General features: G+C 32.9%; 3 protein-coding genes across 7 annotated transcripts; 2 read left to right on the top strand and 1 right to left on the bottom strand.

Annotated features, from left to right (window-relative positions):
- The first annotated feature begins 20,593 nt into the window (after window positions 1-20,593).
- On the top strand, window positions 20,594-32,447 carry LOC110108463 (KIN17-like protein). Of its 5 annotated transcripts, none has more exons than XM_020839116.2 (2): window positions 20,594-22,108; window positions 31,993-32,447. In XM_020839116.2, exon 1 carries the CDS (start codon window positions 20,843-20,845, stop codon window positions 22,088-22,090), a length of 1,248 nt encoding a protein of 415 aa, XP_020694775.1. In that variant the 5' UTR covers window positions 20,594-20,842; the 3' UTR covers window positions 22,091-22,108; window positions 31,993-32,447. The 5 variants fall into 5 exon arrangements, with proteins under 5 accessions (XP_020694775.1, XP_020694776.1, XP_020694778.1 ...); XM_020839117.2 differs by lacking the exon at window positions 31,993-32,447 and adding an exon at window positions 22,773-23,221; XM_020839119.2 differs by lacking the exon at window positions 31,993-32,447 and adding an exon at window positions 22,768-23,221.
- Window positions 32,448-52,025: 19,578 nt separating this feature from the next.
- LOC110108466 (E3 ubiquitin-protein ligase XB3) lies at window positions 52,026-55,757 on the top strand. Its single transcript, XM_020839122.2, has 8 exons — window positions 52,026-52,317; window positions 52,408-52,467; window positions 52,564-52,635; window positions 52,745-52,866; window positions 52,968-53,108; window positions 53,201-53,308; window positions 54,014-54,296; window positions 55,166-55,757. The coding sequence occupies exons 1-8, from the start codon at window positions 52,135-52,137 to the stop codon at window positions 55,523-55,525; spliced, it is 1,329 nt and encodes a 442-aa protein (XP_020694781.1). The 5' UTR covers window positions 52,026-52,134; the 3' UTR covers window positions 55,526-55,757.
- A 13,059-nt stretch (window positions 55,758-68,816) lies between these two features.
- LOC110108461 lies at window positions 68,817-69,494 on the bottom strand. Its single transcript, XM_020839113.2, has one exon. It carries the CDS (start codon window positions 69,334-69,336, stop codon window positions 68,902-68,904), a length of 435 nt encoding a protein of 144 aa, XP_020694772.2. The 5' UTR covers window positions 69,337-69,494; the 3' UTR covers window positions 68,817-68,901.
- Window positions 69,495-72,089: the final 2,595 nt, after the last annotated feature.

Raw genomic sequence — 72,089 nt, 5'->3', positions numbered from 1 at the left:
GCATATTTTTTATAGTCAAAATGTAATCGGATAAATTTATGTTTAAAATTTTTAATTTTTGAACTAAAAAGCTGTTTTAAGAAGCAATACGAAAACCGTTCTGAACGAAGCCTAAGTTGACGCAAAATGATTGGGTGTCAAGGATATTTATATGGGTTAATAAATTTTCTCCTTATATGCATCTCTCATTGTGCAGCGTATTATAACTTTTGAGTGGGGCAACGTTGCATTTTCAACATAAAATACAACTCAAAGTAATTTAGGAAGACCTAAAAAATTCATAAATTCCTTTCAATTCATTGAATTAAGGACTAGCTCTGATCAAAATGTTCTACAAACAAAAAAAGTATCTAGCATGTTATATTGAGTCTATAACATCACTCTTAATTTAGACATTAAATGATTTAAAACCAACTGATTGTGATTAAATTATCTCGACGAGATCGGGTTATCCTCCCTTCCTCATAATGTTATAAAATTCACTAATAGAGAGGATGGCTTGAGTGGTAGTGACCATATAACCATTACTGTCAAAGGATAGCAAGACTTCATTGGGGTTCATCTTATCATAAGCAACATGCTAATGATGTTCTTCAAGCTAGTGCGCACTTGTTTGTATGAAATTTCATTAAGAATATAAAATTTTCTCAGTTTACTATGCTCCTATACGTCTTTCATCTCAAAATATGTACTTCCATTGACAAGAAGAGTTCATCTACATAAAAATGAAAAGAAGTAATCAAACAATTCTCCATTATAAACTGTGATTCACCACTAATGCCATAATGTTATCATCTCCAATGCTAAGTTATAATCAAATCACCAAGAATTTAATGGAGGCTAAATTCAAGCATTGTAGCTAGGGGTGTAAGTGAGCTGAGCTGGCTCGAATTTGACTTGATAAGGAGCTGGCGAGCCGAGCTTATCGAGCCTCAAGCTATAGATTAAACTTGAGCTCGTTTGTTAAATGAGCCGAGCTCAATTGATTATTTGAATTAAAAAAACCTAAAATGATCGAATGCAGGCGCTGGGCGGCAATTCCAAATGACAGAAGGGGGTCATTGGGCTCGAATTCTGAAAAACAGAAGCGACAATTCAAAAAAAAAAAGAAGAAATAATGATACTATTTCGGTATTTCCTGTCATAAAAAAATATATAATGTTAATTTTATTTAATCTAACTAATGAAAACTGCTGACAACTGCAGTTGTTCTTTTTGGGAAAAGCGGAAAGCTGTAGTCTGGTTTTGCCTTCTTTTTTAACTCATTAATTATCTCTGCTCCTCTCTTCTCCCCATAAGAAAAAAAAATATATATATTTTATCTTCAATGCTCAACCTTATTCTTCTCTGATGGCAAGCTTGACTTGGATGACGCAGACGAGGAGGAGGAAGACTAGCTGGAAGGCTGCTCGGACCACTACGGTTCACGAGCCAACTCAAACTCATTAACAGTGGGACAAGCTCGAGTTCGAGCTCGCTTTCCTACTGACGAGCTGAGCTCGATAGTGTTAAAACTCGACTCGACTCGACTCATTTACACCTCTAATTGTAGCCAAATTAATTAATTAGAGTTCATGTGGATTAATTAAGTTAGCCTAGGGGAAGCTTTAAAACAAAATTTAAGTTAGTGTGTAGCTAGAATCCAAACTACTAACAGGGCACACTACTTCGACTCCTTCAATCAGGGAAATATGATGTTTGCACACATCAGTATGCATGCATATTGTCTTAGCAGAATACAACTAGACAACCGCCATCATCGACCATTCATCTGATGTCTGCTGTCGATCCTTTATTTCATATCAGTCATCATCGGCTTCTCGCACAACTGCTATTAACAGCATACTCTCTAATCGTCTCCTTGATCTCTCAACCCAACCATCGTTCGACATCAGACTTACACTTAATCATCGATAGCCGACGGACTTCCACTTAAACATTAACAAAATTCTCACATCTTCTAATAATCATTGTTTCTCCTCTCAGGTATTATTACCGTCAGATCTTTTTAAATCACCCTCACATATAAGAAGTGGTTGATCTTCTTCTATCAAGAGTTATTTATTAAGAGAATGTATTCTCATCATGACTTCTTCTACATAAAAGAGGGACACTGAAGCTTGATAGGAGATGTCACATATCTTAGACAGTGGCATGCCTTTAACATAAGAAGAAAACTAAAGGAGAAAAAAAAAAAGAAAGGAGGAGAATTAAATTTTTTTCTACACTAAAGAGGGGCACTAAATTTGGAATAAGGGATATCACCTACCCAAAACAATTGAAAGATTTTAAAGTAAGAAGAAAAATGGGGAAGAAGAAAGGAAAGTCTGAAAAATTCTAACTTCTACATAAGATAAGGGTACTTGTTCTTGATGGGGATGCCACCTATTCAAGATAATGGAATTCCTCAACTATAACAAAGTTAGATGAAGAAAATAAAATGAGAGAAGTAAATAATCCCCTACCCCAATGGGGGGTATTTATAGGAGAAAAAGAAGCTGGCGAGCCGAGCTTATCGAGCCTCAAGCTATAGATTAAACTCGAGCTCGTTTGTTAAATGAGCCGAGCTCGATTGATTATTTGAATTAAAAAAAACCTAAAATGATCGAATGCAGGCGCTGGGCGGCAATTCCAAATGACAGAAGGCGGTCATTGGGCTCGAATTCCGAAAAACGGAAGCGACAATTAAAAAAAAAAAGAAATAATGACACTATTTCGATATTTCCTGTCATAAAAAATATATAATGTTAATTTTATTTAATTTAACTAATGAAAACTGCTGACAACTGCAGTTGTTCTTTTTGGGAAAAGCAGAAAGCTGTAGTCTGCTTTTGCTTCTTCTTTTTTAACTCATTAACTATCTCTGCTCCTCTCTTCTCCCCATAAGAACAAAAATATATATTTTATCTTCAATGCTCAACCTTATTCTTCTCTGATGGCAAGCTTGACTTGGATGACGCAGACGAGGAGGAGGAAGACTAGCTGGAAGGCTGCTCGTACCACTACGGTTTATGAGCCAACTCAAACTCATTAACAGTGGGACAAGCTCGAGTTTGAGCTCGCTTTACTACTGACGAGCTGAGCTCGATAGTGTTAAAACTCGACTCATTTACACCTCTAATTGTAGCCAATTAATTAGAGTTCATGTGGATTAATTAAGTTAGCCTAGGGGAAGCTTTAAAACAAAATTTAAGTTAGTGTGTAGCCAGAATCCAAACTACTAACATGGCACACTACTTCGACTCCTTCAATCAGGGAAATATGATGTTTGCACACTTCAGTATGCATGCATATTGTCTTAGCAGAATACAACTAGACAACCGCGCGCCATCATCGACCCTTCGTCTGATGTCTGCTATCGATCCTTTATTTCATATCAGTCATCATCGGCTTCTCGCACAACAGCTATTAACAGCATACTCTCTAATTGTCTCCTTGATTTCTCAACCCAACCATCGTTTGACATCAGACTTACACTTGATCATCGATAGCCGGCGGACTTCCACTTAAACATCAACAAAATTCTCACATCTTCTAATAATCATTGTTTCTCCTCTCAGGTATTATTACCGTCATATATTTTTAAATCACCCTCACATATAAGAAGTGGTTGATCTTCTTCTATCAAGAGTTATTTATTAAGAGAATATATTCTCATCATGACTTCTTCTACATAAAAGAGGGACACTGAAGCTTGATAGGAGATGTCACATATCTTAGACAGTGGCATGCCTTTAACATAAGAAGAAAATTAAAGGAGAAAAAAAAGAAAGGAGGAGAATTAAATTTTTTTCTACACTAAAGAGGGGCACTAAATTTGGAATAAGGGATATCACCTACCCAAAACAATTGAAAGCTTTTAAAGTAAGAAGCAAAATGGGGAAGAAGAAAGGAAAGTCTGAAAAATTCTAACTTCTACATAAGATAAGGGTACTTGTTCTTTATGGGGATGCCACCTATTCAAGATAGTGGAATGCCTCAACTATAACAAAGTTAGATGAAGAAAATAAAATGAGAGAAGTAAATAATCCCCTACCCCAATGGGGGGTATTTATAAGAGAAAAAGAGGGGGAAAGTTCAAAAATTGGGAAAAATTTGCCACGATTTTTTTTTTTTTTGAAAATTTTCTGGAATTTTTCAAATTTTTTTGGCCCATTTTGAAGATTAGGGAATTCCTTATTTGTTTTCTTGTTGTTTAAGATGTTGTTGACATGTAACATGTCGGTTTAGAGATTAGGGTTTGTTGTTGTGACCTTATTACATATGTTAGTCTAGACTCTGGAGATTAGGGTTTTCTTCCATGGTAGAAAACTGTTGTGAAGTTGTTATGTTGGGCTGGAGATTAGGGTTTGGCCATTTGTTGTTATATTTTGTAATTTGCAGTTGTAACTTGTGAACTTGTTATATTGGTTTGGACTCTGGAGATTAGGGTCTACTGTTTTGTTTTACACTTTCGTTGTTGTGAAATCTTGATTGCTATGTTATGTTTATATTGAGCTGCTCTGTTGTATAGTTATAAACTTGTAGTGTGGTGTAGTGTTGCTATTGAGATTTGGGTTTACTGGCTGTTATAGTGTTCATGTACTAATACTAATACTTATTTAGTAGATTAAATTCATTATTGTGTATGAATTATCAAGTTTTTCATACCTTATTTTTTAAAAATGTACATTCATTGTGTTTAGATGGATGATTCTAATACAATTGTTGTAAGTAATTATTCTGAGCATAATGAGTGCGTGCCTATTGAGAATGATGTAGAATTTGATAGTGATGAGTATAACAATGTGAATGCAGGGAAATTGGCATGGAGATGATGATACAGTAAAAAATAAAGAAAGAATTATCAAATAATCTTTAAAAAAGTAAACAAATTTGGCACAAGCCAATCTAAATTTTCAAGGAAAAAAATCAAGGTTTTCTAACCAATTTAATGTGTATCAATATTATTTAATTTTTTTAGATGAGTACAATATGTATTTTAATTAATTTTTTTCATTATATTATTTGTCTTAAATACTTTGACCAGGCATATCTGACCTATTTTTTTTCAAATTTATATAAAGTGATGTATGTTAGCTATATTTAGGCACTAAAGCATGCCATCGATTGTATTGTAAGACGTTCCTTATTCTCTTTGCTAAATGGTAATTCACGTAGTTATCTTTCTAATAAGTCAAAAAAAAAAAAAAATATCATTTTTAAAATAATAAGAGTTACATGTTTTTTCTTATATTAAAGCAAGTGTCGAAACATCTATATTATTTAAATAAATTTTGATTTTGAAATTTTAATAATAATCATTAAAATAATTTTTATCAATTAAATTAGTTAGGCCTTTACTCATAATATAAATAAATAAAAAGAGAAGTCGACAGCAGTTAAAGTTATGAGCCAAAGGGGGCAATGAAGGGGACAATGCTAATGATGGTGGCAATAATTGTGTTTTATGCGAAGCATTGTTCATATCAATCCCATACAACAGTAATAATAAGATTGATGATGATGTTGCTAACATTTATTCTAAGTTTTTTTTTTTTTTTGATAATTAGACAAATTATTGTAAATTCATACACTCATCACATACGTAATACTCGAATCAAATACCTCTTAATTGTTAGTCAAAACTTTCAACCAACAAACCAAGCTAAGCTATGTATTTATTCTAATATTTGGTATAAGCATATATAATTTGATTGATGATTTATCATATTAATTATTAGTCTAATTCAAACGGTTTAACTAATAATAATGTTAAAACTAGCATTCCTGTCTGACTTTTTCGATTATAAATTCAAACGAGGGAAGCTTCATATTAATAATTAAGATTTCGCTTGTTACAATTTTCTTATTGCTTTGTTTTTTAGATCGCAATCATAACTTTTATTTGGTCACTAATTTTTATTTTTTAAAAAAATTGTACTAAAAGGCTATTTTTATAATAATTTTAAAAAAATTATTTTCTCTATAATATCTTTAAAAAACAATAACAGAAAAGTCCCAGACGAAACATAAATTCATATATACTTTGACTTCGTTTGGTATGGCTTTCGTATTGCTTCTTGAAGCAGCATTTTAGTACAAAAGTTAATTTTTGTGTACTAGAAAGTTGCTTCAAGAAGCAGTAAAAAAGTCATCCCAAATGAAACCTTAATCATAATTTTTTTATCTAAATTAACTTATAAATACTCCTTCATATATGATTATCAATCCACAAAAAAGGGATTATATGCATAATTTAATAATGAAAGATATTAAGAAAGAATTAGTAAATGATTGATTTGGATAGCTATAATTGAAGACTTGAGTATAGATATGAAACTCCTGGTATTAGAGGTCAGGTAAAGCTAGAATTGAAAGGTTTGAATACGTTAAAAAAGGGAGGGATTTGATGCAACCATACATATGTGGATGTGAAGAGCCGTAGGAGAGAAGAGCGTGGGAGTTGAAGGCAAATTTGACACACATCTATCACTTTTGATTTTGATTTGAAGAATCTTGGCGTTTATGGTGGGTTTAATCAGGAAGACTCATGATGGTGACTTAGATACATGCATGGACCTGACTGTTATCAAATTGCAGCGATTCAGCTGAAATGAATGCATCAAGAACAGTCCCCTCTCTTCTTTATCTACTATCTCTTTCTCTTTCTTCCCACTATCTTCTCTCTCTCTCTCTCTCTCTCTCTCTCTCTCTCTCTCTCTCTCTCTCTCTCTCTCCCTATCATGTATGTGTGGAATGAATGCATGGATTTGCATCATATAAAAGTTTTTGTGTTTTTAATGCAGATATGTTTCTTTTATGTTTGTCAAGTAAGTTCCAAGCTAAATATAAAAAGTGATGCAGCTAATCTTGATTTGTTGGTTAGAAGTTCTGGCTATCAATCAAGAGGTTTTGAGTTCAAAATTTGCGTAGACGATCATGTGTGTGAGTTTGCTTTAATTGATCTAAATGTCCAAAAAAAAATTATAAAAAGTGCATGTGATGCCAAAGTACAAATAAATTCATGAATAAAAGTAAACTATTTAATTCTTATGCTCTATACTAAAACTAGGTCGAAATAATTTTCTATTTTATGAAAAGCGTGTAAAAATTTCCATCTAGAGTACATAAAAATCAAGAAATTAAAATTTTGTGTATGTGTTTCTCAAAAAATAATGTGTTGGTTTTTTTTTTTTTTTTTTGAAAATAAATTAGTTTTTTATTTTACAATTTGGAAACAACTAATCCTTTTCACCTGTTTTTATGGAATGACTTAATCAAAAGAATAAAATTAAGGTGATGTCATCTAATCTAAGAAAATATCTAGGCTGACTATCAAAGGACAATATCCCACATATTTGATTATCTCATTCACAAATGATTTGAATGTTATGTAAAAGATATCACGATTAAGATAATTACTAATAAATAACATTTTAATGATTTACATCATTGAGAATCTAACAAAATATAACCTTAAAATCAACCTGCTCAAGTGTATATTTAGAGTCTTAACAAGTAAATTCTCAAACTAGTGTGAAACAAGAAAATAAAAAATGACCTTCTTGATATCAAAGCCATACTAAACATGCTAGAGCATAAAAACTAAAGAAAATGCATTATAGGTGTTTGGCATATGTATTATCACTAATATATTTGATAGGTGATAGCACTTTGCAATTTTAATGAAAAAGGATAATGTATTGCAAGTAGCATTTGATAGCATCAAGTAATGCATGTTGCAAACCTTCACTCTAGTAATACCAATTTCTAATTAATGAACCCCTTCATCCTTTCTACAATGGCACTCAATGAATTCTTGGGATCATTGCAAACTCAAATCAATAAGTATAAGAAAGGAAATGACCTTTAATACATCAACATATATTTGATTTTCATGGAGTTAAACTATTTGCTAATAAAAGAATAGTGTATGGCTTTTATATCTTTGGTATAAAAATCTATAACATTGTGTGTTTTCACATATGATTAACCTAATTTAAAAGGTAAAACTTTTGTAATACATAATGACTAAGCTAACACTCTCATGTTAGCTAGTCAAATGGTCAATGATCCTACTATAATTTGATATATTATTCATCTCATAAAAAGTAATCAAATGTAAATTGCATTTAGTCTTTTTGGTTGTCCATCTATAACTAGCGAATTTCCCCTCTCAAAGATGATTTTCCTAAACTACCAAATCATTATGATATAAAACTAGTTGGAGTATCCCTTTTGGGAGTTACATTTTAATGGGACAACTTCTATGAAGGCACCTAAATCTTATTAAACTAGAATAAACAGATATAAGGCTTTCCTTTATATCTCCAAAAAGTAGAGCCCTGCATTGTTCTTATAACCTCTCAAATCATAGAATAAATAACAAAATAGAATATGAGCTCTAATTATGTGCTAAGAGTTGTCCATTAAATGAGCATCCAATCAACCCACATAGTGGGTGATTCCTAGCTCATCATAAATTAGGCGGAGAGATACTTTAAAGTTAACACAATTGATCCTCTAGTACCACCAAAAGGTTATGAAACTCTTCTAAAAAATTCTTAATGTGGTCTTAACCTAAGCTTAACATAATATAAGTGCTTCATAAAGATAATGATAAGACAGATGCACTCTTAAAACTTATAAAATAAATGGAAGATCCTAGCATAAAATTAATAGAAATCGCAATTAAAGATCATAATATATTCATGCATGTAGATTTTAAAAATTTTAGAAGAATTGGCTTCCAAAAGAGAGGAAGACTTCATAATGTTTATTCTCAAAGAGAGTGCTCGTTGCACAAATTATAAAGTATGATTCATCATTTCATCATATAAATAATATCATTTATTTTAGTTCCTTCAAAGGGAAGTGATTTTGATGCCCCAACATAGAAGAGACTAAAATATTTGTGAGCAAGGTCCATTAAAAACTTTATCATATGTGTTAATCTAGCCCCAAAATGAAAATCAATATAAAAAGGCTCAAGTACTACTAATTGATGGAGGCCCCACCTTAAGCTTAGGATGAGCAATTTCCACTAGGGGTGTCAATTTCAGGTCACGGGTCGGGTTCGGGTCGAACCCGAAACTGACCCAGCACTATTCGGGTCAACCCAAATCCGACCGTTTTTGAATACGTGTCAGTTTTCCTGACCCAAACCCGACCCACTTGGGTCTGGGTCAACCCGACAAGACAAGAATGACCCATTTCCAACAAAAAATTGCTAGTTTTTGGGTAAAAAACGAGTCTATCTCCTCTTTTTCGGGTCAAAATGGGTCAAAATCGGGTCAATCTCGGGTTGTAGGGTCAAAATCGGGTTTTCGGGTCAATTTCGGGTCAAAGGGTTAACCCGAACCTGTCCCGATTTTTGAAACGGGTTGAAATGTTGAACCCGAACCCGACCTGTTTCGGGTTCGGGTTGACCCTAACCTGAAATTTTCGGGACGGGTTCGAGTCGGGTTTCGGGTCGTGTCAAATATTGACACCCCTAGATATATAAGGTAGGTTCTTAGGATTCAATGAAATTTATACTTTTAAACACTAACACTTTAAATTTGTACAAGCATATCATGCATTTTAGATTTATGTTATGTACACAAACAAAACACACAAGCCTCGAGGGGCTATGCGACGGAGCTTCTCTATTATTCCCTTTGGGTTTAAGATCGTTATACTATTGAATTTTTCTTAAAAAGTTGGTCATGTTGTGTGTATCAGTAGCATTTTAAAAGGTTTAGAGCATACGGAAAAATCATTTCAAATTATTAGTTAGGTGCATTTGAATCTTGAACATCTTCAAGATCCTCATTAGAGTCTAAACCTAAATCCTTAATTCTTGTTTAAACAAGAGCTATCTATCTTACATACATGAGATCTGAAATTATGGTTTTATGAAAATGCTTAGGTTGTTAGCTAACTATCCACTTTAGGCATACATAAGTCTGATTTGCACTTATGCACAATTCTAGATTAACCTGATCATTAAATAAATTATAAAGTTAAAACTTAAATAAATTTTATTTAAGTAAAAATAATAAACCCTGCTTTAGTTCGTTAAAGAAGGGAAAAAATCTTTGTACATAGATTAAAGTTTTATCCATCATTAATTTCATTTTCAAAATTATAAGTGAATATCGTTTTATCTTTCGGGATGAATAGTATATTCTCTATGGCTCTATGCTGAGTTTGATCATGAAAAAAAAATTATTTATGTTTTTGAATCGATAGTTAAACGTTAGTCCGTCTTTATAGATGATATGTTATTAACTATGTAAATTTAATTATATAAATGATACGTCGTCATAACATTATCTTCGCCTGCCGACTGCAGTCCTTCTAACAAAGCGAACATGTCAATAGTGATTCTTTGTATTTACATAATGTAATGTACTCCATAAGATGTACATCAAGCTAAGGCCTTCTCCCAAGGAAGGGCCTCATTTGTAATCGACTGCAAATACTAGTAGATTCATTCAAACTGGGCTAGACCCCGTGGTTTTTCCCCTTTTTACATGGGTTTTCCACGTAAAAATCTTGGTGTCTCATAAATGCTAGACCCTCTCTCCTTATCTGATTGCGTGCCGGATTTTCGTACAGTGCTAAGATGTTAAATATGATATTTCTCTACCGCCGCGAATACTCCTTGACACAACAATAAATATAAAGCAAAATCATTGGAACAATTAATTTTCCCCACACCTTTCACTAATTTCCCCTCTCTTAATAGAATTTAAGTCCCTCGTGATACATAGGGGAAAATCATGCATGTAACATCATATGTGATATGGACATGCATTGATGCTTTATTTGGGGTTTTCCTAATTTGTCACGATATTGTCGCCGGCCGGACTTGTCACGTTATGCACACAAATGGAGGTCACTCGTGAACCGAACTGTCTTACTTTTTATTCTCTTAGAGATTAAGCAAAAATTTATCTATTTTATTAGAAGATTCTTCCATGATAACATTTTATATGATTACGTTCCTCATCAAGAACTTTATCACTGTAATGATAAGGCTGGACATTAATGATGTGTTGTTGATTAAATAAGTCATGCAAAATTATTTTTTTAAAAAGATTTTATTGTTACATCAGCATCTTTTTATCACTGATTTCGATCATGGGCACTATCCTTATCATAATAGGGAGGTTATTGTGCTACGTAAATCACATTTTTTACACTTATTTTATATTATTTTAATTCATTTTCTTTATGCTCTGATTGCTTGACAAAACTTTAGGCTTTTGGGACGATATTTTTACTGTTTTTTAAAGCAGTTTATTAATATAAAAATTTTAATTTTTATATTAAAAAGAAATTTTAAGAAACAATAAAAAAGCCGTTTTATAAACTTTAATTTTCATTTTAGAATTTTTACATGCATATAAATAATAAGTTTCTTAAAATAAAATTTTGTAATTAAAATAATTTTTATGCATGTGTCAATGGCTTTCTTATTGCTGAGACGGATAGGGAGGTTAAGAATTTTTTCCTTATTTATTATTTGTTGCGCCGAATATCATATGTTGAGAGAAAGGAAAAATAAAAAATTTTGGAAGAAAAGTGCAATGTCAAGTCACCATTTTTTATCTCATTAAAGTTTTATTTGAGACGATTTTTTTATTATTTATTAAAGCAATTTTTTAATATAATAATTTTAATTTTTGTATTAAAAAAACTACTTTAAAAAACAGTAAAAAAAACTGTCTCAAACGAAACCTAAGAAGATCATCTTGGCTAATAAACCATAGCCTTAAACAATGTATCCAAATTAGGTGGCTTTTCAGAGATTGGAGGTTGCAAAATGCCATTGGATTATGATGATAGCGGCCATTTTCATTTGGTCATACTTACTTGCACTTCCTTGCATGGCCTACTGGCTATCATGGCTGTCTCTTTACTGAGACCAACTTCTCTCTATATATGGTTGAGATGCCCCAAAAAAGCTTTGGATGAGAAAAAGTAAAAGAATACAGTATGAATACCAGTCAGTACGACCAACGGATCCTCACTAATCAAAGGCTGGCCTGTTGAGTCAAAAGAGACATTTAAAAAAATGAAGATATAAGGTACTCTGCACTTCGGCTGCAAGAAGAGTTTAATAAATTTCTGAAATGTTAAAATTTTAAATTAATAGATAGAATAAATATTAAGTCTAATTAAAATTTAATAAAATACTTGATAGATAAATATTTTTATTATTTTATTATTATTTTTAATTTTAAATATATTTTATATTAATATTTTTAAAATGAAAAACTGATAAATCATGTCTGTATTGTTCAACCATAACTTTGTAGCACTCGAATTTAACTTAGTAGCGACATATCGAGCTAAATTTGATCCTCAATAAATAAACCTGCTCAAAATTTTTAAGAAATTATTTATTTATTTATTTATTTTAATTCTAATTCTATTTTGCTAACCCTTAGATAGGGGCTGCAAAATAGAACTAGAAGTAAAATAAATAAATAAATAAATACTATAATTTAGTATTTTGAAATGATTATACGAGTAGTGCAAGAGATGGAAGGCGCAACATGAAAGACTTTTCTTCCATCTAAAGTTGAAGAGGAGTATCCCAACAAAAATTGGCCAGCGGCTCGTAATTTCCACGTTGTGGATTAAGAACATCAAAAGGAATATTCAGCATTCCCTGAGGTCAAAAGATATATCTGGCGGTTGAGATAAAGGAAACAATATGTGAAAGTTTGTGATGAAAATTCTAAATAGAATGACTTGATATCCAATCCAAGGTCCTAGGTTTTGTTTGGGATAGTATTTGATCATTATGTATTTTTTTTCGCTTTCAATAATTTTTCGTACTATAAAACCGCTTTGAAAAACAGTAAAAAAAATCTCAAATGAATCGTTATTCTTCCAAAATAATATTAATGAAAGAACACTACTTGATCTTCATCCCTATGAAGCTTAAATCTATTTTATTCATTTGCCACGTGGGGGGGGGGGAGCATTTTCTTAGTCAGAGCTGCCCTTCTTGGTGGTCGTTAGCAGCTACTATTGAAAATCCATTCTTGTTGTTGCTGTCATCAACGGTAGAACTGCTCGGGCATCCGTCCATTCTTGCTTATGGAATTCAGGACTGAGTCTCGGAGACTGATTTCATGTAGTACCCGTTTCAATCGTCTAATGATCAAACTTCATCCTCTGCTAATATCTTCATTGGCGAATCCCCACTCATGTGAGGGTAATCAGCTCGCATTTACCCTTTAAAAGAAATTTAATGTACAGAGGAGTAATTTTGAAATTCTGCCCCTCATATCCCCCCCCCCCTGTCAAAAATAAATTTTTTTCCTACTATGACCTGTCTCACGTTGTTTGCCCATCCATCCGAAGTTCCGAACATTTCATCTTCGCGAATAAATGATAAAAATTTTCTCTTATAAATTTGATAGCATTATGTTGGTTAAAGTTTTTAAAATTTTTATTTTATTATTATTACTATTTGGTGTTATTATTATTATTATTTTATTTTTATTTTTATTCACTATAGAAAAATTACTCATTACCGGCGGTTAGCATAAGCGTTATGGCGGCTTTTCGGCGGTTCAAAAGCAGCCGGTAAAAACCGCGTAGGAAACCATTTCCGCCGGTCTTTTTCCGGCGGTTCATACCACCGGTTGTGTTCCGGCAGTCATAACGCTGGTGATCGCCGGTTTTGTTACCGTCGGCTTACCGGCTGTTCAACCGCCGGTTTGGCCGTATTTTTTCGGTGGCCAAACCGCTGGAATATCGTCGTTATGACAGCGTAGATACCGGCGGTTACATAACCACCGATCCAGACCGCCGGAAATTCATGAATTTCTTATAGTGATTGTTGTCATCAAATTAATTAAAATGTTGTCCATCCTAAAAAAGAAGCTGGATCCACCCCTTAGATTATTAGCATTTTGATCCTCCAATAGAACAAACATTAGAGAATAGAGTCATGGTACGTACTTTTAATATCCATGTTAAATATGAAGGAATGTTGAATAAGGGAACTAATATATAGGTGAATAAGAGAAGAGGCTAGAGAAGAGTAAGCAGGGAAAATGCTTTTTGTATTAGCTTGGAGAGAATTAAATCTTCACATCCTATAGTGAGCTATAGTCTCTAATTTATACAAAGAGAAATAAGGAGAAATGATGGTTGTTAGTAGAGCAATTACACGTGATGATATGGATCAAAGGGTAGTAGAGGGATAGATTATGCTGAGATGCACACTGCAAATGAAGTGGAGGCTCTAAATCATTTGGCAATATGGTCACGTGGTTTTGTAAGGTTTATCGTGCAAATGGATGATATGAGAGGTCAAATAGTCAACATGTAATGTAACTCTTGTAACATGGTCGTTGTGAGTGTTTTGGTGAAGATGTTAGAGATTTGATCATGAGAGTTGATATGTTTGATTATAAATTAAGTCATTGAAAGTGATGTGATCCTGCTAAAATAATAGTTAATCTATATGTATTTTCTTCTCCAATGAAGGATTCAATTGTTAAATAGGAAACTATGGAGATCTTGTCGCATGGATTGGTGTGGGATGATTAATGGGTACTTGAAACTCCTATAGTAAGTGATGCAACCAAGTTATGTTGGTTGTGGATATTGCTAATACATGAAAGTACACCTTAATTGAAGAATAGGAAACAATGTTTTATCAATCCCCAATTACTCCATTGGATAGGGCATTCAATGAACTCCAAACTATAAGCTTCTCTTATTCCTATCCCCAATTACTCCATTGGATTAGCAGCATGGAATAAATTGGATAGAAATAAGAGAAGCTTTTAGTTTGGAGTTTATTGAATGCCTTGTCCAATGGAGTAATTGGGGATTGCTTCTCCATTGCCACAAGCATTTACTAGTTTTCATGATAAAGGGTTAGGTTGTGGAGGTTGTCGACATTTGGAGTGAAGTGGGTGGAGATTCCAATGTCAAGAATGCAATTAATGGTAACCTACTCAATCGTTGTGGTGTATGCTGAGAGGGTGGTCAATAATTCAAATTGGAATAATACCAACAAGTTAGCACTATTTGGAGTATCATTCCATTGTTTTGACTAATTGTTGTGTAAATGATGACTTTATTAGATTTATGTATTAGGATTATGTTGATGACCATTCTAAAGTGACATGAAGGTGGAGAAGGTAGATAGAGAGGAGTGTAGGAGGTAAGTGAGGTTCAAATTGTGGAGTCATTTTAGCTTGTTCATTTGATAAGTTGATTTCAACAAGATAAAGAAGAAAGTATATGTTATTAAGGTTGATTGTTTAATGCATTATGGATAGTGCATTTGAAGGCTTATAGGAAGTAAGCAAACCATTGAGGATATACCTCATGATCGACGTGTGAACTAGCTGCTCCAAGATTTTAGACAAGAGCATTGGGTCAAAATCATTTGATTTTTCATGGATATGTCATGCATATCATTCATAAGTTTGATGACTCCTTTGATTTATTGGTGGATTCGAGGTATAGCATTTGATGGTGAGCAAAATAGGTTGAGAAAGTGGGTAACTTATGGTGATAGTTAATAAGGCCAGCTCAAGATTTTGATGGTGTTAATACATCATAATTTGGTTTTAGAGTAGGTAACTTATGGCCAATAGCTTATGTTTCACTAGGCAAGGAGTAGATCCATCTAGACCATTGGCTTTGAACAATTTTAGGATTTGGGCCATGCTTAAATCCATTGAATCAAGAGTCTTCTTTTCACTCAAGATGGAATGTGAGTAAAAAAATAAGAATTAGTCTTTAAATTGGAGATCATGACCCTAGCTCATTATAATAATAAAATAAAATGTTTACTTTGTACACTTAATAAATTCCATACAAAAAAATAATGAGATGCTTTAAAAGTCAAATAATAATTAATTTTTGATTTGATTACAATTTAATAAGCTTAAAAAAATAAGATAGTATCTAATATATAACTTAATATTTATATGAATCCATTAAAAAAAATTAACATGTTCTTGATTTATATTAGTCATTAAGAACTTGAGATGAGAGAAAATTGTGATGTTATTTACAATCAGGGTGCTACAGTCACCTCTTATGATTTTAGTGGTGAAAGATGTCTTCAAAAATAACTCAATAATAATTAGCACAATAGCTAACCAATATGAAATAGAAAAAGTTATGATACAACATAGTAAAAAAAAATTAATTTTTTTTTTACAAAAAATACATTTTCTATATGACACAGCATCACCGTTTATCTTTTTCTCATTCTTTAATTTTCTATTAAAAAAATTACATTATTGGAGCACCTCTTGACAATATATTATATTAGACCCAATACTTAAGCTACTATGATTTATATTATTTGATTTAAAAAACTTAAAATATTATGAGAAAAACGATTACGTTTCTTTATTTTTAATAATGAATTAGAAATTTATTATAACTATAAACTAACTGCAAAGCAAATAATTTTGTTACGTACATTCAAAACATATAAGATTATAAATGTTAACTAAACGCATTAACATAATATATTAAGTGATTCATGACATAATTGTTTGACAAATTTTACGTTGGTTGTCAGATACCTAATGCAATCCTCTACTTTTCTCATCTAATACTTTAGACCTGACAAAACAATGCCAGGAACAAGTGTAGAGGGATAAAGTCTTGGTGATATTGTTGTTTTTACATTGTAACTAGATTCATATTAATTAGGAACAAGCATTTTTCTATTTGGACTTGAGCTTCTTCTGCAGAAGTCCTCTCTCTGACTAATTGATGCCAATGCAACGAAATATACCATGCCACTAAACTTCAGAGTAGCAGCACTCTTGCTGTAATTTTTCTATTGTCACTAATTAGTCAAACATAACAAATATGTCTTCTAATGCATTAATGATTAATTTAGGGGTAATATCAAAGTTGATTATGAGAATTTTAAGATTAACTCTATTACAAACACAACACAAATCTAATTAAAGATAACCCTAAGATGTTTGTACTAGATAACGCTCAGCAAGTTAGACTGCACTAATGTTTACTCTATGAAAAACTATCATGCCTGCATTAATGAAAGCAGTTAAATGTTGAACATCTGCTACATATGTTGTGTACTCAAATACTGATATAATCAACTTGGGGCATCTTCAATCGAAAAGTTTAATTTTTACTCCAAAATACAATAAGGGACATGTCAAACAATAATTATCTACAACCGAACTCCATTTCTAACATTAAAAAAGAATATTAAGTGTAAATTATTTCTCTATTTTTTTTCCTAAAAAAATACAATCATGAACAATATGACACTAATATTGAACACTCGCGCGAACTGCAAACTCCCACCAAATGACATGCATTTGGATATGCCTTAAACCTTGAAACTCTTACTCTCGGTTCTGCTCCATATCTTCGTTCGAAAATAATTAATTCTAATAAAAGAAATCATACCAAATTAAGTAAATATGATCAATGCTTCATGCCTACATGCATTAGCTTTCATATCCATAGGAATAAAACAACAACATCAAGTCTTTATCCCACTACGTGTGGCCGGCTACATGAATCCTTTTTTATCCATCGTGTCCTGTTAAGAATCAAATTCTCATTTAAATCTAATAAAGAAATGTCATTTTAATGTTTTCTAACCAAATCTTTTTAGGTCTACATCTACCTTTCTTAACATAGGTTAAATCAAATACATCTACTCTCCTAACAGGGTCATTGGAAGGCCCTCATTTTACATGACCAAACCAACCTATGCTCGTTTCGTGTCCTGTCTCTAAGAGTAAATTCACTTATCCACCTGAGTATCCTTATCTTAACAACACTTAATATTGCACTTCTTTTTAATGTCCAACATTCTACGCAATAGAGCATTGCAGGTCTCACCACCATCTTATAAAATTATCCTTTAAGCTTGAGTGGTACTTTTCTATCACACGACAAACTCGAAGCATCCAACAAATCTAAAATGAGTACACTTATTAATGACTTGTTCACTTAAAGTTACAAACCCCTACTAGATCTATTAATATGAAAATTATACTTCATACATTCGGTTTTAGATGTACTTAAACGTAAACGTTTAAACTGTGAGGTTGAACTCCATAATTCAAGTTTACCTTCAACTCCCTCTCTAATCTTATCAACAAGAAGAATATCATCAACAAAAATTATACACTATGGTACATCCTCTTGCAACTGTCTAGTAAGAACATCCATGACTAAAGCACAAAGATAAGAGCTTAAGGTTGATCTTTGATGTAATCCAATTGAAATAGGGAAATACTTGATTAAACCACCTTGTGTTTGAACACAAGTAATACATACATATCCCTAATGACTTGAATATAAGCATTATTAATCCCTTTCTTTTCTAGAATTCTCCATAGCACTTCTCTTCAAACTTTATCATATGCTTTCTCTAAATGAATAAATATCATATTTATATCATCCTTGTTCTCTCTAAACTTCTCCATCAATTGAAAGATATAACTCCCTTCATCATTCAATACAATGAGAGAGAGAGAGAGAGAGAGAGAGAGAGAGAGAGATAGAGAGAGTTAGCACAATGAATTGTAACATCTGAAATTTAGAGAGGATTTGATATTTACTCATTTAGAGGATTTGATATATATATATATATATATATATAACATCTTACAACTGTTTAAACAGATAATTGAGCCCAATCTTGGCCGAGCCCAGCAAAGAACTAGTTTATACGCATAGAGCTAGGCCACGGCCGGCCCAGCCGAGGAAGCCCACCAATACTATTGTACTTTAATATCCATTAGTATATATAAACGAAAATATCAAAACCTCTTATTAGTAGTTCCTCCAAATAGTTGTGGGACGCTTCATTTCTCGAAAGTTGAACAAAGTTGTATTTTTAGCATTTCTTTAGTTAATAAAATTAAACAATGTACGATACTTTATTTGTCCTATTTCAAATGTCTTTGTGTATCTCTTTGTATATAGGGGTTGATAAATCATATCATCATTATCTTTTCTTAGCACTAAAATTCACATAGTCTCTCTCTCTCTCTCTCTCTCTCTCTCTCTCTCTCTCTCTCTCTCTCTCTCTATTTGAGCTTATTTCTTTAATTAATCTCCCACTCTCACCAGTTCTGCTAATAAATAGGATTAATTTATCTGCAAATGTACAATGTACTCTCTAGGTCATTTTTTGGGCAAATTATTGCATCCAGTCACCGGACGTCGAGATAGGTCCGGATATTAATAAAATATTATTTTAAATTAAGCGCATCAAAAGCGCAGGTCAAAGCGCAAGTCAAAAGCGCAGGTGACGTGGCAAATTTTTATTGGATGTCCGAACCTATTCTCCGCGTCCAGTGACCGGATGCAATAATTTGCCCATTTTTTGTGAATTCAAAAAATCATTTGATTTTGACTAATTTTCAAATATGCTATAAATTATACACCACTTACTCAATTGTTACTGACAAATTTGCTATAGTAATGCTAATCGATGCCAAAAAAAAAAAACATTAAATAAAATATTAAATTTAGCTACTATATATTTAGGTAAAAAAGTTTTATTTAGCAAACATAAATATTTCTTCTCTTATATATGGGGTATCAATTCATAAAAAATGATATAAGATGCATATAATAAATATTTTATGTTAAAAAATTTGTGACGATAGTCGATGGGGATTGAGAGTTATGTCTTAACTTGCTTGAAGATCTTTTATATATATATAAAGACAAAATTATATCTTTCTAGATGATGAAGATATCTAAAATTGAACTTTGAATAGAGAAATCAGTTGGTCTTGCTCAATTAGAATGCAATCTACAAAGCAGGACTATTGAGACTATTTATGGATGTGGCAATGTTGATGAGAGGGTAGATGTTGGTGAATGATGTAGGCGAAGGGAAACAATTCAAATCAAGACTTTGATCACCTAGGAAGGTGGGCGATGTTTGTAAACAAACACTTGATGTTTGTGAAGGTCGACAAGTAGCATTTATGGCGCTGTTATGTTTTAGATCTAACTTCGAAAGGATTAGCGTTCATGCACTTCAGTATAAATAAAAATTCAAATTTTGCATTTTCAATTATTTTCATAAATTTGAATTGTTACAAAGCCACTCGATTTAGCTGTAAGCTTGTCAAATTTGGAGATCATTTGGCTTTCTAATAAAAAAGTTTTTAATAGTACTTCAAGTGATTAGTTTTGAGCTTATTTGGGTTGTCTCGTTGTGACATTCTGATTGACTATAAATTTAATGAAGTTAAGGTTTAGATGATCTTGAATTTAAATTTGAAAATTTTCAATTCAAATATTTCATTGAGATTTTTGCTGACCATGTGAATATTTTGTAAACTTGTCGTATACCAGCCAAATTTATTTGGTTGAATGTTAATAAATTTTAATCAATTTTACTTTAATTAAGTAAATTATTAGTAATACCAAAAAAAGATTCCTATTATTCATTAATTGATAATTTATTAAATTAGTTACATATATTAAATTTTTTAATCAAACTAAATTATGAAAAAAAAATATTTTTTAAATTAATTAATATTACTTATTAAAATCAATTTTGTTTTAATTAATAATTTTATTAAGTTAATAATAAAATCCGAAATCATGCCTCTGTACCGCAAATCCCCGTCTCCCTATATTCTATTTCCCGAAACCCTTGACGACGAGGAAGACGCAACGGGAGCTCGCTGAAGAAGGCATCGACGGGAACAGGGCTTGTGAAGAAGAAGAGGAATTCGTGAGACGAGCGGATTTAAGTTTAATCCGCACAATACCAGGATTTACTAAATTCGGAATTTAAGGTTCTGTAGGATATAAGTTGTCATTTTTGAACTCGGGAAGTCAACGAAATCAAGGCATGGGGAAGAACGATTTTCTGACACCCAAGGCGATTGCGAACAGGATCAAAGCAAAAGGGCTGCAGAAGCTGCGATGGTACTGCCAAATGTGCCAGAAGCAGTGCCGGGATGAGAATGGCTTCAAGTGTCACTGCTTGAGCGAGAGCCATCAGCGCCAGATGCAGGTCTTCGGCATGAATCCTAATCGGGTCATTGGGGGATATTCGGAGGAGTTTGAGCGCACTTTCCTCGACCATATGCGCCGTTCCCACCGGTTCTCCCGCGTAGCTGCCACTGTCGTCTACAACGAGTACATCTCGGATCGTCACCACGTTCACATGAATTCCACGGAGTGGGCTACCCTCACCGAGTTCGTTAAGTATCTTGGCCGCACCAGCAAGTGCAAGGTCGAGGAGACCCCCAAGGGCTGGTTCATCACTTACATTGATCGGGACTCGGAGACGATCTTCAAGGACCGCCTCAAGAACAAGCGCATCCGGTCTGATCTCGTCGAGGAAGAGCGTCAGGAACGTGCCATAGCCCAACAGATTGAGCGCGCTGTAGCCTTTCTCCCTTCCACATCTGACTCCGTTGAAGAGAATAATAATCCTCCCCAATCTGATGACTCCCAGCTCCCACCGCCCAAATCTATGGAAAAGATTATGTTTTCAATCCAGCCCTCCTTGGTTGCATCTTCAAAACCTAACGTAGCAGCGGATGGGAGCGGCATTCCTATGAGTAGCAACTCAAACTTAGGGTTTGGTGAGGATCCTGAGTCTGAGGAGAAGGCTAAGAAGGCCAAGACTGCTTCTGCAAAAGGCAATTCTGGTAATGCAGGTAGTGGTGGCAAATCGGCACTGGATGAATTGATGAAGGAGGAGGAGAAGGCAAAGGAGAGAATGAATAGGAAGGACTACTGGTTATGTGAGGGGATTGTGGTGAAGGTAATGAGTAAGACGTTGGCAGATAAGGGATACTATAAGCAGAAAGGAGTTATACGGAAAGTAATTGATAAGTATGTAGGGGAGATTGAGATTCTGGAGAACAAGCATGTGTTAAGGATTGATCAGGAGGAGCTGGAGACGGTTATTCCACAGATTGGAGGTCTTGTCAGGATTGTGAATGGGGCTTATAGAGGTTCAACTGCAAGGCTACTTTCTGTTGACACTGAGAGGTTTTGTGCAAAGGTTCAAATTGAGAAGGGGGTTTATGATAGGAGGGTCCTTCAGGCTGTGGATTATGAGGATATCTGCAAGGTTTATTCATGAGGGACTTCATATGCTCAGGTTTGTTTTTCTTATGGTAATAGGCTGTTAGTTCTAAGGTATGCTCATCTTTTCCTCATATTGGCTTTTTTAGTAATCACTTATGTTATGGGATGCTTCAATTAAAGAGTATTCAATGGCTTTTGTATTTGATATTTGAAGATATATAATTACCTTTCCTCTACCTGTTGTCTGTAAGCAAGCTTGATGTATTGTGTTTTCAATTTTTCGTAAACTTTACTAGCGAAGAGTGAGTCTACTATTAGTGGTCATTTAAACCATGTATACTTAGGGGTTTTGCATTGTTATGGTTTTAGCCATTTCACTGTATACTAAATTGTTCATGATCAGAATCATTAGCTTGTCAAATTTTTATGCGCTATATGTACATTCTATTTTTCAATGTGCTTGAAGGGGAAGTAACTGATCAGAACCATGTATATCTATTGGATCCAATATTAATAATCTTCGTGGAATGAAATTACATTTAAAGATGTTATTGCAAGAGAATATTGAGTAAGTTTAATCTTTTTTTAGTTAAATATTCATGTCATTTAAAAAGAACATATCTAATCTTTGAGGCTCTAGCCAATAAATGTTTGTTTTAGGGTGTTTTGATGTAGGTAGGCTTTACTTTGTGTTTAAAGATGTTTCTATGGCTTCGAATCTTTAATTTCTAGTGCAGAATGGAGTCAGCGGATCATTGCTTAAGGCTTGCCCACTGTGTCATGTAGCACATGACAATTGATAATATATGCTTACTTTGAAATTGCCCAAAGTTATTGGATGTAAAGGCAGATTTTCAGGACTGTTGAATCCAAATACTACTTGAGTTCTTCTGGAGCTGCTGGATGAACCATTACACAAAGCCACCTACTTGAGTTGCTTATATTAAAGCTTGGTTTTATGGTTTTGTTTGAAAGTATGAGAAATTTCAGTTGTCTTATGTCAACAACTAAATGATTCTTTGTTTGTAAAAATAGTTTTTAGGTTAAATCTTCCCTTTTGATGCATAAAAAGACAATGCTATTTGTGTTTCTAGAGAAAAATGGAGATGACTAGGGAAATATTTATTTATTTGTTAACTTTCTTGTACATGAATAGATTGATTAAATAGAACGTAACTGAGCTGAATCGATAGTGTTACAATTGATTCATTTTCTTTCAATTAAAAAATTGCTCCATGTGTTGTCTTTGGTCTTTTAAAAATGGTTAAATTGTGCTTGAAAAGGAAGCTTGCTATTAGGATGATAATCATACTATTAGGTTGGGTTTTTAGACACTTTTGTTGGTGATTTGGTTTGACATTAGCTCTCATCCCATAATTGGTCAGATTAAGTAGGAGTTAATCTGTTTTCTTGTATGGCCTGGCTAACGGTCCTCTGTGTTTTTTGTTTCTTGTTTTTCTTTGATGCACAATTGTACATGCAAGTATAAAAGAGTTGAGATAATTATTGCTAGATTTATCGATCTAAAAAGTTTTAAAAATGATTCAAGGATGCTTCAAGTTGAACTTAATGCAAAATTGACTTAAAACTCCCTGATTAATCAACCTATTACTTTTTTAAAACTTTATTGCAAGACATGTATGCGGATTATATAATTTAAATTGAACTAAATTTTCTTTTAACCACACAAATTCTATCTACATACTGTTGGGATTAACTAGAAAAGGAGAGAAGTGTTGTAGGCTATAGAATTTCGGGGAGAGTATTAGCATTTAATGGATGGTTTTACCCCCAAGTAACTCCATTGACTGATTATAGTTCTAGCATAAACTCCAATAATTTTTTAGAGCAATCCTTCTTAGGCCTGATGTTTTAATTCATGCCAAATCAAATGATATAAAAAAGTTTTTGTATAATAATATTATAATTTTTTATTTGAGAAAGTTGTTTTATGAGTGAGGAAGTATTTAGGAAAAGAAACCCAATTTAATGGCAAAGTTTTTTGAACCCTAGCCTTGTCATAATAGGGAAGGAGCTCTTGGTTGTTTGAATGGGTGCTTTTAGAAAATCATTTAGCTAAAATTCCTTGAGGATGTTTCTCTACAGGTGGGCCATATTATGTATCTTTGTTCATATGTTTTCATACATAAGTATCCCTTGTCATATGCCATGTCAGTCTAAGTGGGCATACTACATCAACTTCACTCCATCCACATTCTCCTTTAATATGCTATCTTTTTTTAAACTTCTCCTTTTTCTCGTTTATATTACAAAAAATGGTCGACCCTGTCATGAAATTCAAATCATTATATCTCTCAACAATTCCTTACATAAATTAAAACTCAGTCTACATTAAAATTAATGATATATGAATATTTGTTTTGAGTTGAATAATTTCTAAAGAAAAATTCCTTTTAAATATTTTTCATCATTGGTTAAATAATTGTGATGGTCAAATTTAATGATGAAGTTATTAATGTTCTAAGATAGTTTTTTCAGGAAAAGCAAATCTTAGCATTTATGTTAAACCAAACTTTATGTATGTTACAATAGCCATTTGTCACAAGAAGATTGTTATAAAGTTTTTGGATTCATTTGGTACAGGTTATGATTTTCCTGTATGCCATAAAAAAATTTAATATTTCCCTATGCGTTATAGTATGTATTTTGCTTTTAAAAAAAGCATCTCTTTTAACAAATTGTGAAAAAATTGAGAAATGTAGCCCTCTATTTTCATCTAACAATATGTAGAAATAAGTCAAAATATAAGATCTGATGGCGGAGTGAGAAAGTATAATATGCCACTATGGAAAAGAAATATGCTTTTAATCTATGGCATGGAAAGTATTGTTGAAACATACAATTATAAGCTAGAAATTATGCAAAAATCGCACTTAACAATTTCAAAGTTGCTATTTTAGATGATTTGCTTATTATGCAAGGCTTTAAAGAAGGAAAAGACAAGATGCATTAATAGCTAAGTAGGAAAAGAAGATTTAAGGACTTTTAGAAAGTTAGATGTATCAAGAGTGAAGATAAATCTTAGTTACAAATGACGACATGTTAGAACAATTAAATTGCTATTGTGAGAAATGATTTAATGAAAATTCTAAGGAATAATTTTCTTTGAATGTTAAAAATGAACATAATCTTGAAATATACTATAGGATGATAAAAAATGTAGAGTTGAATTTGCTTAAAAAAAGTGAGAAGTTGGAGCTTCATTTAAATGAGATATCTATTGAGATTCAGGGAATTATGGCAGATATGCAGTAATTTGGTTAATAATTTTTTAGCAAAGCCCTAATGAGATATTATTAGAAAATATGTATTGTGGTACTCGTTTTTGGGAAGAGTGTTCTAGCATGGTAAATGGAAGGTGATCCATTTATAAATAAATAAATAAATAAATAAATAATAAAAATAAAAATAAAAAAAAGGATCAAAGTTGGACAATAATTATATGGTAGGGTAGTGGAACATAAACTTACAAAATTAGGTTGGTATTAGAGAATCAGTTTGTTTTATTTTCAGAATATCTATATGAAGATAATTTTTTAATCAAGGAATTTATAAAAAAATATAAAGTTAATCAAAATGTTTTTCGATGACTTTTAGTGATATTAAAAATATATAATTGAGTACCTTGCGAATTAATTTCATTAAGATTAAGAATAAATCAATGCTATATTTATTAAATAAAATTATATGATGTAGTAGTGATTAAAATTAGAAACATTTGTAAAAGTTGTCAAAATGCCTCCAATCAATGTAGGAATATGTTAAATAAAATTATATGTAGTAGTGATTAAAATATATATATATATATATAATTATATATAAAATCTCATATTAAGATTTAATATGAGGTGCAATACTATATGCTATAATGTGAATTAGCACTTGTTGAATATAGGTAGTATAAAATAATTTTAATTTATTTTGGCATATACAATGGAGGGCAATATATGGTTATTAAATATGCTATACAAACATATTTTAAGTTCGTTTAGCTAAGCAATTTAAAGTCCTGTAAAGGCTTATTCTTGCCTTAATTTGTAAGGGTTTTTGTAGGGTTATCTATTAAGGGTCATTTAGGAACATCTAAATAAAATATTAAAATAAATAAGTAGATCAATTTGGATTAGGAATTATTGTGGAGATGCTCGATAATGTGTCGATCGTATGAGTGGCAATCATGGGTAAAGGTTGTTAGTGGCGAGTAGAGTAGCGATGTTAAGTGATGATGGTTTTGGCGTCCAATGGTAGATGTCGATTTTGTCAAATGTGGGTATTGGGTTGTGGCATGATTTTTAAAGTATCATTAGGTTTACAAGTCTATCCCTAGTTCGACCGTCATTTTTAATCTTGTGTATTTTTTTAAAGCCCATTAGTGGAAAGCTTACAAACAAAGATTGTAGCCTTACCCTTTTGACTCCGCTGGGGATGAAGATGAAAAATAAAGTAAATAGAACTTCTGTTAATGGATTAGAAAGTAAAGTGGATAGAAAAAAATATAAGATGGCCATAATTTGTATAAAATGACTTACACATATATAATTGAGTTAGCATTTGATATAACATTCAATAATTATGAATGGAGGCTGATTCATAAAGTTGATCCCAAATAATTGGGATAAATTTGTTGATAATGATGATAATGAAGATTATTATTATTATGATATGAATAAGTAAAAAAAAAACATGAACAACTAAAGTGTTATCCATACAAGAAATGTGTTTGCTACTCGTCGGATAAAATTTAATATTTTAAGATCTTATTAATCACCATTGCCACATATGTCCTTTCGAAGTGGTTATAAACTCCTTAACAATCTATTTATTTTATTTCCTTCATAGAAGATTTTGTAGAAATCAGCCTTATCTAAACCATTTTTTTGAATTTTTTTCATTTCAACTAAGTCCCATTCTGAAAGTTTTAGTTAAACTTTTAGTGCTTCGACAATTTTAGTTAAATAGAGAGATATTAGAAGAAACCCCATTAAAATTCGAAATGAAACCCAAAAGCTGCAGCAAGTTTGGCCTTAAGAGTAATGTAGAGGAGCAGGGAATAATAAAGCAGAGAATGTCAAATTTGTAATTGCATTAAAAAGGATGTGATTAACCTTTTTGCTAGCACCATTGTAGAAGTTATAGGTTGCATGAGCTAGAATGCCACGATGAATGAGAGTATAAACAATTTTTAGACCCCCAGCCAAAAGATAACAACCAAGCAAAAGCTAAAAATTTCAAAGAATAATGTTTATGCCAAATAAATTTGTTCTAGGTCGCTTGATGCAAATTCACATAGTATTGATCAATTAACTTCTTGAAGGTAGGCTTTTCAAGAACAAATAATTTCATGCAGTCCATCTTTACAGTAGAAATAGGGATAGCCAGACTAATGTCACAGAAATGAGGAGGAATTGAGGGGGGAAGGCACCAACTGCTGTCAACAATGATTTCAGAAAGACGGGAGTTGACAGGGAATGCAATAAACATATTAGCAACATCCACCAATTCATATAAAGCTTTGCGGTTATATCAAGGGTCCCGGAACAAAATGGTAGCACTATTGATAAAAATGCAGAGAGATGTGTTGCTTTTAACAGAATCAGCCAGCTATTTGAGATTTTTTGAAAAAGGATAGGTTTTAGGAGAATTAGGCTTCCAAGAAGTAACATATTTATATTTCCACCAATAAGTAAGAGTGCTATTAAAATTTTAAAAGCGTCAAATTAGAGAGTAGTTGTTGGCAAGTATTAAGGCAAAGAAAGCAGAAATGCCCAGGCCACCAAATTCTTGCTGTGTTATCCCAAGATATACGATGTAACTTCTTTGTTTTAATATGAACTAGGAATCTAGCACACTTCTTATTGACAGATTTAAAACAAGCTTGAGCTATAATGGCCCCACAAATCTAGTAAGCAATAATATTTTAAATAGTGAATATCACAAAATGCAATCGCTCAGCAAAAGAATGGTTTTAGCTTTCCAACTATCCAACAGGTAAGAAATTTTGTGAATTAGCAGTTGGAAATCCAAGCTATGGAGCCTCTTTATGGAAATATGAATGCCCAAATAGATCATAGAATCATTAACTAAATGAAGATTTAAGATTTCACTAAGTTCACCTTGGTTTGTGGTTTGCATTAAAAGAAGATAGAACTTTTGGCTACATTGATGTGTAAGTCTGAGAGTTTTCCAAAATGAGACGGGATATTTTTAAGATCTTTAATGTTGTCACTATTATCTTTGTCAAATACTAGGAGATCATTGGCATAAAGGAAGTGAGAAAATTGAAAGTTATCCACAGAATGCTAGAGAAGAAATTATCATTTATGTAGTATTCTAAAAGATTGGAGAGCCACTCCATCACAATACAAAAGAGATAAGTGAAAGAGCGCAGCCTTGTCTCAACCCAGAAGAAGAGTTGAAAAATCCCCAAGAGCTCCATTAATGCATATAGTATCGTGAACATCTTTAATTCACACCTTGATCCAATCAATGAAAATTGAGGGGAAACCCATTTGAATCATTCTAGCAATGAGGAATTATCTAAAAATAATGTTGAAGTCTTCATATATATCCAATTTTGCACAAAACATCCTATCTTTCTTTGCCATATGAAATTCATCCAAAATTTCAATAGCCATGGTAATGTTATTAGAAGATACCCTTTTGTGAAGGAAGCCAACCTAATTTTGGTGTATAATCTGAGGCATAATGTGCTTGAGGCTCAAAGCAAGAATTCTGGCAATTATTTTGGAAAAAGAGTTGCATAAAGAGATGAGCTTGAAATTAGAGATATTATTGGTATGACGAGTTTTAGGAATGAGAGAAATACCAATAGCTTTGACTTTGTTTATTAGATGATTGCTTCTGAAAAAATGTTTTACTGTCTGACAAACTTAATCACCAATGACATCCCAAGTGGAAACATAGAATTCAAATTTAAAAGCATCAGGACCAAGAGTGGGGTTCTTGGATGCGAAGAAGATGATATCCTTAATTTTCATTAGTCACAAGAGCAATAAGGAGAGGAATGAGGTGTGGGGGAATGTTGTTGCCAGCAGGTGGAGGAGAAGAATTCAAAAGAGCTATAAGTGTTGAAAAGATGATTGAAGTGGGAAATGGAGGCCCCGACAATAGTAGTAGATTTATAGAAAGTCTCCAAGTCAGTCGTGATCTGTCTGGTGAAATTATGATTTCTTCTTACTTTAATCTTACCATACAAGAGCTTTAGATCTTTTTCTCCATTCATCAATCATTTAGCTTTTGATCTTTGAATAATCCAGGCAGCCCAAGCAGAATAGAAGTTGGCAAGAGCTTCACTTATTGCTTTGGAATTGACATTTAAAATGTGATTTTGAGGATCATTGTTGACCATAGTGGGACAAGAGAATTTCTGGCTTTGAAGATCTTTGATGGAGTTGTAGATATGATTAGAAGAGTACGAATCAACCCATCGAATAATGGATTTCAGTTTTTGTAATTTGGAGTAGAAGGAAAAAAAGGGATCTTTAGGAGTTTGATGAGAAAATGTATAGTGAAGGGCTTCCCAAAAGTGTTGTTGTTTAGGCCAATAATTTTTGAAAATGAGTCTATGGCTTTTGTTGTGAGAGGCTTGAGTTTGGATGAACAAAGGGGAGTAGTTTGAGCATTTATGACTTTCAACTCTCTAGTAAGATAAGAGAAATAGGTCCAGTCCAGGCAATTATCATTAATACATACTGACATGCTTAATCTGAATAGGATTGTTATCTCTATAGTTTAGTTTTTGTAATTTGGAGTAGAAGGAAAAAAAGGGATCTTTAGGAGTTTGATGAGAAAATGTATAGCGAAGGGCTTCCCAAAAGTGTTGTTGTTTAGGCCAATAATTTTTGAAAATCAGTCTATGGCTTTTGTTGTGAGAGGCTTGAGTTTGGATGAACAAAGGGGAGTAGTTTGAGCATTTTTGACTTTCAACTCTCTAAAAAGATAAGAGAAATAGGTCCAGCCAATTATCATTAATACATACTGACATGCTTAATCTGAATAGGATTGTTATCTCTATAGTTTTTAGTCCATTAGATTTTGAAAAGGAATTTATGGCTTTTGTTGTGAGAGGTTTGAATTTGGATGACTAAAGGGGAATGGTTTGAGCATTTAGGGCTTCCAACTCTATTGTAAGATAGGGGAAATAGGTCCAAATGTCCAATCAATCATCATTAATGAGGACTTTGTCAAGCTTGATATGAATAAGATTGTGTGCTCTATGATTGAATCAAGTATAAGAGAGCCCCACATAAGCCAGTTCTTTTGACACCATTTTCAAAAATCATATTATTGAATTCCCAGAATTTGCTGTTAAGGATGGGGGGCCCCAGATTTTTAATAATGATCTCTGCAGTAATTAAAGTCTCTCATAGTAATCCATGGTTGATTCACACTTACAAAAATATTTTTGATGATGTTTTAGAGATGAGCTCTTTCAATATGACAATAAGAAGCATAAGTCATAAAAAGAAGAGAAGGTGAAAGAGCTCCAAAGGTAAATTGTCCATGGATGAGCTACCATTAGAAATTATTGGATAAAAAGAAGCATTAGAAGTATTCAACTTTATCCAAATTCTATCGGGCTGAGCTTGACTGGAATTATTGAAACAATCATTATTGGTAATGAGCTTGTGAGAGTCGGAAAACCACAAATCCAATAACATGAACTAGTAATCTTCGCTTCAAGGATATATAAAAGGTATAGGTTTAATGATTTATTAAGGTCGCTTTAATTACAGACCCTATCAAGATTCTTGAATCCTCTAACGTTCCATGAAGCCATAACTAGATACATCATTGGGCTTTTGATGGTGGGGTGGTTGGTTTCTTAGCTGTATTTAACTTTGACTGCTTGTTGGTAGAGGTGCTAGTAGTATGAGAGGTGAGAGATAGGTGGTCGAAAGGGTTTTGTAGATTTTTCTCCAAATTAATTTGTAAAATAGGGAATTTATTTTGGTATTGTTGGTAATCATGTTTTGGTTTTTAAATTTGGTGGTTTCTTCAAAATAGAGGTTCAAGTTTGGGATGTTTTTGGTAGATGAAGTAGGGATTGTTTGATTTAGATTGATATTTTGTTTGCCTCTCGAAGAGGAGGGAGTAGGCGTGGTTTAAAAAATCTTTCGTGGCTTGCCTAAAATTGTGGCACACAATGAGCATCTCGAGGCTTAAGCTTTACTATTGCCAGTGAGACGACCTTTTTTAAATAAGGCGTACGTCACGGGGCGTTTTGAGGCAACGCCTCATTTTCATTAAGTTTTATATATTTTTATTATTATTATAATACAAAGAGAAGGAACTAATTAGTTATAGAACGAGTAAATATGGTTATTGTGTTATTAATTTGTTGCTTCATTTTATATTATATTGAATCCAATGTTAATTAATATGGGGAGTTAAAAATAATGTTATATTAGAAGATGATAATGAGACAATTCAAGAATGATATAATTATTAGATATGAGGTCTATTATGAAGTATATGAAAGTAAGTATGAAACCGTCATAGATCCTGATCTTTATAGTATATTTAAGTTTTAAATGAGTTATTACTTTGAATCTCATTTCAAACTTTTATTTTATAATAACATTTATTATTGAGATTTGTAGTTTTCATCTTTATAATGATAAATCAAATAAATATGTTGATATTTTATTTTATTTTTGTCATTTTCATGAATTATTTGTAAGTTCATGCATTTTTTTTATTTTTTTTGTTTTGAGGCTTACGCCTTGCTTTGCTGAGACAAAATGCTTTGATTCTTGATTTTGTCTTTTTAAACCTTGAGAGCAGGTTGGGATAGTATAGATAAAGTTTTTGTCAGAAGATGAGCAGTAGTATTTCCAATCCTTAAGTCTCCTCAATCGCTTGCTATTACTTCAACCTATAGTCATAAGGGAGGAAACATGTTTTTTTTTTAAGGTGATATTGGACATAAACTGGGAGGGTGAACAAAAAAGCTACAACTAGAGCATGGAGTAGGCTTCAAATCGTATTACACTTCCAACTTCTGCTCTTTACCCCCAGACCGAAATGATAATTTCATGAGTCATAGAGGTGTCTTTGTCAATTTGCATTCAAACTCTTGCAAAACTGAAGTGAGTTTTATCAGCTGTGAGAGAATCCATGGCCAAGGAGGACATATGAAACTTGCAATTTTGGAATTGCCAAAAAGGTTCCAGCAACTGAGAGCTAGGTCATAAATTTAAGCCAAAGCGGATTTTTGGCAACTCAAATATTTCGGATTGCTCCATGTCGCTTAATTGAATTAGAATTTTAGATGCAAACAAGATACCTTAATGAATATCTATTAAGAATTCAAAAAACCTAATTACTTGTTTTAGCTGTAAATAAAAAAGATTTAAAATTATGCAATACATTAATTAATATTGCAAAAGTTTATTTTTATATGTTTTTTTGTCGTTTTTGGCAAATTGTATGCACAGATGCTTGTAATATGTGTGTTTATAGATAATATGCAACTGCTTCTGCTTACATTTGTTTATGTACTAGATGTTTGTATTTTATAACTCTAAACTTATCTATATGTACTGATATATTGTATCCTTCTAATTGTTTTGCATGTCAATGTCACCATTTATGCCTATAGAATAAAAAAATATGTTACCTCCTTTTTGATCTTATACCGATCTTGAGTTGGCTTGTTTGAGTCTCCATTGTTCTCTATGATCGATCTAACATACTTGAGCATATGATGCCTCGATATCACTTAATCTTCTACTACTATCACTTAATCTTCTACTACTTTCTTAAGTTATTTGTGTTTTAAATATTTCTTTTATTGTGCTAACATTTCATTTATTTGAGCTATGGTATCTCCGATTAAAATTATACATACATCAATGTACCTTAGTTTATTCTTTATAAGTATTTCCATAACCAATTCAAATATACATAAGCATAATGTTGATCATTGATATAATCTTATTATGACTAGGAACCTTTTTGTTTACAGTTAGTTTTAATATTAATCAATGCTTCATCATACATAGATGATACATTTAATAATTTAAACGTACTTCTGACTCATGCAATTTTTTTTCTTAATACATAATAATTGTTCTCATTAGACTCCAGTTGTATGCTTTTTGCTGATGATATTCTTCTTGTTGATAAGGCTAGAGAGAGAGTTGAAGGTAGACTTGAATTGTGGAGGTCAGCTTTAGAGTTTGAAGAATTTTGATTTAAGTATATTTAAAACTGAATATATGAAGTATAATTTTAGTAATGATAGATCTAGTGGGGGGATTGAGATTTTGGGCGATCAAGTTATTAATAAGAGTGCACGTTTTAGATATCTTAGGTCTATTATTTAGAGTGATGGTGAAATAGATGGGGATATTATTAGTAGAATTCAACTTGGATGGTTGAAGTAGATGAATGCATCAGCTTATTGTGTGATAGAAAAGGCGTTCTAAAACTTAAGGGAAAATTTCTATAAGATGGCGGTGAGACCTGCAATGCTTTATGGTGCAAAATATTGGCCATTAAAAGAGAAGCATAATATTAAGTTAAGTGTTGCAGAGATTAGGATGCTCAGATGGCTGAGTGGGTTTACTCTTAGAGAGAAGATATGAAATGAGCATATTTGTGAAAAGTTTGGAGTAGCTCTAGTAGAAGATAAGATTAGAGTCGTCTTAGATGGTTTGGTCGGCCTTCCGATGACCCGATTAGAAAAGTAGATGTATTAGATTTGACTTATGATAAGAAAGCTAGAGGTAGATCTAAAAATACTTGGTTAGAAAATATTAGAAATGACCTTTCTTTATTAGATTTAAATGTGAATTTGACTCTTAATAGGATACAATGGAGAAAAAGGATTTATATAGCTGACCCCACAGTAGTATAAAGGCTTGTTGTTGTTGTTGTACATAATAAATTGTTCTCGATACTTAGTCATATGCTCTCTAAAGATCAATAACAATTACATTGAGATTCTTCTTGGCTTCTCATTTCTTTTGCACTAATTTTATTATCCTTACCACAAAATTATGTTTAAATTGCTTCCCTTATGCTAAAATATTTTTTCTAAGTTTAGATACCATTATCCTCACTCATCACTTCACTATGTGCTTGATTCCGATATAATTATCACAATCTTGAATTTGATTTTCTTGGTGTTCTCATTGAAATACACGGACATGGATCTGAAGCCCAAGTATAATTTATACACCATTTTTCTTGTCTATGATGGTAATCAATTACTAAAAGTAGGCATTCCTCATTCCTACGTTCCTTATCTCTTTGTTCTAAGCATTAGTGCATATTTTTGAATTGAAATAGTTTTTATTAATTCATTGATAGATCTAATTGTCAAAATTAAGAAGTGGCCATCATGGATTTAGATCCAAGGGGATAAATCCTGTTGGGAGGTTCATTTAAGGAGAAGAAAAGGTTAGTGGACATATGTAGCAAAATACACTCATAAGAAATATTAGGTCTGATCACCCTAATATGAAAGAAGAATCTGAAGTGGTGGAAAAAAAATCTGTTTAAGATACATAAAGGTGTGGTAGTTTGGAGTTTTTTAAGGCTTTTTACAACCTAGATATACCTAGTGGTGTACTTGAGGCTTTTTTTTCATACTTGAGAGAATTTAGAAAATATTGAAGCTTATAGTCTAAAAGATTAAATTATAAGGTTTTGTTGGCTTTGAAAAGAAGTTGAAACATTATTGGAGCTAGATTCAATTTAAAGTTGGCTAAAAAAATTTCATATTAATTCATAATTAAATGATCTCGAACTAAACTGGTTTGAATCAACATAATTTAAATTTTGATACGAGTTCAAGTTGAGCAATAATTATTATTTTTTTGCATTACTAACCCGAACTTGGCTTATTGTCATGTCTTCATATGGTTCCCTAAGGTAGATGGAAATGGCCTAGTTGTACCTCACTCCTTTTGATGTGATCATCTCTAGTAGCGAACCTTTCACTTTTTCCCTCATTTATGTTTCTAGCGTGATGATAATTAAGTAATGTATTTCCTTTATTCCTAAGCACCAAAACTAAAAGAATTGTTCAATATTTTACTTCCTTTAAAGTGTTGTTTGGTTTGAAGTGAATAGCTGTTCTGTAAAACTTCGCATGAATTTTAACCTTTTGATGTCTGCTATGTTGTAAAGGTAAATTTCCTTGCAAAATAGATGCAATCAAATTGAGCACATTTATTTTTCCTCACATCATAACTTAATCTCTTTTACATTCGGTCTCTAATTTTCAAGATTGCAACTCTAGTGAAATGCCTCTCTCTCCTTTACCATACCCCGACATTTCTCATCTCTTGCCCTCTCTCCCATCATTTCCTTGCGTTGATGGTCTTCCAACTTCCCAGCCATGATGATGCATCTTCTTTTCTCAAATCCTATCCTCCATGTTTTCATTTTTTAGCAAAATTTTCTAAGTAGGACTGATAATTATGATCAAAACTTATAATTGGCTTGATAATTGCTCCAAATTTAATCAAACCAAAGCCAAAACCAATTTCCTTGGACTTGAGAATGAATGACTTGAATTGAGTTAATGTAATTTGAAATTTGCTCAATATATATTCACACACTCATATGTTTTCATACACATATATGCTCATTTAATGAGAAATACATACATACATAGACGAACTCTTATAAATATGCATATACATATTTATTTATACTTGATACATTTTAATAAATTTATATTTCTTATTTAGGCATACATATATCTATGAGTTTATCTAATTTGCATAGACTTACACATGTTTGCATAATATTAATTTAAAATTAATATTTTTTAAGTGATATGCTTGACTCGAGTTTCATCAGAAATCTACTCAAAATTGATTATTTTGAACTTGTGAATACTTGGCTTGAATCAAAATCAAATTTATATTTGAAGTTGAGGTGAAATCAATCAAACTTGACTCGATATCGCTCATAGTCCCAACCATGAAGTGATATGACAAAGCTAGGTGGAAAAATAATTTGAATTTTTTTTTGTGAGGAATGGTTAGGATTTTGTGGATTGCATGGTTAGTCCTTGGTTTGATTTTGGATGTAGGAAGGTGTTACGCCGGCCCAGGAGGGGCCAGCTGGACCGGTCCAGCCTGGACCGGTCCACTGTTTCTACAGGCGGAAAAAAACGGGGGGTGAGCCGCGTGGGTTTGGGGAGCGTTTGGAGGGAAATTTTGAATGTTGAGGGCTATTTTAGGAAGTTTGTAATTGTCCTTTGTCTTTAATTAGGAGTTTTGGGTGTGAATGAGGGATTATCTTGCATTTTGGAATATTGTTGAGATCTAGGTTTTCTTGTTCTTGGGCTCTAGACTACGGCTAGAGATTTGGAGAGTTTTTCCTTCCTCTCGAATCGAAGGAAAGTTGTATCTTACTTGTCTCTTGCATCTACTAGTGGAATACAATCATTTGCTATTGATTTCCTACGTCTTCTCTCAGTTTTTCTCCACTTTTCCGCTGTTTTTCACTGTTTTCCTGTGCGGGACAGCATTTGGCGAGGAGATTTGCACTAGAGACGCATAGGAAATACTTGATCTCAAGTATTTCGATCAAGTATTTCCTATCAGAAGGAGAGGAAGATGTAGGAAAAGCTATAGATGCTGCATCATTAGTCTTATCTCAATTATTTGGAGTTTGATTTATAAATTCTCATTATACCTGTGCTTTTGTAAGTGTTGCATGAGGTGTTGAACCATACACATTTAGTTATTTAAGTGTTGCATGTTTTGTTCAACCTAATACATTCATTTCTGAAAATGCCACTTTATGTCTCAATACTATTCTTCATTATTCTTAGAAACTTTTTTTCCCCATCTAATGGGTGTATTTTTCATCCTTTGTTTTATATATACAATTTAGCTTATGTTACTGTTTATACTTATCTTCAATATATGTTACTCCCTATCAACCCTCAAATCTAACTCGGTTTATCCTTCCTTTTTTTTGTCATACATTATTTTATTTTTTTTATTTCCTCTATGCTTAAATTTTCCATTTACATTTTTTACTGTCCAACATTCGAATTCATAGAATATAGCTGATCTAATTACAATTTTATAGTACCTTTAAATTTTCATGATATTCTTTTTATTATTTTAATAACTTAGCTTTATCTCCAAAAGTTATATTCTCTTTCTTTTGTAAATAGACCTAGGCTACTTAATATTATACTTAGATATTACTTTATCTACTAATAGTTTGATTGATAATTGTTAATGTAAAATTCACTTGTCTACTAAAATTATATGGTATAAACTTAATATTCTTCATTGTTTGGAAACGGTTTGATATTCATGAGATATCTATTGTAAAAAAGTTAAAGTGGAAAGCCATGGAAAGGGAAAAATCACAGGGCCACATCCAATTGAAAGAGTTCAACTAGTGTTTGCTTGAGTTACAAGAGGCGAACTCGTCCTTAAAATTTAGGACGGTCATATTACAATAATCAACTCTTGGAGGTCGGATGGAACTCCGGCGTCACTTGGAAGTTGGATGGAACTCTGGTGTTACTTGAAAGTCGGGCGGAACTCTGGCGTCAGTTGAAAATCGGGCAGAACCCCGGTGGTGGTCGAGGAGGAGTTTCTTCTCTACTTCCCTTCTTCTTTTCTCTCCTTCTTCTTCTTCTTGTTTTTTGTCACCTCTTAAGAGAAATGAGAGGCTATTTATAGTTTTTGGAGGATGACCCGTAAATAGTAGGATCAAGGGCAAATGGGGAGTGGTTTGGATGGACAACCGATATTGAATCCCTTTATTGTGGACCGTTCGTCAGACATTTGAAGGTCTTAATGATATCGGAATTCGGCAATCTTGGGCTCGTTGGATTCGTCTCGTCGAGCCGCTTGATTCAACTATAAGCATGTCATGTTTAATTGGAGTTTGGTAATCCAAATTGTGGTTTGAACCTTCCAACAGCTCTTCGGGTCTTTGATTTAGACATATTTGGGCTCGGATTGAGTTGAATTTGGTGTCGTTGGGTTCGTATTTCTGAGACACTCAGTTCGACTGTAAGTTTGCTGAAATCAGAGCTCAGATGATCCCATATTTAATTTTTGAAGCTTCCGGCCTAATTTTTCCTTGAGATTCATGCCCGATCAAGATTATTTTTTGCTTATATATCAAACCTGAATAAATTCAGTGTCCCATTAGCTCACCAATTCTAAATTTGTTTCTTATTATTACCGCAAGATTCTTTTGGTTTTTGATACTATTTAAAAATGCATATATAAAAAAGTCCTTTGCATCTCCGCACTCCGCCACTATTTCTTCTCATGTAGGATCAATCTTCTTATTGCAATTATTTTTCTTGCTTCACATTAGCTTTTGTTCATTTCTAGAATTCCAACTTTCTCTCTAAACCACCGTCTTGACATGTTAACGATTCACATTTAAATTTCCTCGTCTTATGACTATGCTACCGTTCTTTTATTTCATTTCAGAAACTCAAATGGAAACAAGCGTATGCCATGTGATGTACTATTTTATGTATGTGATTTTTACAAAGCGCGTGACATATTTTCAGCCCATTCTTATGCACATTTCCTCTTATTTACTATTTATTTTATATTTTCGCCTTAGAGCCAGCGCTTTAACTTTGCCAGTTGTTGTCTTGCTGATGTCAATTAGCTTCTTTATTCTTTGTTAGAATAAACCGACCGGTACTGCTGTCGGTACCGAGCGCCTAGTGATGTGGCGCATTTTTATTGGTCTCTGGAGACGTTTGGTGTCCGGACACAATAATCACTCCTTTGTTTGCCACAGATTTTTCACCATCTTCTTGTTTCGCTTTTCTACCCCAGTTGTCATGTGCTCCCACTTGGCCATTTGACATACAAACATCAAGCAAAATTCCCTTCTCTTGTAGATCCACATTCTTATTATTATGTTTTGTTATGCATTCCATGGTTTATTTATTCTAACTGAATCATGAAGAATTGATAAAGGTATTCAAACAGTTTCTAGCCAGCATGCCAAAATCACCTTTTGCATAGTATCTTATTTGTTCCTCCCAGTTCTCTTTGTTATAGATTTTTTTTGTCATTGTTTACTTTGTTATAGATTTTTTTTTTCATTGTTTACTTTGTTAGAGATAAGCAAGGGGAAAAGGTTAAATTAGGGGTAACTATAATTCTGTTATTTTGCCTATCTGACTCAGTTATAAGTTTTCAGTTTGTGAAAGCTACAGTTAAGTTACATTAAATCATGGAATGAAAAAGTAACGTGCGGGAACAGTGTTCTTCAGGAAACATCATAAGGGATCTATAGTACTTGCTTAGGCCTCGTTTGTTTGGACTTAATTATGTCATTTCCAGTTTGAATCGCCGAAAACAGTTACAGCTATTTGTTTGTTAACACAACTTCACTAAAATTTGTTTTCGTAACTGAAAAGACCAAAAATTGCTGCTTACCCCATCCATCTATTACCTCTGTTTAGACACGAAAAAGTCAATTTCAACCTTCCGATCTCTTCTACCACCTCGGCCAGCTCCATTTCCCCTTTGCGATTTCCAGATCCCTTCGGTTGTAACTTTCTCCTTCCACCTTTAATGATTCTTGTCCTTAGAGGATTTTTATTTAGTAGTAGGTGTTTTAGATATTCGTTTGTGCCCAACTTGTATCCTTTTTTGCTTGAATAAGATTTATAGGAACATCAAATATGAGATTCCCAAAATTGGACTCTTATCGCACCTTCTTGAGGCTATTCTTCACTGCTATGATGAGTTTCACAGGGAAAAGTGGACTGGAGAAAGGCTTTGTGGTCTGAGAAAATGAATATTGGTTTGCATTTATTTTGAGATGAGTGTAACGCATGTATATTCACTCAATTCTTGTATTACACTAATATCATAGCAAATTCAAGAATTTTAAATTTACCTTGACCAAAATTTGGAGAGGGTATTCTCACCCAAATTTTCTCTCTATTCCTCCCATCAAACCCGGCCTTTGGGGTTTTTCTTTTATTGCATGTTTGGATGTGGTGGCTTTATGGTTATGGCTTTATTTCTATTGAAATTGTTTTAAAACTGGAGTGAAGGACTCAAACTCTTTGCCTTTTGTCACGATTGAGGCTTTTTGGAATTAGAATTATTTAAATGTCTGATCATTCTTGTTAGGAGCTTTGCTTTTCCAAAATTTAAAGGTATCAGAATTTGTGTGTAGGAAAGGTGCGCCAACAAAGTGCTTTACACACGGTACACCTACTTCATCGATTTCATGTTTAGAAGGGTATTGCAATGTTTTTTAATTGGTCAAGCTTAATTTTCTAATTACATGTTTAGAAGAGTATTGCAATGTATAAACTTGTGTTTCACATGGAAGAAGATGTGGTAATCAGTGGACTTTCATGCCGTCTTAACTCTCAATTTAGTAATAAAACTTGGTGCATTATTTTCAAATGTAGAAAGTCCATCTAAAACCTGATTGCTTGAACTGAGGTATCTAATGAATGAAAATTATGTTGGGATAACTTTATGCCAAAATGGGTTTAAAATTATTAGATTTGTTTTAAGATTAGTGCAGTGTAAAACATTTCATATATAACATTATTTTTGAAGTAAATTTAATGGTCTTTAAGCTCATCATGATATAATTTTTTTCTTGCTCTAATTATTTTTCCTTGTACATTTTAGGATGGTCATGAGGCTATGTTCAAACTCATTGTAAGCTTTGACATTAGTGCTGGAAGCTGATAGATCGGTCCTTGGACCAATCCAGCATGGACCGGCCTTGGTCTACCAGTGGCGAAACAGGGGTTCTGCCCTAGTCATTGTCGCCCCCTTTGGGGGTGGGGTCTAGCAGTCGAATTAATTAGGGTTGTCAAAACAGGTATTTGGGTCGGGTTCAGGTGGAACCCGGAATTGATTCATGTCCAAACAAGTTGACCATAACTCGACCCGATTAACTATGTTGATATCACTTATGTTGGATTTGGGGGCTATTAAAGAGGGATTATAGCAGATCTACTAAGGGATGGGAATACTCACCCTAGCTATTCTTTAGATAGGGAGAGACTGCTATACCAAGGGAGATTTGTGATGCCTCAGACCTCCGACCATATCCTATAGCTGCAATAGGTGCTCCATGGATCGTGGTGGGGGGTCATTCTGAGGTGTAGAAGATATACAGGAGATTAACAATTGAACTATATGCGAAGAGGATGCACAAGGATGTGGAAGATATGGTGGCTAGATGTGTGGTATGCTAGCAGAACAAATACATGGCCATGAGTCCTGGGGGATTACTTCAACCCTTAGATCTACCAGATACTGCGTGGGAGGAGGTCACCATGGATTTTATAGATGGACTACCATGATCTAAGGAGTTACAGTGATTTTGGTGGTGGTTGATAGATTGAGCGAGTATGCTCATTTTATTTTCCTACGACACCCTTGCACGGCAGTGATAGTAGCGGCGACCTTCATCAGAGAGGTGGTCAGATTGCATGAGATACCATAGTCTATAGTATCCGATATAGATAAGGTGTTCCTTAGTCATTTTTGGAGGGAGTTGTTCATATTGCAGGGAATAGTGCTGAAGATGAGCACTACCTATCACCACCAGGCAGATGGCCTGACAAAAGTGGTTAACAAGTGCTAGGTAACATTTCTATGATGTTTTGCTTCTGAGACACCTAGGCCTTTGGCTAAGTGGCTAGCATGGGCAAAATATTGGTACAACACTTATCATTTAACCTCCCAAATGACCCCTTTTAAAGTGTTATGTGAGAAGATAACCTCCTCACTTGGTACACTTTGGGCAGAGGAGCACGCCAGTTTCCGCAATAGAGCAATAGTTGGAGGAAAGTGACAAGGTGCTGGATGAGTTGAAAAGGTACTTGTTGAGGCTCAACATATAATAAAGAAGCAGGCGGATTAGCATAGGAAGAACATCCAATTTGAGGTGGGATATATGATACATTGAAGTTACGCCCCTACAACCAAAGGATGGTAGCTCATAGGAAGAATGAAAAGTTGGCCCCGAGATATTTTGATCCTTATGAGATATAAGAGAGGATTCGAGGATTTTAAATTCAGCCAAGAGAATTCATCTTCTATTGGAGTATTTCCTATCAGAAGCTTGATAAGTTTTGTTGAATTATGCTATTAGAAGGTTCTAATTATTACGTGGGAAAGCATAGATCGTTTTTTTTAGAAGTTCTATTACAAACATGTACTTTATATATATGCTGGAGAGATGAATAGGCAATATAGGGATGAATTATTATTCGGTTTAAACCTTTATTTTCCTTCCCTAATGATAACGCTTGAAGTTTTAGAGAAGAGAGCTTCTTTGAGGAAAATTGAAGTTTTAGAGAAGAGAGCTTCATAGAGAGAGAATGCAAAATTTAAGATTTTTAGATTGAAGATAAAAAAAGGACATTATATCTGTAATCTTCAGGAAAATTGAAAGAAAAAAGTTGTAAATCTATTGAGGGGACCAACCGAACAATGTTTGAGCAAAAAATTCAAATAAATTGATTATGGTTATAACCATGAGCAAGTCGATAATAATTCATTTAAATGGTTTTCTAGGCAACTAGAGTCTACCTTTAACAACCATGTCAGTACCAACGAATTGCTTATTGTTATGTCATACTCTCTCTCTCTCTCTCTTTAGAGAAGAAATGAGAACTGAAACAATAAAAATATAAAGTTCCAGAATGATAGAATGGTGATGATTAGTACTAGCTTCAAGCATCACCATCAGCAATTAAATTTTAAACTAACGACATTGTATAAAGGAAGTTGTTAAAAAAGATTGTGTTGGGACGTGCGGGCAGCTCAGTGGTTGAGCGAATGAAGGTAATGTCTCCCGCTGGCTCCCGTTCGATCCCGAACCCTAAACGCCCCCAAAAAAACAAAGATAGCGTTTTTCATTGTCGAGAGCTCAAAGGTGTAACACAATCAAACCCTTGCCCAAAAGAAAGAACCTATCTATTCTTTAAGCCCCGGAAATAAGCCATTTAAGCATAGAGGGAGTGTTCAATGAAAAAGGTCTTCAACCAAACAAATTTATAGATTATCTAAAACAGAATAAACATCCTTCACTCATGAAGAGGAAGAGATTGGCCATATTTATCTATTTTAAAAATGAGCCACAAGCACATAAAAGAGGCAATCTGATTTAATTTCTTTCAGGAGATGTGAACACTTTCCAAAGGTTTTGTTCCATTGGATTATAGGTAGGGGTGTCAATTTTGGGTCACGGGTCGGGTTCGGGTCGAACTCGAAACTGACTCGGTACTATTCGGGTCAACCCGAACCTAACCCGTTTCTGTAACGGGTCGGTTTTCCGGACCCGAACCCGACCGACTTCGGGTCCGGGTCAACCTGACCCAACCCGAATGACCTGATTCGGACAATAAACATCTAGTTTTTTTGTCCAAAAATGGGTCAAACTCTGCTTTTTGGGTCAAAAAAGGGTCAATCTCGGGTTCCCGGGTCAAAAATGGGTCATTTTCGGGTCAATTTCGAGTTGACGGGTCAACCCGAACCCGACCCGTTTCAGGTTCGGGTCAACCCAAACCCAAAATTTTCGGGTCGGGTTTTCAGGTTGGTCCAATATTGACACCCCTAATTATAGGAATCACCACAGAAAAATGAATAGCATTAATAAAAGCATATAACCATTTAATAAAATGAAGTGTGGACCCCTTTAAAGGGAGATGATGCAAAACATAACCATTATAAACACTATTGAATGTTTTTTTAAGAACAACTTGAGATTAAGAAAGTTGAATTAAAAGAGTTGAAATTGCAAGTGAGCTCATTAGTTATAAAAATATTATCCACAATGTGTCTATTCTAGATGAAAGTAACTTTTTGAATTGGATAAATGATTATTAGGAAAACTTTTTTCAACATTTTAACAAAGAGTTTTGACAAATAACATATAATATATTGCAAAGGAAAATTAAATATAGAGGCCTAAGGATAAAGGTTATTAGTCAATACTTCACCGTATTAGTTTATCTATAAGAATTAAAAAAGATTAGAATCACATGAATGAATTGTTTACCTATCGAATCCCATGCATCCTTGTCTAGACCTAAAGACTTATCATAATTAATCTTAAAGAAGGCTTCGTTAATATCAGAGTTAAAAGAATGATCGATAAGAGAGGAGATTAGTTCAATCAAAAGAGCATTGCCAATAATAGGGGATTTGGAAATGAGCAATGCATTCATGTTATTGTTAGGAGAAATGGACTTGTGGCTTGGAAAATTTTATACATAGTCAATCCTAACTATACGATTTCGTTTGAGACAGCTTTGTTTCTTCTTCTTAAACAGTAAGAAAGTTGTCCCAAACGAAGCCATGCAATGACATCATAGAAAAGTCTAACAATCTAAGCTAAGCTAAATAAAGTAAAGCTAAGAATAATGAATTTAGGTTTTGTTAGGATGACTTTCTTAATTTTTTTTAAAGTTGTTTTTTAGTACAAAATTAAAATTTTTGTATTAAAAAAGTATTTTAAGAAGCAACAAGAAAGTTGTGCAAATGAAACCTTAATTAATGTTTTAACCTACTTTTTAAAAATCTAACAGCCTAACCAAATGAAACCCTATGTAGCTACCCTTATCTTAATCCTAGTAAAATTATATTGGACTTTGTAAATCTAAATCAGGAAAAATAAAGCTATACAAAGCTAAGCCTAGCATAGCAATGCATAGTAAAATTATAAGCCTAGCGAAGCTTAGAAATCCAAGCTATGTTGCACCGATACACCTATTTATGAAGGTATGATGTATCCAATACACCGATACTCCACTGATACGTGTCGGATACGTCAAAGACGTATCCAATTAAAATACTATTTAATTTCAAAAGGACACGCGTATCGAGACATGTGTCCATTGAAAAACAAAAAGAAATAAAAAAAAAAAAGATGCGTCGTATTTACTTCCGCGGCTGCGAGCAAAGTTCTCTCATTTTCGAGATGGATTTGACTCTCTTGATGATATGAGAATATTAGAAATTACTAATCTTTCACTTGACGAGCTTGAATTAAAAGCTTTGATATTTATTGAAGATGATATAGAAGTTCAAAGACAAACCACTGAAGAAGCTAATCATATCATTCCTTCTATTGAATAGTTGAAACTTTATGTGCTAGACAATTTATGTTTATGCTTTTGTTGTTGTACTAGACATTTAATGTTTACTTATATTTTGATATTATAAGCTACAAGGCTACAAATGATGTTGTTGTCATTTTTTTTTTGTAATTTCAAATATTATGCTTTGATTGTTTTCTTAATTTTTATGTTTGATTTATAAATTATGATGTCGTGTCCGCGCCGTCGTATCCTGTATTTTTAAGAATTGACGTGTCCCGTATCCGTATTGTGTCGTATCTGTGTTGCCGTATCCGTATCGGTGCAACATAGAATCCAAGTCATCAAAATTTTATACTTGGTTTTAATATAAAATAAAACTTAAATTAACATTTTAATCATTTTTTTGACATGAAATAAATAAAAAATCTTATAATAAGTATTTCAACAAGTATTAAAACCAAGCATTTCAACAATTAATATTTTGATCAAATTTTTTACTATGATGATTATTAGATTTATTTTAAGATAAATGAAAAAAAAAAATCTATGTAATGTACTAAGCTCAAAAATAATCCAAAAATTTTTTAGATTCATTCTGAGCAGAATTCAATCAGGATATTCAGACCCAAATTTCAAGATATTTATGTCAATAATGAGCTTTTAGGTGGCAATGAAGAAGAGGATGGAGCTGATGTGCCTCTCACCAACAAGGAGAGAGCGAGGCTTAACTTTGCATTGGCTTCAGATAGCAAAGTTTCAATGTGCCGCCCTCAATTCCATCACTGTAAATAGGCATTTTTGGTTCAACAAGCAGTTTGATAGACTTTTCAAATATTTACTTTTGTGGCATTTTGTTGGAAGTTTCAAAAATATCTTTCACAAATTCCTGAACATTTGTATTTCATACCAAATAGCCTCTAAAATGGAGAAATTATTATGTGCAGAGTCCGAACGTAGCTCTGTGTCCGGATGCCAAAGAAATTGTTATGCGTAAATTGCCTATAAGTTGCCGATGTGGATTGTCGCCATTTGAGTAGGAAATGATATAATGCATGAAGTTGTAAGGAGAAGCGAATGCAGGAATTTCGGAGAACTGGAATGCCGGATGTTGAAAACCGAATAGGAGTTTGAAAAGTAAATTTTTTTTAGTCATTATCATCACCTTCTTACTGGGCGAGCAGTTGTCAGGCTAACAAGACAGATTAAATTTGGAGCGGGTTATCCACGATCTCGTCCTCCGAAGCTTCACGGTTTTTTTATGTACTGGAGAAAGGAATAGTGGCTCTTCAAGCGGCCCACATGCAAAATTTGCCTATCGAGGCGCATAGAATGGGTTGAAAGCTTGTTTCAAGTGTTCAAAATTTTTATTATAATTATGCACAAATCATCTATAATTTAATTATTTATAAAATTAATATCTAATCTGAGAAAGAATTTCCTAAATCATATATTTAAAAAACTAATAAATTAAAGTTGAAACTAGGGGTGTTAATATTGGACATGACACGAAAATCCGACCCAAACCTGACTCAAAATTTTTGGGTTCGTGTAGACCGAACCCAAACCGGGTCGGGTTTGGGTTAAGGTTTTCGACCCATTTGCAAAATCGGGTCAAGTTCGGGTTGACCCGAAAACCCGATAATGACCCGGAATGACCTGCTCCCGCCCTGACGGGGCCTGACCGAAGCTGTCCGCATCGCAATCATGCGTGATGCAAGTCGCGACCCACGCTCACTTGGTGAGTCACGACCGTCACGCGGTCATGGTCTGCTAGCTGTGCAACTGCCCGCTTACCCGCCGCAGAACTGCCTGCCTACTCACCGCACCACTGCCTGCCTGCTACGGCGCTACCCTTCTTCTACGCTGACGACCCGCAAACCCGGTGTTTCAGTGGATAACGGGTCGTGTTCGGTTGATCAAAACCCGAAGCGGATCGGGGTCAGGTCCAAAAAATCGACCCATTTGCAAAAACGGATCGAGTTTGGATTGACCCGAATGGTGCTGGGTCAGTTCCGGGTTCGACCCGAACCTGACCCGTGATCCGAAATTGACACCCATAGTTGAAACCTCTCATTTAGAGAATTGTAACATATTTATAAATTTTTTAAAGTAACATTATTTTATTTTATTTTTTATTTTTCATTTTTGTACACCAATTATCACTAGGTAATTATATTTTGTTAAGTAGCATGCCTTATAAATATAGTCAAAATTAAGAACACTCCATCAGACAGATTGTATTGATTGTTTTGATCATAGATTATCTTTTAACATTTAAGAATATTAATAATGTTAGAATTAAATGAATGTGGCTAGTTGGATTCATCTTGTCGTGACACTTGATTTAACAATAAGTATATGAGATTTGAATATCATTTGATCATCTAATCAATATCCAAAAAATGTTAGTATGCGTTAAGTATTTGAGTTGATCTCATTGGGAATTTAATAGTATTACTTTTGATGTCAATGACTTTATCACATCAATACATTCAATTTAATTAGAAATTGGTTGAAATCATAGTTCACATTATCTTAAATTTAATTTTAAAATTTTAATTTAAAAATGCGTTAGATTCATGCATGTTAAAATCAGTTTTTTATGACCAATCTCGAATAATTAAAATATATATGCAAAATAAAACTGCGTTCCTTTTTTTTTTTGGAAATCGTAAGAATAAAATCTTTAATTTTTTTTTTTCGGGGAAAAATCTTCAATATTTGATAACCACCGCACAAGTTTCTAAGCAGCCCGAAATTTCACGTAGCAAACTTCCGATATGAAGCATCGAAACCCAATATTAGACCAATAGTTTAGCATGAAAAGGACTACTTTCTCACCACCGACGTTCTAGGAGTTAGCATATATGATGAAATAAATAAATTCAAATAATAAATATTCAAAAATTTAGAAACTATCACATGATATAAAAAATATTCCACATAGATAATATCTTGGGCGGAATAAGCTTTTTATTTATTTATTTATTGTTTATTTATTTTAAGGTGTACAAACTATTATTTAAGAAAATAAAATAAAAATATATAATTCAGGACAAAGTCTTATATTTTATCATGGATGAAATGAGCAATTCTTAAAAGCTTATGAACCTATTTGCATGATTTAATAATATTGTATTATAACATCATAAGAATCAAGTCAAATACTTCATTTGCAATAGAGTGTATTAAATAATCATTGAGTAAATTATTATACATCATACTATAAGATTAATATTTGACAATCTTCATTGCAGTAAATACACGTTTTGTGATGAAAATAGAGATTGGGCCCTTACAATAAACTTTAATTGAATGGTAGATTTTATTTTTGAACAAATTAAAAGCTAATTAATTGTCATATACAAGGCTGTGACAATTGTATCGGACAATGAACTGATGAAGTTCACGGTTCGATTGTTCGACTGAAATTGAACCGAATGATGTAATAAATACTAATTTTATTTAAATATAACATAATTGACATAATAATGATGCAATGAATTAAAATATGTAACCAAAAAAACAATTATGAATATGAAACATGAACAAATACATGTATTTGACATTGATTTGAAAAATATGAAAATAAGCATACATAAGACTAAACTCAGAAACTTTGAAGCTTAACTTTATAGGATAGGCCTTAAAAATCTTCAATCTCATTTTTTCTAATTGATAATTGCAATTGAAACTGTCTTTAATTAACACTCAAGCTGTAATTTATCTTTAGATTATTTTATTTTATTTTATTTTATTTTGAATTATGGAATCAATCATTCATTAATGCAAGTTTTAAGGCTCCCCTTTCTTTATCATCAGTGCAATACTCTTCGTGAAATTATTTGTAGATGCTCTGTTATTGGTTGGATTGAGAAATGCCTCTTCAAAAATTGTGCGCATCTAATCATAGTCTTCAATTTGCAAAAGAAATTCTTCTTCTTTGTGTTGCTTTCTTCCTTTTAAGTTAAAATTCTAAATAACATATCACTGCTAATAAATCATGCTTTCACAACACTTTTTATGATATTACTCTACATAAACTATAACTCCCACTTAGATGAAAGCCCATCAACTATCATGCACCAATAGTGATAATCTGGAGATATCACAGGAGTCGCTCTCTATTGAATTTAGCTCAACCATAATAGAACCAACTAAAAACTCATATAAAGTACAAATTTTAAGAGGTACACATTCTTGATCGAACATTACTTTCGATACCACCTGTTAGGGACCAAAGGTTGGCCATATCTGCTAGTGACGAAATTCGATTTTAATCTAAAAGCTTAAGCTTATATGCGAGTGCCAACTTTGATATTTCGGCTTCATATTTTCAACTATTCAATATGAAACTAAACTAAAAGTCAATATGACACAATGTATTGGCTTGAGCCTTGGAGTTAATAATTGTTTTGGTTTTTGCTATAGGCTAATGCCTAACACCTAAGAATTAACAAGCCACAAATTTAATCCTTGACAATAATGAGAATCTTATAAAACTTCACTATAATGAAATGAATGTAAAGGGATGACAAAGTATATGTTTGTAATTTAAAGATATGACATAAAGTTTACTATCATGAATTACAAATGTGATTTCATTTCTTTGATAGGTCGTCTAAATAGGACTCGTAAAAATCAATTGAAGTAGCTCTTAATGACAGGCCTAACTCATGAAGGAAGATAAAATCGGAAGTCTCAACGCACAAATAGAATGTTAGAATTCATGACATATCTTTAATGGCGGCGTTCGACTGAGGCGACTGATGCGAGCGGAGCGAATCGAAACGAGGAGAAAAGAAAATTAGAAGGAAGACGACGCGGAGTGGGAAATAGGGCATTTTCCGACGGATATTTCTAGCGTATTTGTTGACGGAACTGTTACAGTCAAACTATCCCCCGGAAAATATTCATCGAGTTTAAGTAGGCCAATGGAATATCCGTACGTTGAATACTCAACTTTAAGTTCCGACGGACAATTCACTGGAATAAACTGCCATTCTTATAAATAACAACGAATATGCCGGTGGATTATCCACCGGTAAATTACCCGCGGCTCTTCCGCCAGAAAGGCCGTCGTCATAGTACTGGGGAAAAAAAATGCCAGTTCGTTCGCCGCTTTTACCAGCGTATGTATTTATTTCCGCCGAAAAGTCCGACGGTTTACAAAATTTTCCTATAATGTACATGCTCACTATATATAATATTTGAAGCAAAATATTAAACATTGTATATTTTTTCACGTGTTTACTAAATATGTCTTTTTAAAAAAATTATATAATTAGCACGAACATAGGATATATAGTTAAACATTGATGAAAAAAAAAATCAATCATCAATATTGCAACCAACATGACACCAAAATTAAAATAATAATAGTTTGTGTTGCCATCACTACTAAAACTTAAGAAATTACAAACAGTGTTCTTGTGTATTATTTGAGTATCAAAATTTAAATAATCGTATCAAAAGTTCAAAACTTAATAAAAAATATAAAACACAAAAATTCGAAATAAACCTTGAAAAAACAACAGTGGAAGGAATAACATAAATATTTTATAACACCTTAAATAAAAAAAGTCCTATAAAAATTTTAAAAACTCCCCAAAAAATAATAAACACACAATATTAATAACTAATCAACCAAATTGCATACCAATATAAAGTTAAGGGGAAAGTAAATAAAATAAAATTTCCCTTAAAAAGTCATAAAATATACAAATAACAAAATAATGATCCTCAACACTATAATAAATAATAAAAAGAATATTCTGCCCATAACAAATAAAAAATTAAGCAAAAACACCCCAATGTAATTTAAAATTAATGCAATACCCATATAAAATTTTTGCTGCCAAATATACCACACCACCTAACAAGAATAATAAAAACACTGAAGATTGAGTTGATGCAAGCTAAAAAAGCTTAAAGTAATTTGATGGTGAAAAAAAAGGGTAGCATAAAGTAGTATTGCGTTAAGCCTAACCGCCAATTCCTTTGAAATTTTGTTTTTTTAATGTTTGGTTTCAAGTACAAGGGATTTTAAATATGTTAAATGCAAAAAAATTGAAAATTGAAAAAAAAAATGCAGAGTAAATTTTTGAAGCATTGAGCTCGCACGTACAGCTCATTAGTAGATACGAAGAAATTCCTTCTGATTGTTCACATTTAAATCCCCTAACAATCCAAAAAAAAATTGAAGCATTTGAGATTTATCCTCTAATTCAATTTTGATATATTAAGAAATTATTAGATTTTGGTCAATTTTAAAAATGTAGTAGCTACCTGCCTATTGTCCCTGGTTGCGATCCGCCGCTCATTCTTTGTTGCCACCAATCATTTTTGGTTATCTATTACTACTCGGTGATCAGTGGCACCATCATTGCTCCATGAGCACCGCTCATTATTGATTGCAAGTCTCCACCACCTTCAATTATCAATCATTATTATTGTTGGACTTTATATTACATTCATTTTAATTCAAATTAAATAAAAAAATAATCACCTATATTAATTTTACACTCAATAAAACAAATTAATATTATAAATCTTATATTAGTTTTACCATTTCTTTTTATTTTCCATTTTTTTTATGCAAATCAAATCTGCCCCTAAATTTTTACTGTAAATTTTCCCTTTATTAAAATTCATTTTAATATCTTTTTTAATACTTTTTTATTTTTTCTTATATGAAATGACATTTTTACTATATTTTTATGGTGAACCAAGGTCCCCACTAATATCTGAAAGAAGCCTCTAAACTAACGAAGAAGTCAAGTAAAAAAAGTCCTAGAGCTGAAATTGACCCAACGAAGGTAAGCTAACCGAAGGTGACAAGAAACGGAAACAGTATTTGCTTGCTTTATTATGGCTCCAAAAAAAAAAAACTCATAATCATCGCACTCTCCTTCATCTGACTGGCAGAGCAAGGCAACGTTAAACTACGCCGCCGGCCTGAGCGGTGGCAGCCGGCCACGGTGCCGGCGAAGACAACTATGGGTCAGGGCCAGAGCTGCATCAGATACAGCCCCGAATTCAATTTCTTGAGAGCCGTACAGTTTGCAGATCTGGAAGCCGTAGAGTTTTCTCTGACCATAGACCCAGCCATTCTCAACAGAACCACTTTCTATGATCGATGCTCCGCTTCCCACATCGCGGCTTCGAATGGACACTTAGAGGTATCAATAGCTTCTGAGGATTCCGTTCACTTAGATTTTTTGTTACTCTGTCTTCTTTTTCTCACTCGAGCTGCGCCTGCTTTCTTGCAGTTGCTTTCCTTGATTCTGGGTCGATCTGTGAACCCAGATCTGCTAAACAGGCATAAGCAGGTGAAAATGCCTGATATTTTTATTTTCTTGCTCCTTGAATAGGCTTTTGGTTAATCTGACCCTTGTCTTACTGTTCTTGGTGATTGTACTTTAAAGACTCCTTTGATGTTGGCTGCAATACACGGAAAAATTGAATGCGTACAGAAGTTAATCGAAGCCGGAGCAAATGTACAACATATTTTCCCTGCTTTTGATTTGTTTTTCTTTTTGTTATTGTGGGCTTGAGAAATTATGCAGATTGATCTGGATTTTTTTGGCTCATTTCTATTGTGTTCAGATTTTGAAGTTTGATTCGGTGCATGGAAGAACTTGCTTGCATTATGCAGCCTACTACGGCAATTCTGATTGCTTGCAAACCATTCTATCTGCTGCCCAGTCTACAACCGTAGCTGATTCATGGTAGATTGGTTTGGAATTTGCTTGAATCGTCTTGTTTAAGTTTAACTTTGCTATAAAATAAATGGACATCTTAAATTCTTTATTTTTTTTGCTGTGTTTAGGGGTTTTGCTCGTTTCGTCAATGTTAGCGATGGGAGCGGCGCAACTCCTTTGCACCTAGCAGCAAGGCAAGGGCATCGATCATGTGTTCGTATACTATTGAACAATGGAGCTCTTGTATGTGCTTTGACAGCCAGATATGGGTAAAATCTTTCACTTACACAATTATTTGCATTAAATTTTGAAGGAATAGGTTTCACTTTTATTCACTAGCTTAAGAGAGAAGCAACTGCAGTTGCCCAGGGAGTAGCCCCCTTCATTTGGCTGCTCGTGGAGGATCTATGGATTGTGTTCGTGAATTACTGTCCTGGGGTGCTGATCGTCTTCAAAAAGATGCATCAGGGTAAGCGTTCATTGGCTTGTCTGTTAAGCACATGAAATTTCAATTTTTTATCCGTTTGGGGCAGCTTTTTCATCGTTTAATTTTGTTGATGATACTTACAATGTTTGGCTACAAATTTTTCGTTATTTTTAAATTTTTTTTATGAGAAACAAGCTATTATTAGATTTTTTTTTAAGAGAAAATTTATAATACTCACAATAATTTTCAAAGATTTAATTTCCTCGTAATAGTTCTGCAACAACTTTACAAGCAACTACAGCTGACACGAATGGGCTTTTTCTCTTTACATCGCATAATTGAAAAAGGAGAATAATTTGATCATGTGACCAAAACCTGGTTTTAATGGGCTTTAAATCCCTTATGTTTTTAAAATTTATCATAATAAAATTTTGATCGGGATATTTTCACCTACTTTTTCATGCATAAAAGCGGTTGCGATCTTTGGTCCCCCTTTAATTCACTCCCTTGAGATTTCGTTTGGTTTTAATACAAAAATTTTAATTTTTGCACTTTAAAGTTGCTTTATGAAGTAGTAAAAAAGTCGTCACAAACAAAACCTTAGTCTCTTCTTCAATCCTCTTTTTTATACAATGGATCTAATTTAATTTGGGAACTTTACATTATTTCATTACTTCATATTATTGTTCTGGCACAACCGGTGCTCTGTTTGAAACAAATATCATGTGGACATTCTTAATTGTCCAGGAGGATACCGTACTTTGTTGCCTTGAAGAGAAGGCATGGAGCTTGTGCTGCTCTGCTGAATCCAGGATCAGCAGAGCCACTGGTTTGGCCTTCTCCGTTGAAGTTTATTAGTGAACTAAACGCTGATGCAAAGGCTTTGCTTGAGGAAGCTCTCGTGGACGCAAACCGAGCAAGGGAGAAGAATATCCTCAAAGGCACGGCATATTCCTTTGCTTCTCCTGTCCATCCTGAGGCTGAAAGAAATGAAGACTACGATGATGATGACGATGAATGCGCATCTGAGGTATTATTTCATACTTTATTAGTAACCACTTCCCCTTTTTTGCTGGATAAATTATTTTGTGCGGATACGGACGCCGTCCAGAGGCGAATCAGAACATGCCACATTATTTTTTGCTGTATACCACGGCTGTGTACCACTATATATCAAGTGATGTGGCACATTCTAATTCATCTCGGGATGGTCTAGTGTCCGCACAGAATAATTTCTCTCTCTACTGAGGGCATATCATATGTTGTGTTTGGTTTGGAGAAATTATGCAGAAAGAAAATATTGTTTACCTTATAATTAATTTTAAATTATATTAAACAAAGGGAAAGTATGAATAACATTAAAGAAAATATTAATTTACCATGTTTTCCTCAATCAAATAAACAAGTGGGTTAAAACAAATGTCAACATCTCATTTTCATCTTCAATTCTCTTAAACCAAATGAAGCTACTACACTGTACACATATATTTAGAAAATGGCGGAATTAGTGTTTTAAGTGGGAGGAGATAAATAGGTTTATCTTAAATTTTATAAAGACAGCTTTTTTAACAAACATGATTACCATCAAATTTAAAGAGAAAATATTCAAAGTATACATAACTATATAATTTTGTATCAAATTTAGAGAGGGGTCAGAGCCAGCCCAACTCCCCTCTGCTTCCACCTCTATATATAAACATATGGCCATCTTTCATCCATCTAACAAGCTCACACTGGCGCTTCACAGTTGCTTTATATGCCAGTTTCTAATACCACTGCTGAAACGAAGATTTCGTTTGGATATTGTTGATTGAACTTCTTCAAATGGAAAAAAAGTAAAAATCTTTATGAAAAACTGGTCATGACTTGATCAAGTCTTGAAGATTTAATATATTTCAGGTCAATGAGTATGAGCTTTGCTGCATATGCTTTGATCAAGCCTGCACCATTGAAGTTCAGGAGTGTGGGCACCAAATGTGCGCTCACTGCACTTTAGCTCTGTGTTGCCATAACAGGCCCAACCCTACAACCTCTTCCCAATCTGCACCAGTCTGCCCTTTTTGCCGGAGCAACATTGTTCGACTGGTCGCCGCCAAGAGCAGCTCAAATCCAGGAAAAGCCAGGCGCTCTCGAAACTTTACAGAAGGAAGCAGCAGCTTCAAAGGCTTGCCTACTACTGCTTTGACAACTATAGGAAAATTGGGATCTCGTGGCTCTGAAAGAATAGCTATTAGCGGTGATTTGCTTGATAAGCCTTGAAATATATGAAGAGGACGAGAGTTTTAAATAATGAGTCGTTAAGGGAATTAAGCTACTTTGTATCATAAATTTGGTTTGAATGAGTAATTCATTTCGTCATTCGAGTTGGTATGAAAAAGCCTGTAAGAGTCTTTGGATGTCATGTGACTCTGTATGATTGAGCAAAGGTTATCTTATAAGACATTTGCGTGGCTTTGGTAATGTACTGGCTCTGACTCTGATTTTTTTTTTTTATATATATTTCATGATGGATGTGTGTACTATGGCGGACAATGAGGGAATAGGACAACATCTCCATGTATTTGAGAGAATATGTGGGTTCCAGCTGATTAATTTCTTGTTTTGAGGTCCTCAGAGAATCTCTCGTATATTAAATTTATTCTTCGGTACATAATTTTTTTTTTTTCGAGTCACATCTTGATCTGAATATTTTCAGTGCATCATCTCATGGTGGAGAGGTACATCTTTGGCCAAAGATTTTCAAATCAATAATCTCTGCCTCATTTTTTACTTTAGAAAGTAAAAAGATGATAAACTAAGATTTCGCTCAGGACTGCTTTCTTATTGCTTCTTAAAATAGCTTTTTAGTACAAAATTTTAAATTTTTATACTAAAAAATTGTTTTAAGAAGCAATAAGAAAGTTGTTGCAAATGAGGCCTAAATTTCAATATCATAACGATTGCATTCAGATGATTGTTTATGTACCCCTCTTCCTAGGGATCAAGTTGAATGTGGTTCTTTAAAATAATTAGACAATTAGTTGTGAGCTCTAATGTTCACCAAATTTCAACAGTATGTGAACCTACTCGCTACTCCAACTAACGATTTATCTAATATGCAAACCAAGTTTTTTGAAGCTTCATATCGAGACAATTGTAATGTGTGGAACTTCTCCTACAATTCTCCATGTAAGAACACAGTCTTCACATCGAGTTGCTTTAAAATCAGGCTGTATTGTGCTACAAGTGCATAGTGATCATGGGTCGAGGAATGCTTAATCATTGGGGATAACACATCATCATAAACAATATCTTTCTGTTGTGAAAGCTTTTTGCCACCTACTTAGCCTTGTACTGCATATCAGTTTCATGAAATCTTTTATTCTTTGCATACACCCATTTGCATCCAATGACTTTTCTTCATGTAGGAAGCTTCACCAACCTCTAAGTAGCATTCTTCTGAAGTGATTTCATCTTTTCATCCATAGCTTTCTTTAGAAGATCACCATTAGGACTGTCCACTGCTTCCTTATAATGATTGAGAATTTCAGCCTCTATGGCTAAAAGTGTAGATGCAATATGATACCTCAACCAAGCAAGTTTTGGGACATTTTGGCATTTGGACATGTTCCTCGTAATAGATTCCTGAGCAAGAATCCCATCCTCAACATCATCTTGTACCTCCTGATTTGTAGTTGGATCAGATATTAGAGAAAAAATGATCTGCCTCTGTGGAACAAAAGGAGTTACATCAAACTCCAACTTATATAGTGCATATGTGGTCCCATTAGAACTCTCTATCTATTAAGAGTTCTGATGCTTTAATATGCTCAACTCATTAAATGTAACATCCCTGATGATGACAATATTTCTCTATCGGATTATAGAGTTTGAAACTCTAGACTCCACACCTAAAGCTAATAAAAATCGCCTTCTTTGTACGCGATTCAAGATTATTATTCTGAACATTATAGTAAGTTGGACATCCAAACACTCTCAAGTGCTCATAATCTCAACAGGATGCTCCAACCACATCTCCTTTGTGTTTTTTTTTTTTAATTGTTGCAGAAGGCAGACGGTTCACTAAGTGAAATACATAATCTATCGCATCAGCACAATAGACTCTATCCAACCCAGCATTTGATAACATACACCAAATTTTCTCCACCAAAGTCTAGCTCATCCTCTCTATCACCCAGTTCAACTGCAGTGTTTCTTTAACAGTGAAGTGACTCTCTAACACTCCTACAAGAAAAGAATACATTCGAAGTGTATTCATCCTCATTATTTGAGCAGATACATCAGATCCTTTTGTTAATCTGAGTCTCAATCTATTTCTTTCATGTTCTAAAAATCTACAGTACCTCACTTTTGTTCCTCATGGTGTACACCCAAATATATCTTGACATAAAATTTGATGAGATGTGTAATCACCTGATGGATTGGCGTCTTCTCCACTGTCGAGGTGGATGTATCCATATCTCCACTAGATCTCATAGCCTCTTAAAAATTACAGCTATCTCATGTAGCCATAATTACATCAATCTAGCTCTCTTCCTTTTGCCTAGATGAACCACACCAACAAATTAATCTTCCATTCTTCAAATTACCTCCAGAAATTTCAAAATTTGGAATTTGACTCAAATACCAATCATTGTGCAAACCTAGCAGAAATAACACAAAATAGAAATCACACAAAAAACACACAAAAATATGGTGATTTACATGGTTCGGTGAAGATGCCTACGTCCATGAGGAGCAGATGATGACTTCATTATATTGGAGAATATAGGGATTATAATTTGGCTCTCTTCCTCTCATTCATATAATACAATAGCCCTCAAGTCCTATTTAAATACTAAAAAAATGTTGTAAAGGAAACTTTAATTAATATTATAATATAGCATAATCTAATCATGCTAATCAGATCTCTAAATTATACTAATTAAATCTCCCAAATTATGTAATAATTAGATCTCCTAATTAATGTATCAATCAAATCTCCAATCAAATTAACTTAATTAGAAAAATAATCAACTCCCTAATCAATTACATAGTGAGCCCTCAATGCCTTCCAAATCAAGGCTAATCTAGATTTAAAAATATTTTCAAATCAATATAATCCTTATAACAACATCAATCTGGCATTTGGAGTTGTAAGCATGATGGTAATGGAGGTAAATAAAATCTGATCCTTTTGGGAACCTCTATAAAAGTAACAAAACCCTAATGAACCAACTAATGTCTTAATGATGAATTCATTGAAATGAGATGTTGTCTTGTAATACTCCATTGTCAATGAAAAGTTGATGGTTAGGGTTCACAAGGAGTTGAGTTGTTTCAAGCAAGAGGAGAGGTTTTTGTTCAATTCAAAAGGGGAACTATTGAATGGATAACCTCCCAATGTTTGATGCTTTTTCAGTGCTCAAAGTTTGCTTATATTTGACATCCACCGACAATACAAGTCCAATGCCCACCAATTTTTAACTTTTGGCATTTAGTTGATAGGGCAGAAGTTTTTTTATAAGAAGAATGATCGATTCTATTGCCTATAAATATCAAATTTTGTCCTTCATTGACATCAAATGCTCATTGACTAATGTCTCATCTTTAACTCCTTATATCTACTTATCTTCAGCTCCCACTACTTACCATCACCCTTTGTTGATCTTTGATAACCAACAAAACTAAATATCTGCTTACAAATATTGGCCAAAACCTACTACCATATGCTAATTTACTAATATTAGAAATGACATTTTTTTATCTTCAGCTCCCACTACTTACCATCACCCTTTGTTGATCTTTGATAACCAACAAAACTAAATATCTGCTTACAAATATTGGCCAAAACCTACTACCATATGCTAATTTACTAATATTAGAAATGACATGACAAGTGATTAAGAGGAGCATTATGACACTGATCTCATAAGCACTACAACACCAACACAATCAAAATATTTTTATATTTACAATATCCAAATCCATTCATTCGAACCTCACCATCCCTCCCCATTTGCATACATGCCCAGGTGAAGAGAAGGAGAAGAAGGGGAAGAAAGGAGAGAGGGGTGATAAAGTAGGGATTCAGAATGTATCTCTCATCGATCACTCCAATTATGAAAGTAGTTTTAATCATGTTTGATAACCTTTATCTTATGTTTGCTGTAAATTATTTTGATTTCTAAGATTTTTCCTCTCCCAAATCTTTTTGAAATTATTTATATCCTGATTTAATTAGCAAGTTTTTATAGTGTAACTTTTGATATCTGGTAGATATTAGCATTTTGAATATTTTGACAGATTCATAATAAAATTTCACTAGTTGGATTTGCATATGTGCCATTTTTACTTGAATTGAATAGAGTAATAATAAGTATAAAAGATCATTAGTCAACATATTAAATCTGAATATAAAAACAACACATGTTTATAATTACTATTTATTTAGCATAACATGCATTTGACATAACACATACAGACTGATGGGTGCATTAGATTGATTTACATGCTATGAAAATTGTACTAAATTGCATTATAATTTCTATTATATAGTGAATATGAGTTGACTGTGTTTGAAAGCAAGAAAGGCATGCCAAAAATAATTGATTGATTCAGATTAATTGGAAACATGTTATCATGTATCATAGGGTGGACTGATGAGTTTTTCTTTACATAAAATTTATTGTGTAATACTAAATGATATGAAAAGGGAGGCAAAGGAAAATTTATTGATATACCGTCAGGGAAAAATTGATGATTTCTTATGTGAAAGCCATTGATTTTTGATAGAGAATGATATGACTAATTCTTGTTTACATGATTGATATGATTGAGACTAATTCCTATAAGATTGACCTATAAGCTTTGACAATATAGAAAAATTATTACAAGAGTCAGATGTCCTACCTTGCTTAAAGTATGACATGCATATATGGTAGAATTTCACATGCATTAATGAAATATTGCATGACATGATAATTGCATAACAGAAAAGATATGACATGACAAGGTATATGATATGACTAATGGTACATGCATAAGATAAGATTGATAAAACTGATACAATATCATATAATATCCATGATACATAATATTTACACATTATATAGATCATGATATATATGTAATAATACTAAACAGCATACATAAGACAAATATGGAACACTTGCTTTGATTTGAGATGTATATTGATATACTTGAATTCACTACCAAAAAACAAGTCCTATCGCAGCGTTTATTTGCAGCGGTTTTTAAAACCGCTGCGAAAACCACATTCTGAAGCAGAAATATGAATCCACTTGCATCGGTTAAAACCGGTGCAATTTGCACCGGTTAAAACCGCTGGCAAAGCCCCACCGAAACTTTAAGTGACCCAAAGCCCTAATTCCTCTCTTCTATCTTGCTCGTGCGACGGGAGCGAATCCGGCCTGATAGCTGCGACGAAAATCTCTCCTCTTGCGAATCCCGGCCGACGCTCATCACTGTGAGTTTATTCCCCTTCATCCTCTTCTTCTCTTTTCCTTCTCATTGTTTTTCTTCATTTTCTTCATTTGCATTCCTTAGGGTTTAGGTTTCATTGGTTTTTAAAAATGAAATGCAAAGCCTCAACTTAGGATTCAAATCATTGTTCTTTTATTGAATGCTTTAGTATGAGCCCATGTAGCATATGTTTAAACAATTAAAGAATGTGCTTTATTTGTACCCATACCGCTCCTCTTCCGGATATCGGTAGATTTTCTCTACAATAATCTTATACTACCGAGGATAAGATTTGTAAAACTACAGATTTTCTTTTTGATTTGTGTTTCCTGTTTTTGCTTCACTTAAGAATGTTCCCTACTTCCTTCATATGAGAGTTAATGTTTATTTCATTTAATTATTTTAATATAAATGAAATCAGGCTAAGCGTTCATTTTACCCAAAAAAATTTTTGGTTTACTTAGTTTTTTGGCTTTAACATTAGGAACATACTAAAAAAAATATGTTTGCTTGTTGATTTTTATAAGGGGATGTTTGTTTGTAGGTATTTTGAGTGTATTGCAATTGAAATAATTTTTTTATTTTATTTTGAGTATTTAATTTGTTTGTATTATATTTTATCATAAAATTCATTCGGAGCTCTACACATTCGGAGCTCTACATTTTAAGTTTATTCCTTCTTGCAAATATTTTTGCGTGAGCATAACATTTGTGGAGTATTAAACTGTATTAGCTGACTATCACCTCTCCTAATAGTCTGATAGGTTCACAGACATCTAATTAATAGAAATATTTATAGTGTATCTCCTAAACTAAGAATTTGAAAGACAGTCATTGCTTTTTTTTTTTTTGATCAATCAAATTTTAATTTAATATGCTGCAATTCCTAAATAGCTCAGGTAGTCAGCTGATATCAATCGATTTCACTCACAGTTGCCTAACTTTGATCCTCTATATTTCACTTCCTAACAACTTATATATCTAAATTAACTGTCTCAGAGAATGGCTAGGCTTTGTTTGGAACGGCTTTCTTACTTTTTTAAATCATGTTCTGATATAAAAATTTAATTTTTGTATTAAAAAGCTGTTTTAAGAAGCAGTAAGAAAGACGCCTCAAAAGAAGCCTACATCTCTAGCTGCTGTTTGGTTCATGCATATAATCCTCCAAATAAAAAGAGTGTGATAGGCTATTTTGATTAAGGCTTTGCTTGGGACGACTCTCTTGTTGCTTCTTAAAGTAGCTTTCAAATACAAAAAATTTAATTTTTGTACTAAAAAGTTGCTTTAAGAAGCATTAAGAAAGCAATCCCAAACAAAGTCTAAGACATTCATTGGGATAGCTTCCTTACTATTTTTAAAATAAGGTTTTTAGTAAAAAAAAAATTGAATTAAAAATTGTTGTGCTAAAAATTGCTTTAGAAAGCAATTATTTAAAAGTGTCCCGAATGAAGCCTAAGATTAATCTAACTCTTAAGTCTGTATTCCAAAAGAGTTTTTGATATTTATATGTATTTAAGCTATGATTAAGAGTATTATGTATTTAACAAAAAAAAAACTTTTTTTCTTCTTGTTCTCACATGCATATATTACTTCGACACTGTAGACAGACCCCTCTCTCTCTCTCACTCCCTCTACCGCTACCATCTTCTTCCTCTAGACAGGGCCCTTACACCGCACGCCTGTGAATAAATTAGCAACTAGTTACGAGCTCAAGGAAGTTCATTAGTGAACTAAAGCTTATGCAATGTTGTTTAGTTCTATCTCTATAATTCAATTCGAGTCAGCACAAACATAAGAATTGGACAATGCTTTGACGTACGGGGAGATTAAGAGATGATTGGGGAGTAACCATTTATCATAGAATCTTATCATACCTTTTAAGGAATTAGGGATAATTTTATTACTGATTTGTTTTATAGAATACAACTATAATTTTTATTTGATCACTATTTTTTCATTACTTTTTATGCTACGAAGTTATTTTTTAGAGTAATAAAAAAAATAGTTTCTCCACAGCAGTTTTATAACCTTCTTAACGAAAAACTGCAACCGTTTTATTGCTTTTGTAAAGTTGCAGCAGAGAAAATAAAATAGCTTTTTAGCACCATTTTTTCTGAAAGAAGCGAAAAAATAGCGGCCAAATAAAAATTATGGTTACGGTCTGTAAAGCAAAGCATTAAATTATTTATGTTAAATTATATAAATAAAGGCGTTTAAAATAATTTTATTTAATACTGAATAAACATGTAGATACGATCCTTATGACGTCCTCTGTCGCTCTCCAATTACGGTCCTTCCTACCCTCGTCATCCGACTAGTCTTTCTGACCTTCGTCGTCCGTCGACTACGGTCTTTCAAACCATCATAGCTAGCCATCGTCACCCTAGCTACTACGGTCTTTTCAACCTCTGTTGCCCTACAGTCCTTCAGACCACCGTCGCTCAACTACGGTTCTTCCAACATATATACATGGCTCTCCGCCTCTCCGACTAAGATCATGCCGACCAAATGAACATGTCAACACTTTTTCTTCCAACTCCCACTATGTAATGCACTCTATATTATATTTGCTACATCGAGAAGGAAGGGCCTGATTTATAATCAACTGGAATTACTAGTGAATTTATTTAAATTGGGCATTGCCCCGTAGCTTTTCAACCTTTTAGAAGTTTCCATGTAAAAACTCTAGTGCCCCTTATGAATGTTACACCCTTATATTTCATCTATTGGTGTGCTGGATCTTCATACAAAGTTAGAATGCTAAAATTTTAAATTTATATTTCTCTACCACCACGAATATTCTAGGATGCAACAAGTTTATATATATTATTTTATATTAACTTTACAATTATAAAGAGATTACTTTTATTTGTTGAATTTGAACTCGCTCTAAAGCATCGATCTACATTGATGAATTCCAAGCTCCAATATCTTTATACATTCTTTCATCATGGAGTTAACTTTGGCATCTTGTTTGCAGAAGAACATATACTTCTTAATTAGATGAAGATTCGTAATTATAATATATTATTCTGTACTTCTTCTCTATGGACTCCAGTTTTGATTTCTACTTTTAGCTTCTTAATTATTCTCTGGGTTTCTTTAATTAGTATGCCACCTTATTCTTCTCAGTGAAGTTGTGCAAGGTGGCGAAGAAGAAAGCATTGGTACATAGCACAGCTTATGATACAAACCTCGCTTACGCTGAAGGAAGAATATTTTTTTTCTCTTTTCCTGAACTTCGTCAATGATTTTGACCATTTAGTGCATTAATAGAATGTCAAAGAAAGGCTTTTGTCAACATATGATAGTATAGATCAGTAGTAATCTTAATGAAATTTATTTCTGAAATAAGTTTTGAACCATGGAGAATGCCTCAGAGTTGTAGGCAATTAGGTTTTTGGGTTCTATTGGGGGATCATTTTTTATTTATATTTAATAGGAGATTAAGGCTTCGTTTGTGATAGTTTTCTTACTGCGTTCTAAAGCAGTTTTATAATACAAAAATTTTTAGTTTAAAATTTTTTGTACTAGAAAATTACTCTAGAAAGTTGTCCCAAATGAAACCTTAAACATACTTAGTATTTGTTATTTTTTGTTTTAAATATTGCAGAAGTTGGTTATGATGGGTGGCAATAGTAGCCAACAACAAAGATGATCGACATGTAGTTCACAGGTTGATTTTTATTTAAAAAAAAAAAAAAGGCGTAGAAGTTATTTTTTAAAAAAATAAGTAATTTATTATCAATAGTAAAAGATTAAAATAGTTGAAAATATAGATCAAATATATTTTTAAGAAAAAAAAAAAATTGATCCCAAACAAACCCTAAGATTTTAAAGATTTATATAAATCAATAGTTTTTAAAAATGAAAATATGTGAACAAGTACTTTTTTTTTTCCTTCGATTACGTTAAAAAATTCTCATTTATCATCAAAATAATATAAGAAAATATAAGGTATAAGTACAAAGTCACCCCATATTCCACTTTAAAATAATAGAAGATTTAGAATTTCATTTATTTATTTATTTGTGAATGATTTATGTTTTATTTTGGATTACTTCCCCCATATTCCACTTTGAAATAATAGAAGATTTAGAATTTCATTTATTTATTTATTTATTTATGAATGATTTATGTTTTATTTTGGACGACTTCAACTATTTATAAAGATAATTATAAAATTATTATGGAGAAAATATCTTTTCTAAAAGTTGTTGTAGCTTCATAGCACAAAAATTTATTAAAGGTAATAAAAAAATAATGATCAAGCAAAAATTATGATTACAATATGAAATTAAAGCAATAAGAAATTAAAGTTTCGTTTGGGACAACTTTTTTGCTGCTTTTTAAAACAGCTTTCTAGTAAAAATTTTAAAATTTTTGTACTAAAAAATTGTTTTAAGAAGCAGTAAAAAAGCCGTCCCAAATGAAGCCGAAGTTATCTTAATTGAATCCTAGGTAGCATTTTCTTACTATGTATTGAAGGGCTTAAGATTTTCTTGTTGGCATTGTATTAACCAAGTTATCTCCAATCAATAACATCATTAGCTATGATCATATCTTTTGGCCCTCTCCGTCTTATTAATTTGGTTAAGTCAATGAATAATTATATATGGAGTGCTAAAAAAGACTGGTAATTTAACATTATGATTTCTATTCTTATTTGTTTGTTAAAAAGTCGAAGGAGAAGGCTGAGTGCTGACTTCTTGTTGATTAAGAAAAAAATGGACTTCAATTCTTATTAGTTTGTTATTTAGATTTAGGTTTCATTTGGGACTGTTTTCTTTCTATTTCTTAAAGCAGCTTTTTGGTATAAATTTTTTTTTTATTCGATCTACTAAAAAGTTGCTTTAAGAAACAGTAAGAAAACCATCTCAAACGAGACCTTAGATTCAAGTTTAAACGGGCAAAGTTTTAATGAGAACCTGAAATTAGAGGTGAAATGTAGCTCTACTGTGTGGAATATAAATAAATAAACTTAGAAGAGGATATTCTGATTTAAATTTAATCAAGATAAATTATATAACTTTTAAATTTATTTTAAAATGAATATATTATATAATCACAAAATAAATTATTTTTATATTGCACTAATCTTAAACTAAATCCGACAAATTTAAAACCTATTTAAAATATTTTTTATTGAAATGTCCCCACCTAATTTGGCCTCATATAAATCATCTAAATATTGAAGCTACCAGTTTGTTTTATATGAAAATTAGGTCCATATCTCCAATGTGAGAGTAATAATGGCTGCCATGGTACATAGGGAACAAAGACTGCCGTTACATGTGTATACCAACGCACCAATTACCTGCAAGCTTGCCTTAGAAGGTGCAGCCCAATGATGAATCACCCACTTTGGCCCTTCATTTATTATTACTTAACCTTTACTTCCACTAGGTAGAAACTAAAGAAGAATTTGTAGTTTTACATTTGATCATTAGTTCTGTAAATTTAAGTTAATCACAATACTAACTTTTATGAAAAGAAAAGAGAGAATTTTTAAAATGGCCTCCAGATTATTCATGTATGACTAATTTAGGCTTCGTTTAAGACGGCTTTTTTTATTACTTTCTAAAAAAGAGTTTTAGTACAAGAATAAAAAATTTTGTACTAAAACTCCGTTTTAGAAAGCAGTAAAAAAGCTGTCCCAAATGAAGCCTTAGACTTCATTTTGAACGACTTTCTTACTGCTTCTTAAAGCCGTCCCAAACGAAGCCTTAGTTTCAGTGTTTCATGTTGCCTCAACTTAGTCCCTCGTATGTATAAAATTAATTCAAAATATACTTTCATGCTGTAACTGTGCTATAAAATTGATCCTAATTTAGTCTATTGATCATACAAAATTAATTTAAAATATTCTTTTTGAGACTAAATTGAGATCAATTTTATAAAGTCCATGGACTAAAGTTTTAGATGGCACAACTTTCTTATTGTTGATTTAAAAAGTAGTAAAAAAAATATCCTAAATAAAATCTAAATTAGAGCAATATTATATTTTTAGGATTAAAATGAATATATAAGAATAGCCATTTTGAAATTTAACCAAAAAAAGAAATATGAGAAACTGGTTTACTTGTGCTAAATAGTGCAACAACCGATATCTTTGTAAAAATAATGATAAAGTGTAGCATAAAGGTCAGCTTGTGGGTTACAATGAAGAATATTTAACTTTGAAGAAAGTACAAGTTAACCAAAAATTCTTGCCGAATTTTACGCCGAGAATGATGTAGTAGCATCCATGAATTATTGTTAGACCTTTATTCTTTTATCCTATCGTGTCATTAGTGGAAGTCATGTTTTGGGCATTTGGATTTGGCCAAAATTATTTGCTTGATTTAGCAATGAAAACTTTATTCTCACAATATATATTATATGTTGCTGCTAAGGGTGTCAAAATTATTTTGAGCATGTTTGGACTTGCATACGGGTGTCAAAATTGGGTCACGTGTCGGATTTGGGTCGAATTTGAGTTTACCCGGGTCTAAACGGGTCAAATCAAATCGAACATGTTTTTGCAAACAGGTTAGATTTTTCAACCAGGACCCGACCCGCTTCTGATTCTGGTCAATCCGACACGACCCACCAACCCAAGTCAGCGACGACGAAGTGTGGCTAGTGGACCGTGGCTCTCGGATGGCGGAGGGCAGACGGCTAAGGGGCGCGGAGGGCGGATGGTTGAGGCCGGAGGACGGACGACTGAGAGAGGACAAAGGAGGGCGAAGGGTGGACGGTCTGGCGGATCGTGGATGACGGACATCAACACGCGGAAGGAGGAGCGACGCGATGCAAGAGCTTACGCAACCCATTTTTTCGGGTCAATCCAGGTTGTCGGGTCAACCCGAATCATACTCGTTTGAAATCGGGTTCAGTTCAAATCAAGTTTTCGTGTCATGTCAAATATTGACACTCATTGACTTGCAGATGTGATCTACCAAACTAGTTTTTCATTTGAAGTGAGATCGCAGCTTTGATAACGTATGTGCTAAGGATTTGTAATGCCCCTAGTGTTTATATTTGATATTCTATGATAAAAAACTTCCATTTGAGAGGTAGTAGCAGTCCATATTCAGAGTTCTCATTGAGATAAATTTTCATATAAAGTTATGAGGTTTAGGAATTTCGTTTGGAATAACTTTCTCATTATTTTTTAAAATAATTTTTTAGTATAAAAATTTCTAATTAAAAAAATTTTCACAGATTAATGCCAAAAACATGTTAGTAAAAAATTGAATCTCGCTTATAAATTTAAAATTTTTATCTAAAAATGAATTTTACCTATGATACATGTAATCTAACTTTACTCTACACTCTAACACTCCCTAAGAGAAAGGTTAATTGGCAAGAAAACTAAATGCTCAACTGTGCATGTTTCTAGTGCTGCATCCTATTTCATTTACTTTAATCCTTTATTGTAAACGCAAATTAGCATCAAAAGCAAAAGAGGACAAAAGAAACTTATAACAGAACCAGTAATTAAAAAATCTTCACTAAAGTAAAAGAGAAGCAGTCCAGTTCATTTCCATAGATCGATAGTCTTCCCCCATATATATATAATCTAGTTTTTTGTAGGTTATTTTGTCTTCAAGAGAGATAAAAGAGAAACAAGCCTAATCAAAAGGCTAAGAATACTGATTTTATTCTCTTTTTTTTGCTTTGTGGATTAGATGCTAAAACTTGATTACTTGCAATGCAGGAAAAGAACCTTCTTTCTCAGGCAGCCAAGGAAATAAATTTTCTTTCTTAATTGAAGCCATTTTCATTTAATTTGGCGAGTAAATTCTGCCATGGAGGAAAATATGAAGAAGTATAAATTAGAGAACTAGCTTGGTCTATTCGACCAATAAATTTAGACAAAATAAAAGTTAAAAAAAAAAAAATCTCTTTTCAACATTATTCAAGATTTGAATCAGCTCTATTATGGCTAATAAGATTTTGATATCAACTTTAATCTAATAATTAAGAAAATTACAAGCCAAATATATATCTAATGGAAACTAAAAACATCAACGTCATTTTTTTCATGCTCACAGAAGTGGAAGAAACAAAGAGAAAAGAAAAGAATCATAAACAAAAGAGATTAAAATGGAACTGTTAATCCATTCTCAAGTATGTAACTTACAAGGTAGAGAAAACTAAGAAAACTAACTAACTAATAACTTTCATTAATTAATTTCTTCTTCCCTTCTAAGCCTCTTCTTCATCAGCCAAACACCATCAACTTCCATATAAGAACTCATAAGCTCCAAATGCAAACATTCTCTTCTAATACTCCATGAAACCTTCCTCTTCCTCCTCTGGCTACCTTCGATTGGCTTCTTCGGTGCAGGCGGGCAATCTACCGATGGACGAATTCTATGCTCCGGTGATGTTGGAGTGTGATAACCCTCCGCCTCATCATCTCCATTGATATCTCCAATTTTCTTAGACGAAGCAGACAAAGCCAAGTCCTCCACAGTGGAAGAAGAGGAAGAGGAAGAGGAAGGAGAAAGAGAAGGCTTAGCTGCAGTGAATATTGAAAGATGATGATGATGATGGTGTTGAACATTCTCTTCTTCCTTGGTCAGTAAAGACGGAGCAATGGATTTGGAATTTGCCATGAAGGAGAAGTTACTGCGGAATTCCGAGCGAGTAGGGAGAGAGAAGCTAGGCAGAAGGCGACAGAAGAGAATAAGAAGCCAGGAAATTAAAAAGGAGTATTCATTAGAAAGAAGAAACGTTTAAGATTTCTTTATTTATTATCTTGTTTGTTTGTTTGTTTGAGAGCGAGAGAGAGATTAGAGAGAGAGAGGAGAGAGTGAGAGAGAGAAAGGGGCTCAACGGAAGTGCTAATATTAAGAGGAAATTTTTTTAGTCTGGCCTGTCTCCTACATATTTTTTTTATAGATGGTGACATCAATTTATTTATTTAAATTTATAATAAAAAATTTATTATTTTGAAATAAACTTACTTAATTTTATATAAGTTGTTAAACTTTATTGTACTCGTAATTTTTTCTTTTTATGCAAAGTATTTAAAACCGAAAAATGCATCATAGTTTCTTTTGTAATATTATATAAATGAGAATTTTATTTATATAAATATAAAAAATTTTAAATGTAAACATTTAAGAAATATAAATTTTATATAAAAAAAATTAATATTTTAATTAATATGTATTAATTCGCTAACATAATTTTATAAAAATATTGTAGAAAACATTTGTGAGAACTACAAATAACATAAATTTTTTTCCTATTAATATCTTTGAATATCTAAATTCTCTATAATTTCAGCTCAACACAACAAAATAATTACCAAAGCTATTACATTTAAATAATATAACAATTTAATCTTTTTACTTTCATTCAGAAAACATGATAGATCCGTTTACTTTTCAATCTGTTATCAAAGAATTAAAATTATGTATTACAAATAACGTCTGTGTAATAATTCAAGTCAGAAGAATTGTCTTACACCTTGCTACTTATTTGTTAGTCTTGTTCAATTTTGTAAATCAAAGAATTATAAAATTATAGCCTAACTAGCCTATAGAACTTTTTCTTCTATGTCATCACAAATAGTCAATGTTCCATTTAACAATTTTATTATTACATACAGAGTTTTAATTAAACTCAATAACTTGTAAACATAATGCATAAGTGTCTTGTAAAATATGTTCAAAGGTTTAAGTTTAATTGATTTAAACCTTATTATACGTTTAAAATGACTTTCATAGAGATTCAATTATCATCACAACACTTACCATTATACATTACTTCTTCTTTTTTTTTTTTTCTTTTGTTCAAACCCAATGGTGTCTTAGCATTAATATAATTTTAAGGGTGCAAGCCTCTTTAATCGAATCATATTACTTCTCTAAAAAGTATAACCTTTGAGTAAACTTATGAGTCACATGATTTCATATATTAGTATAAATATAAATCAAAGTAAAGAAGGAATGGCATGCCAACTTAGAGAAGGCCAACCCAAAAAAAAGGACCTTTGGAATGAGCAAGGAGCTTTCAGTAATACAGAATTCCAAAGTCACCTCACTGCGAAGGAGCAACTCAATTAAGCCACCAAGGCATCATAAAGTGCATAATAATCAGAAAGAGCAAGATGATACCAAAGCAAATTACAAATAAATTGGCCAATGGGATAGAAGACCCAGAGACACATTCACACAACACCCAACAACCCACAAAGGATAGGAGGTACGGAGAGGTAAAAAACTACACCCAAAATAGCACAAGCCAATCAAGACCAAACACCAAAAGAAAAGCCCACGAATCAGGACAACTAAGGCCCCACCAACCACAAAAAAAAAGAACAATCACAACCAAAACCCCACAAAACAACAGGCCAACAGAACGAAGGAACAACAACAACAACATAAAGGCCAGCTTAAAAAGTTTTTGAACTTTTTTTTTCCTTTCGAGAACCCATAGAGAAATCAGCTTTATCAATTTTCATCACACCCAAATTAAAATCGTCTAAAAAAACTTTAGAACATGTAGCATATATATCCCCATTATAACGAATATTACTTGAGAATTCCTCCATCCAATCAGACTAATCAACAGGGTCAACATAGTGCTCACCAACCAAGTTAATACACACATCTAGCATGGGAGAAACCAATAGATCAATAATATGGACACTATTAGAAATATCAATTCCTTCAATAGGTAAATTAGAAATCAATATATTGTTAGAACTAGATGCCACAATTTTACCCACAACATCATAATCTTCATTTGACACATTCAAAACAGCAGAAGAAGAAATTAAATGAGTATCATATATATCTATTAGAGTTAAGAGAAATTTTCTCCATTTTCTCACCATCAGAATTCAATTTCTCTAAAGAATTAACACCAGAGGGAGTAATCAAAAGAGAATCAACATTATTGTCAACATAGACAACTTCAGAAGGAGCAATATTAGAAGAAACCAAAGAAACTAAATGCAAATTATCAAAAGCAGAGATAGGATCATTCAAAAGCATCTTTTAAGAATCCCCGTCAAGAATAGAATAAGAGCAATATCCATTTCCATATCATTTAAAGTCAAAATCATAGCCTCTGCAATAAGGGCAAATATTTATTTTCAATTCATTTAAAGCCAAAACTCCAGACCCCACAACAGCATTTGGAACATAACCAACATCCAGATGAATAGAAACATCATGCTTCCTCAACTGAGGATGCAATTTAACACATTCAGAATTTCTATGACCCATAGCTTTACATTGAAAATAAAAACTAGGCAAACATTCTAAAACCACCTTTTGAATATAGCTGAAATTTTCAGGACCAAGCCAAACAAAATCATGATAGGATCTAGAAATGTCCAACTCCACCAAAATAC

This window comes from Dendrobium catenatum, unplaced genomic scaffold (assembly GCF_001605985.2).
Source record: "Dendrobium catenatum unplaced genomic scaffold, ASM160598v2 fragScaff_scaffold_743, whole genome shotgun sequence".
Classification (NCBI taxonomy): domain Eukaryota; kingdom Viridiplantae; phylum Streptophyta; class Magnoliopsida; order Asparagales; family Orchidaceae; genus Dendrobium; species Dendrobium catenatum.
The sequence above is the reverse complement of the archived record's forward strand: the minus strand, read 5'-3'. Positions and strand labels throughout refer to the sequence as shown.

What these genes read in the sequence shown, in the direction of transcription:
- LOC110108463 (XM_020839116.2), top strand. Translation starts at nt 20,843, where the DNA reads ATGGGGAAGAACGATTTTCTGACACCCAAGGCGATTGCGAACAGGATC.
- LOC110108466 (XM_020839122.2), top strand. Translation starts at nt 52,135, where the DNA reads ATGGGTCAGGGCCAGAGCTGCATCAGATACAGCCCCGAATTCAATTTC. An exon ending in CTTCGAATGGACACTTAGAG is followed by an intron (nt 52,318 to 52,407) that starts GTATCAATAGCT and finishes GCTTTCTTGCAG; the next exon opens with TTGCTTTCCTTGATTCTGGG. An exon ending in ACGATGAATGCGCATCTGAG is followed by an intron (nt 54,297 to 55,165) that starts GTATTATTTCAT and finishes AATATATTTCAG; the next exon opens with GTCAATGAGTATGAGCTTTG.
- LOC110108461 (XM_020839113.2), bottom strand. Translation starts at nt 69,336, where the DNA reads ATGGCAAATTCCAAATCCATTGCTCCGTCTTTACTGACCAAGGAAGAA.